This window comes from Zonotrichia leucophrys, chromosome 29 (assembly GCF_028769735.1).
Source record: "Zonotrichia leucophrys gambelii isolate GWCS_2022_RI chromosome 29, RI_Zleu_2.0, whole genome shotgun sequence".
Classification (NCBI taxonomy): Eukaryota; Metazoa; Chordata; class Aves; order Passeriformes; family Passerellidae; genus Zonotrichia; species Zonotrichia leucophrys.
This window is the reverse complement of record NC_088198.1, coordinates 327085-395448: the sequence shown is the minus strand read 5'-3', so window position 1 is coordinate 395448 and position 68364 is coordinate 327085. Positions and strand designations below refer to the sequence as shown.

General features: G+C 51.1%; 3 protein-coding genes and 1 long non-coding RNA gene across 5 annotated transcripts; 2 read left to right on the top strand and 2 right to left on the bottom strand.

Annotated features, from left to right (window-relative positions):
* The first annotated feature begins 16002 nt into the window (after positions 1 to 16002).
* LOC135459164 (keratin, type II cytoskeletal cochleal-like) lies at positions 16003 to 26202 on the top strand. Its single transcript, XM_064734872.1, has 9 exons — positions 16003 to 16734; positions 17449 to 17657; positions 20384 to 20444; positions 21083 to 21178; positions 21815 to 21979; positions 22424 to 22549; positions 23921 to 24141; positions 24662 to 24696; positions 25577 to 26202. Exons 1-9 carry the CDS (start codon positions 16351 to 16353, stop codon positions 25759 to 25761), a joined length of 1482 nt encoding a protein of 493 aa, XP_064590942.1. The 5' UTR covers positions 16003 to 16350; the 3' UTR covers positions 25762 to 26202.
* Positions 26203 to 39830: 13628 nt separating this feature from the next.
* Positions 39831 to 48445, top strand: LOC135459166 (uncharacterized). Its single transcript, XR_010442982.1, has 4 exons — positions 39831 to 39914; positions 42220 to 44615; positions 46174 to 46316; positions 47109 to 48445. It is a non-coding gene; the product is annotated as an uncharacterized LOC135459166 (long non-coding RNA).
* Positions 48446 to 51956: 3511 nt separating this feature from the next.
* On the bottom strand, positions 51957 to 55738 carry LOC135459163 (keratin, type II cytoskeletal 75-like). 2 transcript variants are annotated; one of them, XM_064734871.1, is made up of 10 exons: positions 55459 to 55738; positions 55193 to 55389; positions 54608 to 54822; positions 54284 to 54344; positions 54079 to 54174; positions 53673 to 53837; positions 53294 to 53419; positions 52687 to 52907; positions 52408 to 52442; positions 51957 to 52296 (listed from the first exon to the last, which is right to left on the bottom strand). In XM_064734871.1, the coding sequence occupies exons 1-10, from the start codon at positions 55736 to 55738 to the stop codon at positions 52088 to 52090; spliced, it is 1605 nt and encodes a 534-aa protein (XP_064590941.1). In that variant the 3' UTR covers positions 51957 to 52087. The 2 variants fall into 2 exon arrangements, with proteins under 2 accessions (XP_064590941.1, XP_064590940.1); XM_064734870.1 differs by having other exon boundaries at positions 55193 to 55738.
* A 4789-nt stretch (positions 55739 to 60527) lies between these two features.
* Positions 60528 to 64746, bottom strand: LOC135459114 (keratin, type II cytoskeletal 75-like). The gene is made up of 9 exons (XM_064734766.1): positions 64252 to 64746; positions 63110 to 63324; positions 62541 to 62601; positions 62252 to 62347; positions 61876 to 62040; positions 61570 to 61695; positions 61108 to 61328; positions 60831 to 60862; positions 60528 to 60724 (listed from the first exon to the last, which is right to left on the bottom strand). The coding sequence occupies exons 1-9, from the start codon at positions 64744 to 64746 to the stop codon at positions 60528 to 60530; spliced, it is 1608 nt and encodes a 535-aa protein (XP_064590836.1).
* Between the last annotated feature and the right edge of the window lie 3618 nt (positions 64747 to 68364).

Below are 68364 nucleotides of genomic sequence, written 5' to 3'. Positions count from 1 at the left end.
GGAGCTCCCAGGGTTATTGGCTCAATGTGTTCAGGCAGAGTGGAATAATTTCTTAATCAAGGCTCCTCAAGTAATTGATGTTTATTAATGAAGAGTAAACTGGGAATCAGCCCCAAGGGATGTGAGTGAGGAGGGAAAGCAGGACTGAAGGAGCTCTGGAGGGAATGAGAGGGTGAGAGGGAGCCAGGTAAGGGAGCTGCCCCTGGAATGGGAATTGCCCCTGGAGTGGGACTGGGTCGGGCTGGTCACACAGGGCTGGGAGTGGTCAGTGCTGTGGCCACAACAGGACAGGGAATGGTCAGTGCTGTGGCCACAGGTGGGACAGGGAATGGTCAGAGCTGTGGGACAGGGAATGGTCAGTGCTGTGGTCACACATGGGACAGGAAATGCTCAGTGCTGTGGCCAGAACAAGACAGGGCAGAGCAGCTCCTGGTTCTGCTGCTGGAGCCTCCCCAGGGTCAGCTCAGGTTTAAAGAAACAGAAGGAGGAGAGGATTTATTTTGTGAAATGTGTGGTTTGGTTTGTTTTATTCAGTTTGGCTGGGCAGGGCAGGTGTTTCCTGCTCTGCCAGGGGCTGGGCTTGGAGGTTCAGTTTGGCACTGGGCACTGCCCAGTTTGGGCTGGGGGCTTTGAGAGCCCCTTCCTCCAGCTCTGCTCTGTTCCCTCTGTGCAGGTCCCTCTGGGGAAGGGCAGGGGCCAGGCTGGGGACACGTCCAGGCTGTGCCAGGGTGGGACAGAGGGGCTGAGGGAGCTCCATAGCCCTCGAAGGACAGGGCCCAGCCCCAGGTGGGCACAGAGGGGGAACACTGCAGGGACAGGGGTGGGCACGGAGGGGACACTGCAGGGACAGGGGTGGGCACGGAGGGGACACTGCAGGGACAGGGGTGGGCACGGAGGGGACACTGCAGCCCTGCCTCCCCTTCTCCCCCGTCCTGTGCTGGGATCGGGCTCTGGGGGCTGGGAAGGGGAGAATTCGATGCCAGACTGGGGGTATTTGTGTACCCTGGTTTGGGGGGTGCCTGGGGGAGCTCTGCCACCTTCCCAGGCTCCTTTCTATCCCTGCTCCTTCTCTCACTTCGTTATTCCTTCTCTTACCTTCATTCCTCCCTTCTCCTCTCTCTTCCCGTGTCCCATTCCCACTCCCACCTCCCGTTTTCCTTGCTTTCTGTGCCTGCCTAGAGCCGTCCACATCTCTTCCCTGCCTTCTCCTGGAATCCCAAGCCCGGCTCTTTCTGATTTCTGGGTGAAACCGAGCCCCAAGCAGGCGTCAGAGCGCAGGAATGTCCCCGGGGGCCGGGCCGGGCCGGCCGGGACCTGCCCAGGGCAGCAGCAGCAGCGTTTGGTTCCTCTCAGCCGAGCTCCGGCTCACGGGGCTTCCAGGAAATGTCAGGGATTGAAAGAAAAATCACTGAACAGGGCTAAAGGTGGGGTGTGACATCCCCCGTTCCTGCTGGATGCTCCTGGCTGGTTTGGGTGGTCCTGGCTGTGCTGTGGGGTGGGGAGTGGATCCAGCTCTGGGTGCTGGAAGTGCCCCAGCAGTGTCTCCTGATGGGATCAAACAGCGGAGTCCTGGGATGGGAAGGGACATTAAAGCCCATCCAGTGCCACCCCTGCCCTGGGAGCAGCTCTGCAGGTGGGGCCTCGCCTGAGCAGCAGGGGCAGACCCCCCTCCTCTGCTGCTGGGGGTGCCCAGGGGGCTCTGCTTCATCTCCAAACCCTGAAATGACCCCAAAGTCCAGGAATGGTCTTCCCAGAGCAGCTGTGGCTGCCCCTGGATCCCTGGCAGTGCACAAGGCCAGGCTGGACAGGGCTTGGGGCAGCCTGGGACAGTGGGACGTGTCCCTGCCCATGGCAGGGGTGGCACTGGATGAGCTTTAATGTCCCTTCCCACCCAAACCATTCCATGAATCTCCAGCTCTTTCTGGTGCCCATCCCCTTCACTCTGGGCTGTGCTGGGAGCCTGGAGGTTCCCAGTTCACCCTGCAACAACCAGTCCTGTTACTTTGGCAAATGGCTTCTCCTTTCCCAAGATCCCGCTAATAAAACAGCAGGAATGCGAGGCACAGGGAGCATTTCCAGCTCGGTGTTTCCCAATCCCCACCGGAGTCAATGACTTCATTCCCTTCAACAGCAGCCAGATCCAGCCCCCGTCTCGACGGGCTCTTGTGTCACCTTAATGAGGCTTTTGTTTGCTCTGGGTGTCACTCCCAGGTGCTGCAGCACAAAGAAGGAGCTGCTGCTGTGGCTTCTGGCTCCTCTGGAGCTGTGGGAGGTTTAGGAGCCAGCTCCCTGTTTTGCAACAGGTTCTGTGCATTAAATACACTGTGATCAGGTGTTTGTGTGGGATTAAAAAGGGCCTGTGACATCCCAGTGACAGCTAGAGGAGGATGTTTGCAGCTGGGATTGCAGGAACATCCTTTTGCCCCAGTTTGGGGATTTGTGGTCAGAGAAATCCCAGCCTGTAGTGGCTCATCTCCCAAAATCTGTGTAGCAGCAGGAACTTTAGGGGTGGGATATCTCTGGGTATGTTTTTATTTTTCCCTTGTGAGGATTTGGGCTCACCCACAAGCTGGGATGGTGGGAGTGGGAGAGGGGATGGTGCCACTGCTGGAGACAGGAGCTGTGTGGGGACAAACTGAGGGACAATTTCTGGTGAGCTCATGGTGGCAGCACCTCAGCTGCAGAACCAGGGCCTTGTGCCTGCAGTTTCCAGGGCCACATGACAAATAACCAGGAAAAAAGTCTATTTGTTCCAACTTTTTCCTGGCCACTTAGGGAAATTGGATCCATCTCCCACTTTTCCCCTTTCTGGTTGTGTAAACCAGGTGTTTGGCCATGGCCAAACCTCACCACAGCATCCCTGCCTTGTCCTGCTTTCTAAATCATGGACTCATGGAATTGTTGTGGTTGGAAAGATCAGTCTTGAACCCAGAGCCCACAAACTGTGTCCCCAAGTGCCACATCACCTCTCTCTTTGAATAGTGCCCAGGATGGGGCCTCCTCCACTGCCCTGGGCAGCTGTGCCAGGCATGGAGGGCTTTTCCATGGAGACATTTCCCCAGATCTCCAGTGCTGTGGTGCAGAGCAGAGAGAGGCTGTGCTGGGGTGATGTTGTATCCCCATTCCTGTGTTCTGTTCATGCTGGATATCATGTTCTGTGCCTTCAACACTGGCTCTGAAGAGGGAATGGTTTGTTTTGGTTTTGCTATCAGCCGCTCCCCCGCAGCTGGCAGGACACAGAAACAGGGCAGTGCATGGTGCTGCTCTTGCTCCTGCTTTGCTCTTACTTTTGCTCATTAGTTAGTTTAGCTAGGTAGTCCAAATTTTCCCTGGACTGTTTTTCTTTCCCTTTCTTGGAACCACTCGAGCCTGCTCCAGACTGGGACCTGGGAAACACCGAGAGTTTGCACTTTGTGGCCTAGTGGGGCCTGCTCTGGGCCACAGCCTTTCCCAGTGCCTGAGGGATTGATAAGAGTGAGCATCCACAGGAGAGACTTTCTGAATTTGTCATCTTTTTCAGAGCGGTGACAGAGTGGTGTCACCTGGTATTGTTCATTTTGTGTGCTGGGGGGTGTTTTGCCTGTTAAATATACAGGTTCTTTCCACTTCTCTCCAAGGAATCCTTCCCAAACTGGTTGAGGGGAGTGGCCATGTGGATTTGCTTGCTGGAGGGGCCCCTTTTCTCCCAAATTTGCCCAGAACCAGGATGTCACAGACGTCTTTTATGAAAAATCGTTTCTTTAGGATTTTTCTTCTTGAGAAGCTGAGAGGCTTCAAGAAAAAAAATGTAAACATTTACTATCTGCTGCTGTAGAATGCAGCAGGTGGATCTTTGATTGGCCCATGTTGGTTGTTTCTAATTAATGGCCAATCACAGCCCAGCTGGCTCAGACAGTCCGAGACAGCTGCCTTTGTTATAATTCTTTCCTATTCTATTCTTAGCTAGCCTTCTGATGAAATCCTTTCTTCTATTCTTTTAGTATAGTTTTAATATCATATATATAATAAAATAATAAATCAAGCCTTCTGAAACATGGAGTCAGATCCTCGTCTCTTCCCTCAGCCTGACACCCCTGGTGAACACGGTCACACCAGGACAGAGGCTGAGCCCCAGCTCTGGGATCCCTGCAGAGGGGCACTCGTGTGGCTGGGCATTCCTGGAGCTGCCACCCATCCCAGAGGGGATGATCTGTGCCCTCGGTGGGCACCAGAGGCAGAGGCAGGAGCCTCCTCTGCTCCTGCTCCCAGAGCTGGGCTGACGTGGCCCCGGGCCTGCGGCTGTCCCCACGTGTGTGACGTGTGCCAGGGCCACCCTGTAATCCCTGTAAAGTCAGAGACCAGCGCTGAGTCACCCCGAGTTTTCACTCCTGGGCTCAGATTCTGAGGAGCTGAGTCACAGCCAGAGCACTCAGGGAGCTCGTCCTGCCTTGGAGGGGCTGTTTTGCCCCGGGTTTTGGGTGGCAGGAGCTCTTCCCTGCACTGAGGAGCTCTGGAGCCCACGGAGTGCAGGAAGGAAACATGCTCAGTGTGATAAATGCATCCTTTTTATGATTGGCTTTTTGTAAATATTAAAATGATTATTATATGTGTTGCGTAATGCTGGATTAACTCTCTTAAGTACTGTGTTAAATATAGTTTTAGGTTATAAAAATTGTTAAAATAGAAACTATGCTATGTAGGATACTTTTTTAAAGAAAGGGCTTGCAGCAAGATAGCAGCCACAGGACACCTAAATCTTTCAAAGAAAAATAATTTATTGCTCTCTTATCAGAAGAAATGAACTTCTTCCCGCCTCAGAGGTGCTGTCAGGATTCAGAGGAAGAAGCTGGCACTCCTCAGACAGAATCCTCTGTTTGAATGGAATTTATGCATCATGTATGAAGTGTATGAATATGCAACAGGCTGTTGCTTTTAAGGGTTAATCCTTTATTAACGTGGGTCCTTTTTCAGGCTCGTGCTGCCCAGAAAAAGGTACCTGGACATCCATAACTCTTTGAATTTGTTGTCTCATATTGTCTTAATTCAAATTGTCCAAATTGTTATTACTCTAATTGTATTACTATTTTATAATCATTTTATTACTATTAAACTTTCAACATTTTAAAAATAAGTTATTGGCGTTTTTCACACTGAGCATGGAATTATGGAGAGGTTCAGGTGGGAAGAACACTAAAGTGTTATAGTAACCTCCATGTATTATAATAACCTCCTCAAGCCAAATTTAATAAACTCTAAAAAGCCTATAACACACCCAAAATAGCTCAACTACCTTTAAAGACATAAAAATCAACAAAATAGCTTCTGTTACAGTGTTAGAAACAAAAAAGTTTAATAAAAAACAAAATAACAAACAAAAAAACCAAGCTAAGTGCTAAACATTCTTACTCCTAATACAAACAATTACTTTTTTTGTTTTCTTCTTTTTCTACTAAATTACCCAAACAAAACATTTTAACTTCTGTCCAATTAACTATATTTAAATTTAAAGTTCTTTAAATACTATAAAATATCTTTTCACTTAATCAAAAAAAAGAAAACCAACTTCTAAACTTCTTTCCTTTTAAAGAGACAAAAAATAATTTTGTCACTCCATCAACAAGAAACACATTCCTACACCAATGTCCACCCAGTGCCACCTGTGCCATGGCAGGGACACCTCCCACTGTCCCAGGCTGCTCCAAGCCCTGTCCAGCCTGGCCTGGGCACTGCCAGGGATCCAGGGGCGTCATGGAGAGCTGTTTTTTTTCCTGGCACTTTTTTCTGTCTCATTTTCCCTGTTCTTTTTCCCTCTCTCCTTTTCCCTGTTCTTTATCCTGGCACCGTTTTTCCCTGTCTCCTTTCCCGGTTCTTTTTCCTGGTGTCCTTTTCCCTTGTCTCCTTTTTCCTGGTGCCGTTTTTCCCTGTCGCCTGTTCTCTGTCTCCTTTCCCAGTTCTTTTTCCTAGCACCGTTTTTCCCTGTCTCCTTTTCCCTGTTCTTTTCTGCCTCTTTTCCCTGTCTCCTCTTTTCCTGGTGTTTCCCTGTCTCCTTTTCCGGGCCCTGTTTTTCCTGTTCTTTCTTTTTGCCTGTTCTCTTCTACACTCTTTTCCGTCTCCTTTCCCGTTTTTTTTTCCCTGTCTCCTTTTCTCTGTCTCCTTTCCCAGTTGTTTTTCCTAGCACCATTTTTCTCTGTCTCCTTTTCCCTATTCTTTTTCCCTGTTCTTTTTCCTGGCACCGTTTTTCCCTGTCTCCTTTTCCCTGTTCTCTTTCCTAGCACTGTTTTTCCCTGTCTCCTTTTCCCTGTTCTTTTGCCCTGTTCTCTTTCCTAGCACTCTTTTTCCCCGTCTCCTTTCCAGGTTCTTTTTCCTGGCACCGTTTTCCTCTGTCTCCTTTTCCTGCCGATCCTCTCTCCTCCCGTGGAGGTGGGAAGTGCCGCAGGTGGAGCTGGAGGCTGGGGCTGGCTTTGGGGTGCAGGTGGCTGTGGGTGTGAGAGGCTGGGGCTGGAGGAGGGTTCCAGGTGTGGCTCCATGGAATGCCGGACCTGCTCATCCCTCCCCTCCCAGGGCGGCATCGATGTCCTCGGCAGTGTGGGCGGCTCCAGGACAATTATCGTTACAATTATAATTGTAATTATTGTTGTCAGCGGTGAGTGCATTGATTAGGAGGGGCCTGAGACAGACAGACAGACAGACAGACAGACAGACAGACGGGCCCCACCCTCTGCTCCATCAGCACCAGGGCTGGGCTGCAGCAGCTCCAAGGCTGCAATCCTGCCCTTTGCTCCCGCTGTCCTTCCTGCTCCCAGGGCTCCACCCCGGAGAAGACCAGAGCAGAGGAGGGAATGGCACCTTCCTTCTGGAAGCTTCTGATTGTCATCTCTTCTCAGGTTGCTGTTGTTAATTGCTGCCCTGAGATGTGCAGGATGTCTCTGTTTCAGAACTGAAGAGCGAGTCTGGACTCTTCACTTTTCGGTCTTGAGGTTGTTTATTAATGCTTGTCTATAAAATTTTCTTTCTGCCCAGCCGAGATCTGCTCAGCAGGGCAGCCACAGGCACTCTGTGTTGTCCTTTTATACTACAAACTATGTATAACATATTTACACTTAATTCCCAATACCTGTCACCCATGTTAGACAGTGCACTTCTACTCTAAACCAATCCCAAAGTGCCAACATCACTGCAGAAAATGGGGAACAAGAAGGAGGAGGAGAAGGACAGGACAAGCCCACATTCTTCCATCTTGCCTCCTGAACCCCCATTCTAAAAACCCCAAACTTCTACATTTTCACCCTGTGATTAATTCACTATCATTCTACTCATACTCTTGTGGCTTGTAACTCCTCACACAAAGGTGGTGATTGTTTCCAGCCCTTGAGGTGGTGTTACTTTTTTATGCTAAAAGATATGTGTACAATATTTACACTTAATTCCCAGTACTCATCACCTATGTTAGACAGTGCATTTCTGTTCTAAACCAATCCCAAAGTGCCAACATCACTGCAGAAAATGGAGACCAAGAAGAAGAAAAGCTAGACACGCCCAAGTTCCTCCATCTTGTCCCCACAACCCCCATACCAAAAATCCTAAAATCTACATTTTCACCCTGTGCTCATTTTATTATTATATTATTTTAACTTCTGTGACTTTCACGTCCTCATACAAACCTGCCAGTTTGCTCCAGGGGTCAAAATCAAACACGCAGGTGTTCTGGGCTGCGTGCCAGGGTCTCCAAGCCCCCCAAAACTCTGGACACCCAGAGGGATGTGCTGAGTTCCGATAATCTCTGGGCTCAATCTGGCCCTGGAGCAGCTCCTGCTGCTGAGATTAAAATGCTGAGACAAAATCCCTGACTGGGGTGACAGGTGGGAAGGCCAAAATCCCAGATTTGGGAGCTCGGTTCTCCCTGGTTGGGAGAGCCCCCTGCGAGCTGGGTTGGCCCCTCGGAGGCAGGGATAACTCAGGGGTTACAGCAGCTGTAAAACCCTTGTAAAATGTTCTTTGTTTGCTCTGTCCCATCCCTCCAGTGCAGCCAGTGACTCACGGGGTGGAGGCGTCGCTCCTTCCCCCAGCCCCTCTGCCCTCCTGCTCCTTCTCCTGGCCCAAGGTGGGCTCTGGGTTCTCAGCTTGGGGCGGCTTTGGGAAGGTCCTTCAGCCTCCCGTTGTGACCAGTCAAATCTCCTAAATTCCTGAGGTGCTTAAGAAATACATAGAAATACAAGAAATACATGGAAAACATCTGAGGTGAACAAACCCTTGGTCATCCCTCATCCTTATGGATATGGGGGTGCCATCTCTGGAATTCTGGCTGATCCTGTCCACCCTCTGGAGCAGGAGGACAGTTTGCCCTGAAAATGATGGAGTTTTTCCAAGATTCCAAGGAATTCTCAGAGACACATATTGGACACATGTCCCTTGGTGTTTGGGGAGTGAGGGAGATGACACCAGTTCTACTCCTGCCTTTCCCATGTCCTTCCTGCGGCACAGTTTACCTCTGAGTTCCTTTTCCACAGGCAATAAATCTGTTTCATTTTGCCAAAGACCCTGGAATTTCCTCCTGGTGGCAGAGGGGGAGGAGCAGCTCCATCCATGGCACTGGAGTCTGTGGGAGATGTTGAGACCCCAGGTCCTGGATTTTGTGGGAGATGTTGAGACCCCAGGTCCTTTCCCCATCCCCTTTGCCAAGGGCTGCACAAAGGGAATTGGGGTGGCTGCTGATGGGAACTGAGTGATCTGGGGGCAGTGAGACCCTTCCAGGATCCTTCCTGGATGCAGAAATGGGATCTGCTGGTGGAAAGTGGCATTGTGTCATTGACTCTGCCCAAGGAGAGGAAAGAGAGGTTTGATAAGAGCATTTTCTGTTTCTTGGACCATTCCCTCTGATCTGGGCATGACTCAGGCCCCAGACACCTGCAATAACCCTGAGCTCTGTCATGCTGGCTTTATTCCAGCTCCCATGAGCTGCGTTCCCTCAGAGTGACCTCACAGTTCCATCTGCTCAGGAAAGGCCCCCTGAGCTTGGAGATAACGGGAGCAGGGACATGGGAGGAGCTGCTGGGGCCATGTGGGATCCCAGGAGGGGCAAATCCAGCCGGGGATCCCCAGTGGGGACACGGGACCATCAGGGGTGCTCCAGGAGCATCCTCACCTTGGGAAGCTTACCTGGGGAAATGCGGATGGAGAAAGGAGAATTTCCTAATGATTCTGTGGTTCGGGGCAGATCAGCCTGGATTGTGTCACTTCACAAAGACCCTGAGGGGCTGGGGTGAATTCAGAGGGGGGAACAGGGTTGGGCTGAATTCAGAGAGGGGAACAGGGCTGGAGAAGGGGCTGGGCAGCAGGGAAGGGTCTGGAGAAACCCGAAGGGACCTGGGGGACTCAGCCTGGAGGAGGCTCAAGGGGGACCCTGTGGCTCTGCACAGCTCCTGCCAGGAGGGGACAGCCGGGGCAGTGTCAGGCTCTGCTCCCGGGGACAGGGACAGGAGCAGAGGGAACGGCCACAGAGGCTGGGCCAGGGCAGCTCAGGGTGGGCATCAGGAGGGATTTTCCCATGGGAAGGGTGGTTGGCCATTGTCAGGGGCTGCCCAGGGAGGTTTGGGGTGCCCATCCCTGGAGGTGCCCAAGGAAGGACTGGATGTGGCACTCAGGGCTCTGGGCTGGGGACAAGGTGGGGATTGGGCACAGCTGGGACTCGATGGTCTGGGAGGGCTTTTCCCACCCCAGGGATTCTGTGCTTGGAGCTCAGGGGGTCTGGAATCTGCTCTGTCCCTGGGAGGATTCACAGTTTCCACCAGATCAGCCCCTGCAACCTGAGCAGACCAAAATCAGATGGAATTTTGTGGGGAGAGAACAGGAGTTTTCCCTCCTTTCCTGAGATGTGTGTTTGCCAGAAAAAACAAGCCCAGCATTCCCAGCGCTGGCAGTTTCACCCAGCACTGAGAACTGAAGTTTTAATTTGTTTGTTTGTTTTTCCTTAAGGCTTTGGCTGTGGGAGGGACTCTCAACTTTCATGTCAAAATTATCCAGGTGATGATGATTATCCATAATTATTACTATATTTATCCGTATTCCTTCAGGTTTTCTTGTAATCACAAGGTCTTGTAATTTGGGGGAAAGGGGAAAAAACAGCTTTTGGCTCTTGTCCAGTGAGCTGGAGAGGGGGGAAGTGCATAGCTGGGATATTGGTGTTGCTGGCTGGGGGTCTGTGTACAAATCACAAACAGGACGGGATTGCTGAGGAAAGCATCTCCATCTGGTTTTTATTTTTATTTCTTTCATCAGTCTCATTACACGGTGATGGCAATGGAAAGATGCCAGCAGCTCACATCCCCAGCAATGAACTCAGTGTTACAACTTACTTTAAAAGTTTTTTGCCCAATCACACAAAGCAAAAGCACACTGACAGTGGTTCTATCCAATCACCATAAGCACACGTACCTTTGGTTAAAACAATGCTTGCTTATTTCAAATACAATACCTGCTTGTGAGCCTTAAACACAATGCACAGAGCTCCATTATTAAGCTGAAAACTTCCTAATATCTCACTAGATAAACTTTTCTGTAGCTTGGGGAGTTATTCTAGCCAAGGGTTAATACACAGACCATTGTACTATTTCTCCTTACTTTTCTAATTCTTATATAATTTTTCTGTGGACAAATCTCATGGCTACCGCTTAGCTCTAATCACAGTTCTGCTGTCTCTGAGCCTGCCTGTTGGGAGAGTAGCTAAGAACTGGAAAAGTACGAGGCTGTGGCTAATTTTAAGTCTTGCACTTGCAAGATAGTGTGTTTTTGAGCTTAGCTGTAGTATGATAACAAATAGTGAAAGAGACATGAGAAAAGAGAGATGTAACTTTTAAAGAATAGGGAAGAGCTGATGTTGTGGTGTGGTTAATAGACAGTATAAATTACAGAATATTCAAAAGCTTATTACTTACTGTATAAGTGTCTGATGCTTTCTTTAATAAACAGAGCTTGCTGATTTCATATTGAGAGTTTTAAGGTTTTTTTGCACTTGACAAATGGCTCATCTGAGACAAATAGCTCATTCTGCAACACCTGCCTTTTGCAGCTTTCCCAAACCCCTCTGATTTTAAGGATTCCCACACCTGGGACACCTTCCCCATGTGTCAGGCCAGGCTCCCTGTCCCTGGGAAGGATCCCTGGGAGGGATCCCGGTCTGGGCTGGGTTCCCTGGTGTGTCCAGGAGCTCCTGGCAGTGGGCAGGGCCATGTGGGTGGAAAAGCTCCTCTGTCACAGACATCTTTTGTGAAAAATCCTTTCTTGGGATTTTTCTCCTTTCTGAGAAGCTGTGGCCTCAGCAACAAAGTGTAAACATTGGTTATCTGCTGCTGTGGAATGCAACAGGTGCATCTGTGATTGGTCTCATGTGGATGTTTGGATTTACTGACCACTCATGGCAGAGCTGCTCTTGCTCTCTGCTGAGACACAGACCTTTGTTATTCATTCTATTCTATTCTATTCTATTCTATTCTATTCTATTCTATTCTATTCTATTCTATTCTATTCTATTCTATTCTATTCTAAACTTAGCTAGCCTTCTGAGAACTTTTCCTTCTGTTTCTTTTTAGTATAGTCATAATGCAATATATATTATAAAATAATAAATCAAGCCTTTCTGAACATGGAGTCAACATTCTCGCCTCTCTCTTGATCCTGCAGCCCTTGTGACCACTGTCACACTCCTCTGCAAAGAGGGCAGGAGGAATGTGGGGCTCCATCCATGGGGGAATGGCAGCCCCATGGCTGCACTGAGCACCTGGAAGGGGCTGGAGGGAGGAACTCCTTGGGGGGGTCCAAGTTGTTCATAGAACCATGGAAAAACCGGAGATAGAAGAGACCCATGAGGATCATAGATTCCAACTCCTGGCTCTGCACAGGGCACCCCAAAATCACCCCAGTCCCAAAATCCCAATCCTGAGCACGTTGTCCAAAGGCTCCTGGAGCTCTGGCAGCCTCGGGGCCGTGGCCATTCCTGGGGAGCCTGGGCAGTGCTCAGCCCCTCTGGGTGAGGAACCTTCCCCAATACCCAACCTGGCCCTCCTTGGCACAGCTCCAGCTGCTCCCTGGGTCCTGTCCCTGGTCCCAGTTCCTGGTGGTGCTGGTGACTGGTTTTGTGCTATATCCAAACATTTAGGATTTTGGCTGATAGCCCTTTTGGGTTGCAGCAAACAGGACAAGTGTGGGCAGCTCTGAGCTCCAAGAGCTGTTTCCCAGGGATGCATTTCATGGCCAGCAGCTTCCAGGAGTGGCCAAGAGCCGAGCCAAGAACTTCCCAGCCTCAGCAGGGTGGGCAGAGCCAGAGGAGAGGCGAAATGCAGCTCCTGGAAGGAATTAGGAGCTTGTGGGAAGCCTTGGGAACACAGAGCTGGATCTGTCCCCCTGGCAAGCTGAGACGTTGCCCTGGGCACCCTGAGGGGCCTTGGGGCTCATGAAGAATGATGATTTAGGAAAATTTCCTCTCTATGAGGGTGGAGAGGCCTTGGAATGGATTTCCCAGAGCAGCTGTGGCTGCCCCATCCCTGGCAGTGCCCAAGGCCAGGCTGGACAGGGCTTGGAGCAGCCTGGGACAGTGGAAGGTGTCCCTGCCCATGGTTCACTGGATGAGCTTTAAGGACTCTTCCCACCCTGAACCATTCTATGATTCCACGATCCCATGATTCTGTTCCTACTGGTCCCTGTGATAATTCACATTTGGGTTTTGCTGTGTTGCAGCGGGAGGAATTCCTGGATGAGTTCCTGGATGAGGAATGGCTGGATGAGTTCCTGGATGAGTTCCTGGATGAGTTGGTTCTGGAAGCCTTGGAGCTGTTTGGGTGAGCCCAGACCTGGCCGCCTCTGGCAGAGCCCTGATTCCTGTCCCGGTGCAGGGCTGGAGAAGTGGGGAGGAAAATGCACTCTCCGTGTGTAAATCCATGTGAAGTTGCAGCCTGAACAATCCACTGGCCTCTGCCAAAGGCTCTGGAGCAGGGAGAGGCCATGGCAGGGAATTCGGGTCCTTGGAAAAGCCACTTCATGGAATGTGAGGGTTTGGCCCATTCCATCTGTGTGGGATAAAGGTGGATGGAGGCTGTGAGTGGGATGGTGGAAGGTGTTCCTGTCCAGGCCAGGGGATTGCACTGGATAAACCTTGGGGACCCTTCCAACCCAAACCATTCCCTGATTCCCATCAATGGGAATCCCATTGGGCTCACAGGAATCTCTGCAGTGCTTGGGCAGGGGCAGAAAGCGAAAGCAGGCAGTGTTTAAGGGACATCCAATGGGACACAGGGCCCAAATGCTGCCGGGAGGGAGGCACCAACCTTTGGAACAGACCATCCCTGTGGATCAGCAGCTCTTGCTGGAAAGGGCACTCCCTGTCACCGGGCTCTGCGCTGCAGCTGCGTCATTCCATTGATTTTATGGCCCAGTGACACAGGAAATGGGCCTGGAATCCATAAAATCCTGATAAACCCGATGAACCTCATCCTGATAATCCTCCAGTTGTGGCACATCCTGAGCTGGATCCCCAGGATCATCGAGGCCAAATCCTGCCTGGTGACATCCAACACCTGCCTTTGGGATGCAGGAAAACAAGTTCCCTCTGACCAGTCTCTGCTCACAGGAATTATGATCAGCTGGAAACTTTGGTTAATGAGGCTGCTCTGATCCTGGAAGGAGATCTGGGTTCACAGTGTGGGGAGATCTTCAGGATCTTGGGAAAAGTGGTGCTGTGTTCCCATTGATTTTGGATGGGTTTAGCAGGAATAGGAGCTTGGCAGTGCCATTGGACGTCAGGAGAATTTCTTGGGACATCATGAGGAATTTTTCCAGGGAGAGGCTGGTCAGGCACTCCTGTGGTGCAGTCCCCATCCCTCAAGGTACCCAAAGAACGTGGCACTCAGGGCTCTGGTGGGGATTGGCCACAGCTTGGACTCCATGATCTGGGAGGGCATTTCCAGCCTCAGTGATCCTGGGATTCTGACAGCCCCATCCTGGAGGTTTCCATCCCCCAGAGCCTCCGGCTCCCTGAGCCTGGAGATTGATCCCAATATCCCAAATCCATCCCCCAGCCACGAGCCCACGCAGGCACTGGGAGGTGTTGGAGCAATAGATGTGGGATCCAGGGCCAGAGCCCTTTGGATCAGGAACCACCAGCAGGGCCCGTGCAAACAGAACCTATGGATGCTCCTGCTCCCAAAATCTTTCAATCCAAACACAGAAATCCAGGCAGGCAGCAGGAGGGATCCCCTGGGATAACACAGGAGGTGAACCCACAAGAACACACTCTCAACACATTATTTCACTCACCTGCAAAGGTTTTCCTCTTCCATTACAATATTTGAGTTTGGTTTTTTTATATTTTGGGAGGGTTTTTTGGGGGTTTTTGGCACTTTCCAGCTGGAATTGCAGCCTGGCTTGTTTTCCCAAGGGTTCATGGAGGGGTTGGTTGTTTGTGGGGGTTTTGCTGCTCTAGGAGTGTCAGAGCCAGCCCTAGGTGTGCAGGGCCAGGGTGAATGTGACTCCCAGCATGACAGGCAGGGAAAACATTTCCCCAAAAAGGCAAAAGTGAGCTCGGTGTCACCAAACCGCAGTCCCTGGGGTCACTCACCAGGGCTGCAGGAATTTACCGGTCGGAGCAGTTGTGGGACAGCCCCGGGTTGCCATGGAACAACAACACAACAAACCCTGGGACACCTCTGGTGGCCACGTGGCTTCAACCTGGCTCAGACGGGGAATATCGACCTGGCGGGGGTGGGGAGGGAGCAAACCTGGGCACAGCAAGCAGGGATGAGGCTCCTGCTCCCACCTGGGTTGCTCGTGGTGCAGGGAATGAGGGTGGGAGCTGGGCTGAAGATGGGCTCACCCTCACCCAAACCCTGGGTGAAGTCCAGCTCCCCAGTGCCAAGCTGCGATTCCTGGAGGCTGCTGGGAGCAGCTTTGCCTTTGTGGCCAAAGGTTGGGATTCACCTGCCTGGGTTGCTCCTCCTGTGCCTCTTGTGTTGTGTGGAAGTGCCTGTGTGGTGATCCAGGCAGGAATCCAGCCTGCTAACAGCCAGAGCCGGGTGGGAATTGCTGCCTGACTGTCAGTCCCACACTCAGCTTCCAGCCCTGCCCTCTCAGGACATGCCAGCACTGTTCCAGCCTGGCTGTGTGAGGCTGGCACTGCCCTGCTCCCAGCTGTGCATGGATGGATGCACGGAGGGATCCCTGTCCTGTCCTCCAGCCCCAGGGGAGCTGCAGGGCATGTCTGTTACACTCCACTTAGTTCACACACAATGGATTTTTTTTTTAATCCCAGGATCAATTAGGCTGGAAAAGACCTCTGAGATCATGGAGTCCAACCTGTGATGGTGGGAGCCCAGCCAGGTGCAGGGCTGGCAGGAATCCTGCAGGAATTCTGCCCCATCTCTCTCTTCCTGGATCGAATTCCCCCTTTTCTCTCTTTAAAAAGAGACTTTCCCTGCAGCAGCCAGGCTTCTCCTCTGCCCCCAGAGCAGGACGGGTGGATTTTGAGCAGGCTGAGTTTGCAACCAGCCTTATCTCCCTGTCCTGGGGACAGAAAAGCTGAAGGGTGACACTTTCAGGCCAGACTTTGAAATCTCCTGGGGAATTTACGACCTGATAGTGAAGGGTTGAGGCCCTCTGGGACTATTTGAAAATGGTGAAAAGCCTGAAACTCTTTTTTTTTTTTTCTCTGCTTTTTCTTCGTAGAACTCCAAAAATTCAAGCAGGGACCCAGAATGTTCAGCCAGGATTTTAATTCTGTCTCCTTTTGAGTGTGGACTAAATGTTGGGTGGGATGCAACCCTCCTAGCCCACCTTGGTTTTAAGTATTTATTTGAGGGATTAGCAGGAGAGGGAAGAGCAAATATGTCCCCCTGGGCAGCAGGCTCTGGGTACTGCTGGCAGTGCCCTGGTTTATATTAAACAGCCAGGACCTGGCGCAGGGGCCGCTTTATCAGCTTTGCGCCGTGCCCAGGGGAGAACCCGCCTGCAGCGCTTCCAAATCCTCCCCAGTGTGTGTTCCCTGTGTCTCTCCCGGGGCACAGGATCGGGGGATCCTCCCAGCAGGATCGGGGAGCAGGGCTGGGCTCGGCGCACACTCAGGTGCCGCAGGAGCGCAGCGGGGACAGCGCCAGGTGTGTCCTGTCCCTTCCCCGGGCCCTTCCCTGCTGCCGGAGGGTGGGAATGCAGCCAGGCACACCCAGCTCCGAGCCGTAAAACGATCCCCGCGGTGCCCTTGGGCCAAGCCCAGCTTTTCTAACGGATAAAAGGGGAAGGCAGCGGCAGCGCTCTCACTCCGCTGGCCTCCAGCGCAGCCTCTCGAGCTTCGCAGCAGCAAAGAGGCGCCCCCGGACCGTCGCTAGCAGCAGCATGTCCCGCTCGGTGACCTTCAGCTCCCGCTCGGCCGCCGGGCCCGCGCTCAGCCAGGTGCGGGTCAGCACCGTGTCCTCCGGCCGCAGCTCGGGGCTCGGCCGCGCCGGCGGCTTCGGCAGCGCCAGCCTCTACAGCCTGGGCTCGGCCGGCAAGAGGGTCAGCCTGGCCGGGGGCAGCTCCTTCAGCGTCCGCTCGGGCTACGGCTATGGGGGAGCCGGCTTGGGCAGCTTCAGCCCCGGCGGCATCCAGGAGGTCACCGTCAACCAGAGCCTCCTGACGCCCCTCAACCTGGAGATCGACCCCACTATCCAGAGGGTCCGCAAGGAGGAGAAGGAGCAGATCAAGACCCTCAACAACAAATTCGCCTCCTTCATTGACAAGGTGAGGGCTTGGGCTGGCTCGGAGCTATGGGGGTGCTGAACAGTTGAAGGGACCCAGAATTGGTTTGCTCACAAATGGGGTGAAGATCAGTCCTGGAGAATGTGGTGGGATTTGCCCACTGCAATCAAATAATTCTTAGTATTCGATGTAAAGTCCTGCTGGCATTGCCAACAGAACAGGTTGCCTTGCTCGGGCTGCTTTTGCAGCCCTGATTTACCTGGGATTGCCCAAGTGGGGGTGCAGGCTGTGCACCCCCACCCCAGCCCCAAATCTAGGGAGGGAGAGGCTCCTGGAGGGAGCTGTCCCAGGAGAGCAGATGGAACCAGAGCCTGCCCTGGGTGTTCATGCTGCCCTGCACATCTTGGCTCTCTTGCACTAACTAACCTTGTGTAAATCCCGCTCTGGAATTCCCGAAATGTGAGGAATCCAGCCCTGGAGTTGGAGCAGTTGGAGGGTTTGATGTCAGGGGCAGGTTTCTGTCAAGTGTCAGCCCAGCAGAATCTGCTTTTCTTTAATTCCTCAAAGTCACAAACCAGGTCACAGAGCAGCCAAGCTCCTCAGCGTGGTCTCCATGACCCTCCTCTGGTGCTTCCATGAAGACCCAAATTCCTGGGTGCCACCCAAATTCCCACCTGCAGCCCAGCCCTTCCATGCCCTGCAGTGCCAGCTCCCCTCTCTCCCACCATCCCGAGTGACCCCTGTGCTCCCTCCCAGGTGCGGTTCCTGGAGCAGCAGAACAAGATGCTGGAGACCAAGTGGAGCCTGCTGCAGGAGCAGAAGACGACGCGCAGCAACATCGCTCCCATGTTCGAGACCTACATCAGCAACCTGCGGCGGCAGCTGGACGGGCTCCTGGCCGACAAGGGGCGCCTCGAGGGAGAGCTCAAGAACATGCAGGACCTCGTGGAGGACTTCAAGACCAAGTAAAGTATCAGTATCCCCCTGATAACAGGGTGGTGGAGCTGCTGGCTGGGCCAGTGGGATGCACCTCTCCTAACCCACCTCAGTTTTAAGGATTTATTTGAGGGATTAGCAGGAGAGGGAAGGACATGGATGTCCCCAGCTCCCCTGACAGGGAGAAGATGTTTTCTGGCCTGGAATGAGGTGTTTAGCTGGGCACAGATGTCCTCGGCTCTCCTGCCAGGGAGGAGACGTTTTCTGGCCAGTTATGAGGTGTTCAGTCCAGGTGTTTAGCTGGGCATGGATGTCCCCAGCTCTCCTGCTAAGGAGGAGATGTTTTCTGGCCTGCAATGAGGTGTTTAGTCCAGGAAAGCTGCCTGGATTCTTCCTGCTCCTTTCTGGCACCTTGTTCCTACATGGGCTGGTGCCTCCATCCTCTTGGCTTTGCTTTGGGGCCTCCTCAGGCTTGGATGTGGCATTCTGGGGCCTCCTCAGGGCTGAAGGTGGCATTCTGGGGCCTCCCTGGGTTGGAGGTGGTGCTTTGGGGCCTCCTCAGGGTTGGAAGTGGCTCTTTGGGGTGGCTGGAGCCCCAAGAGTTCCACAGGAGCTCCCAGCTGATTCCCTGGGCAGGGAATGGAGCAGCTGCCCTGCAGTTCTTCAGTGACTTTTCAGTGTCACCTGGGAGGAGCCCCAGAAGAAAGGTGGCCTTTGTCCCAGCCCGGCCCAGCCCAGCCCAGCCGGGAAATGCCTCTGAAAAGGGAAGAATAGGACGGAGCTGGCAAACTGGATCAAGCAGGAACTGCAAACAAACAGAGCTGATAATCCCCAGGGTGTGTTTAGGGAGGGTCAATACCCAGAGATTCCCAAAGAGCTGCCTGGGAATGATGCTGCCCCCAGCCCTGCCTGGTTATTCCATCCACAGCTGGCCTTGGAATCTTTGCAAGGAGCTGCTTTGCAGCCAGAGGGATTAAACCCCAAAATTTAGCTACATTTCCCATGGATTCAGTCCTAATCTCATGGATTTATTCCTTTAGGGTACAGATCCATGGAAAGCCAAACCCTCTGTGTGCTAACAGAAGGGAAGCAGGAATTAGGAGCTGAGGGAGTGAGGATGCAGTAACTGGAATGCAGCACCTGCTGCTTCCTGTTCGTATGGAGAAAATCTCAGTTATAGGTGGAAAACCTAAACCATGATGTGCTCTCAGGGTGCCTGTGGCCTTTTTTCCATAGGTTTGGTTTCCACACGAATTCCCAGGTGATATTTAGGGGAGGAAAGGCTCCAGGGATGACACCAGCCCCTAACTCAGGAATTGCAGTGGGAGAGGGTGTGGAGCCAGCTGGGGCCATGCTGCCCACAGGGCTCAGTTCCAAGGAGTGTCCTGGCCTTTCAGAGGGATGTTGGGACAGTATTGGACAATTTAGGGAGAAATTCCTCCCTGTGGGGCTGGGCAGGCCCTGGGATGGATTTCCCAGAGCAGCTGTGGCTGCCCCTGGATCCCTGGAAGTGCCCAGGGCCAGGCTGGACAGGGCTGGAGCAGCCTGGGATAGCAGAAGGTGTGCCTGTCGTGGCAGGGGTAGGAATGGGATGGGCTTTATGGTCTCCACAAACCCAAATCATTCCAAGATTCCATGCTTTACCAGCTCATTGACCAGCTTGGGGAGCTGCCCCAAGGAGAGGAGGAGTTTGGTGATCCATTCTGGAGGAATTCACTGTTTTTATACCTCTCTCCGCTGATCCCTGGTGTGCAGAGGTGGTGCCTCTGCGTCACTTCCCAGGATTTATTCCTCTGGAATTGCACTGGCAGCTCAGTGACCTCCAGAGGGGCAACGTCCTTTGATCCTGGTGTGGATGGGCTCCATTCCAGGTCGGAGCAGGAGGGGGAGGCTTGGCAGGTGAAGCAGCTCCTGCTTTGGAAGGCAAATTCCAGTTCTGGCCATGCAGGGCCCATGTAAATAAAGAGCCTTAACCTGGCAACAGTTCCCAAACAGCCAAAGTGCTTCCTGCTCTGTTCCTTGGATGGCTTTCAGGATTCCCAGATGCCCAGAGCAGGTTGGGGCTGGATGTTTGGGCAGGTTGGGAGTGCACAGACAGGTCCAGGTGGGCTCCAAGATCCGGGTTTGCAAATCAGTGGTGGTCCTGTACAATCTGTGGAGAGGGATTTTTATCTGCTGGAGACCTTTAGGAGAACCCCTGGAGATTTCCAGGCGAGCCCCTCATCTGAGGGTGAACACCTAAAGAATGGCAGTCACCAAGACTGGAATTTGGTGAGGCTTTGGAGGAGAATGAGGGTAATTAATTACCTTTGGCTCTTCCCAGAACAGTGCCACGTGTTCAACACCTGCAAAGTGTTGCCGGCAGTCTGGAGTAGGGAAGTGCAGAGCGGAAGCAGCTCCAGCAAGTGCTGGGATCAGCCCAGAGGAGTTGGAGGGATCTGTTTGTGTCTCTCCCTGAGGGGTTGGTGACAGAGTGGGGGCACAGCCTGGGCCCTCCCCAGAGGAGGAGCAGGAATCTTCTGGAGCACAGGGAATTTTAAGGATTCTGGGGGAGCAGGGAGGGGACGGTTTCAGGTGGTGGTGATGGAGCAGCTCATCCAGAGCAGACACCACTGGTGCAACAGCCCTGGGGGAGTGCTGGGCTGGCTCCCAAGAAATGGAGGGATAGAGAAGAGAGCTGGGACAACCTTTCACTGGGATGTTTCTCCTTTTATCCAGGCTCTAATTTCACAGAAATCCCTTTTGTTTTTGGCAGGTATGAAGATGAGATCAACAAGCGCACGGCGGCCGAGAATGAGTTTGTGGTGCTCAAGAAGGTGAATATCCTCGTGGGTCACAGAACCCTCACACGGGTTGGGTGGGAAGGGACCTTACAGTCCATCCCATTCCCACCCCTGCCATGGGCAGGGACACCTTCCATGGGCCCAGGGTGCTCCAAGCCCCGTCCAGCTCTGGACACTTCCAGGCACAGGGCAGGCACGGCTCTTCCCTGGGACTGATCAGCAGTGTGGGCAGCCCTTCCCCATGTTTGCCCCTACTCACAGTTTACTCTTTGCCCCACTCACAGTGTACTCCAGCTCTGATGAAGCTCTGAGGGGCAGAATTCCAGCCAAAAACAGCTCAGGGGAGGCCTTGAGGTCTCCAAACATGCAGGGGAGAGCTGCTGGGTCCCAGGGGCATTGGAGATGATGCCAGATCTTCCTTTGGGATCTTTCCCGAGGTCTCTGTGTCCAACCTGACACTGAACTTGCAAACAGGGATCCAAGGGATCCCCAGGACTCTCAGGATCTGCACTCCAGCAGCGTTCAGTGCCCTGGGAGATGATTTGTGGCCCCGCGGTGCCACTGGGACACCTGGAGCTGGTTTGGGGAACTCCTTTGGAAGCCACCAGAGGCTGGGTGGGCTCAGACATCAAAGCTCCACAATCTCCATGGTTTATTCCTTGTTTTTCCAGGATGTGGATGCTGCCTACATGAACAAAGTGGAGCTGGAGGCCAAGGTGGATGCTCTGACAGATGAGATCAACTTCCTGAGGGCTTTCCACGAGGCGGTGAGGATCCTTCTGTCCTTCAGAGGGGGAGAAAAGGGAATGCTGGCTGGGAAATGAACGTGGGGAAGGTGATGGATTTGTTGAGTCTTTCCTTTCATAAGCAAAACTGTGCCTGCAAGTGAAGTGATTTCTCTGAATTCTGTGGATTGTCACAAGGATTTCTCCCTATGTGGGATGGATGGATGGATTGCAGACATTGTATTTGGGATGCTGTTTGTATAAAAACAAGGAAAACAAGTGGCTGGGGGAGGTGGTGCTGTGTGACAGGAATGAAGGAAAGCTGCTTGTTCCAGGCTCCTTCCTCCTCCCCATTGTTTGCAAGAGCAGGGATTACCTGAGCTGGACACAAATCCTTGAGAGAGGTGCTGGAATTTGGCCCCTGCAGGTTCTGCAGCTAGCTAGAATGGGATAACAGTGAAACAAGCAGCCCTGCTGCCAAAGTAGGGATAAACAGCTTCAGCTCTGCTGTTGGTTGTTGCTCTGTTTTGCAAGGTTCCTTCCCTCCTCATTAATAATTATTTTGATGCAATTCTTACTCCCCTCCCTCTCCCTTCTCTCCTTGGATTCTCTCTTCAATTGGCTTCCAAAAGAGGGACCCTGAAACCTCACTGATGAACGGGCTTGGTTTTCCTGCAGGAGCTGAACGAGCTGCAGGCCCAGATCTCCGACACCTCGGTGATTCTGTCCATGGACAACAGCCGGAACCTGGACCTGGACAGCATCATCGCCGAGGTGAAGGCGCAGTACGAGGAGATCGCCAACCGCAGCCGCGCTGAGGCCGAGTCCTGGTACCAGAGCAAGGTGAGCTCCGCCCAGAGACTCCTTGGAGCCCTTCCAGTCCCCAAAGGGGCTCCAGGAGAGCTGGAGAGGGCCTGAAGTGATGGGACACAGGGAATGGCTTCCCTGTCCACAAAGGGCAGGGATGGGTGGGATATTGGGAAGGAAATCCTCCCTGGGAGGGTGGGGGGGCCCTGGAATGGATTTCCCAGGGAAGCTGTGGCTGCCCCATCCCTGAAAGGGTCCAAGGCCAGGTGGGATGGGGCTTGGAGTGCTCTGGCACAGTGGAAGGTGTCCCAGCCCATGGCACTGAATGGGCTTTTATGTCCCTTCCAAGCCATGATTCCATGATTCCATGATCTCCAGCTCTGTCAGCACCTGTATCCCCTGTGCCATGAGGGGGGGCCTCTATCCTGCTCACTCCCTGCCATCCTCACCCCATCACTCTGTCCCACTGCTCTGTCCCAGTATGAGGCGCTGCAGGTGACAGCTGGCAAACACGGGGATGACCTGAGGAACACCAAGAATGAGATCACAGAGATCAACAGGGTCATCCAGAGGATCCAGGGCGAGATCGAGAATGCCAAGGCCCAGGTGAGGAGCTGCCCCTCTCCCATCCTTCTCTGGCCTCGGAGCTGGGATGTGGCTCTGAGCCCTCTGGGGACTGGGGACAGCACTGAGGGAGCGGCTGGAGCTGGGTCTGGGGAGGGTCACTTTGGACATTGGGAAAAGCTTCTTCCTGCAGAGGATGTCTGGCACTGAACAGGGGCTCCCCAGGGAATGGTCACAGCCCCAAGGCTGCCAGAGCTCCAGGAACCTTTGGACCACACTCTCAAGTGTTGAATTTCAGGGTTAGTGGGACTTTTAGGGTTGTCATGTGCTGAGCCATGATGGTCCTTGTGGGTCCCTTCCAGCTCTGGACAGGAAGGAATGTTTGCTCTCCCCTAACATTCTGTGATGGTAGGAATGTTTTAGGGGTCTGGGTGTCACACAACCCCTTGCACTTGGTGATTTTGGAGATCTTTTCCAACCTTCACAACTCCACAGTCTGTAAGAACCATTCTGGGGGGCCTGCACTGCTCATCCTGAAGGATTTTAGTTCTGCAGGGGGAGGGAGAGCACTGGGAGCAGGGTGATCCTGCCAGGAAGGTTGGATTTGGGAGAGGACGAGTGGAAATCACCCCTGGGACACAGAGGGGCCCCCACACAACCCTCGTGGCCTCCTGTTCCTGGGATCATTGTCCACTCCCTTTTCCAGCAGGGAACACCATGTTTGGGCACACACACACAGATTTGGGGAGCTCTGTTTGCTTTCACTGAGGTCTTATCGCTTTATCAGGGCCGTGGCTTAGGCCTGGCCTGGAGCTCCCAAGGCTCCAGATAAACCTGGTGATTCATCCCGGATTATTTGGTTTCAGGGCAGGGAGGCTCTGGCACCAGCCAAGAGCTGTTCTGGTGGGGCTCCCTTGGACAAAGGATGGGAGCACAAAGCCTCTAGGGAGCCCTTCATGCCAAACATGGGGGTTTGGGAGGTGTGGGGGCACAGCTGAGGGTTCCTGGGGCCCCACAGGACTGGTCTTGGGGTGGGTGTTTGGAGCACCAGGTGTGCTCTGGTCCTGCCCACATCTCAAATGCAGAGCTCTGAAAAAACTGGGGAAATTAGCAGAGAAAACCTGAGCTTTCCTGAACCCCAAGGGATCTGTGGGATGTGGGGGAGTGGGAAGCTGAGGATCACCTGAAAAAAGTGTAGCCAGAGAGAAACTTGGTCTTCTTCTGGGAGACCTCGGAAGGAGATGAGTTTCCATCTCCATCCAGAGCCCAAGAAAACAGGTAGGGATGAAGTCCCAGGGATCCAATTGAGCTCCAGATCCACAAAGGGGTCTGGGCAGCAGAGCTCGAGGTTGGGGCCCAGGATCCTCCCCCAGGGATCGGGAGCCCCCTGATGTGGCCGCTCTGTCCCTGCAGCGAGCGAAGCTGGAGGCGGCCGTGGCCGAGGCTGAGGAGCGCGGGGAGATGGCCCTCAAGGACGCCAGGGCCAAGCTGGCCGACCTGGAGGATGCCCTGCAGAAAGCCAAGGCTGACATGGCCCGGCAGCTCCGGGAGTACCAGGAGCTCATGAACGTCAAGCTGGCCCTGGACATTGAGATTGCGACCTACAGGAAGCTGCTGGAGGGCGAGGAGAGCAGGTGAGCACACCTGGGGGGATTGGTGAGCAAAGATTCCCTGGGTTCCCTCTGGGAAGGGTCCTGGGAGCCCTTTGCTCCCTTTGCCTGGGAACACTGTGAGAGCCCAGTTCTGATTTCCACAAGGAAATGCAGACAGGGAAACCTTTGAAAAACTGAGTTCTGGTCCTGGAAATGCTTTGGCTGAAGAGCCAAACTGGCAGATTCTCGGGGAGAAAAAACCTGGGGAAAATAAGCAAAGAATGAAAAAACTTGGTTTCCATCATGTTTGATGCTGTGGCAGAACATTTCCAAGAGGAAATCCCTATGGGATTAGGACAGAACCTCTGTGCTCTGTCCTCCCCCCTATGGTGATAACAGAGCTGGGAAAGGCAGGGCTGGAAAAAAGCCCTGGAGGGCCCAGGGATCCTCCCTGGATCAGGTACAGCTGGAGCAGCAACTCCCTGCCTCTGTCCTCCTCCTCCTCGAGCCCAGGACCAAGGAAAGCTGAGTTTAATTCCTCCCCTTGCCTTTGTCTTTTCAGGTTGGCTGGCGATGGAGTTGGCAATGTCAATATCTGTGAGTGGATTTTGTTGTTTGTCGCGGTTCCACCTCACTCTAAACCCTTGGAAAAGGGGGCCCAGAGTGTCCCAGTTCACCCAGTTCAGCCCCTCCTTAGAGGGAGCACCCTGAGGCTGGGGGTGGTGCTGGGGCTCCATCTCGAGCTCAGCTCCAACTCACCTGGATAGAAATTGGATTTAGGGCCATGTGATCTTCCTTTCCTTCCATTTTTGTATGGATAGAAAAGCTGTAATGGGAAATGCATTCCCTGGGTTGGGAATTGCTGCACTGGTGATGGCAGAGGGCGTTTTTCCAGCTTGGGAAGTGTTGGATCCTCACCTGGCCCGGACCTTGGGCAGGAGCTGCTCTCTCAGGGATGCTCCAAACCAGTGGCTCTGATTTTCAGCCACTTAATTCCTGCTGGGAATTGGGGAACCACATCCCCACAGCTTTGGGGCACCGGGAGATGAGCTGAGTGTGTTTGTGAAATGGGATTCTCCATGAATTTTCTAGGGGTTCCCCATGAGTTCTCCAAGCTCAGGGAATCCTGAGCCAGGTTGGGTGATGGAGTGACAGGACAAGAAGGAAGGACTTCAGACTGAAAAAGGGGATGTTTAGATGGGATATTGGGAAGGGAATAGATGGGATAGATTTAGATGGGAATATTGGGATATTCCCCACCTGTGAGGGTGGGCAGGGCCTGGAATGGATTTCCAAGAAGATGCCCCATCCCTGGCAGTGTCCAAGGCCAGGCCGGACAGGGCTTGGAGCAGCCTGGGACAGTGGGAGGTGTCCCTGCCATGGCAGGAGGGGCACTGGATGGGGTTTAATGCTCTTCCCACCCAATGGATTCCATGGCTGGGGGTTCCAGGTGCTCACGCTGCTCCTCTCCCCGCAGCCGTGGTCAGCTCCAGCGGTGGCGGTGGATATTCCAGCTCCAGCGGGCTCCTGGCAGCAGGGATCGGAGGCCTCAGCCTGGGATCAGGAATGGGCAGCGGAGCCCTCGGCTTCTCCTCCGGGGGCTCCTCCAAGTCCTACACCATCACCACCACCTCGTCCACCCGGAGAAGTGTCAGGAAGTAACTCTGAGAACGGAGCTCGGCATTCCCAGCACCTGAGGGAAACCGTGGAAAGAAAAGCCTTGGAGCCTTTTGCAGGACGAATTGGCTGCAAAACGCCTGCAGTGCTGAGGCCCTGCCCATGCCCTGCCGGGGCTTGATCCTGCACTCTTGGGGTTCAGCCATTCCTCTGGGAGCAGGATCAAGCCTGAGGGGTGAAATTTACCCCGGGATGCAGGTGGGGTATCCCTGCTGTTACCCTTGTGCTTAGTACCCCCTGCTCCGAGCTGGATTTCACCCTTGGAAAGGCAAATCCCACATTTCTGCTGTGCTTCTGCAAAAGACCAGAAGATTCTAAATCCCTTCTAATAGGATTTGGAAGACTCCAATCCCTCAGGCTCCTTGGCCCCTGCTGAGGGCTCACCCAGGGTTGGGTTTTTTTAAATATACCAGGAAAAAAACAGGCTTCGGTCTCCCCTTATTTTCTTTGGAAATGGGCTCAGGGTTGGGGTTCAACATTCTCCTGTGACTGAAGCTGTTTCTGACCAAAGGCAGCACTGACAAATTGATTTCAGGCTCCTTGTAGCAAAATAACTCCTCAAGAACCTCCTAAACCCTTTCCCTCTCTTTAAATGAAGCCCAAAGCTTGAGGGATCTAAAGCTACTTCAAATTCCATGGGAATTGGGAGAAAAAATCCCTATTTTTGGGTGTCTCTGTTTACCACTCCCTATTTAAGGGTATTCAGTGATATCTGGAGTCTCCTGCAGTGAGGGTTCAGTTGATGCCCCATTCCCAAAACTCCTTGTTACTGCCAAAATGGGTCTTCAACACACCAGGGAAATTGTTGTTACTGCAGTAGGAAGAGTTTTTAGGGACCTAACTCCAAGGACCTGCTCCCAGTTTTTGTGCTGATGTTCAGCCCTGCCCTGGCATTGGGGTTTGGGTTGGATTTTTATGCTTTTTATGTCTTTCATGAATCGTTTATTAAAGTTTCCCTTTTAGCTGCATGTCCAGCCTCAGCCAAGTTCTTTGTGCTGCCCTGGGTGCTCAGGAGCTCTGGGAAATATGCAGGAATCACCTTCCTGCCAGGTCTGGAGCCTGCCCTGGCTCTGGGGGCAGGCTTTGGGGTTTGCTGCCTGCACAGCTCAGTCCTGGCTGGATTTTGCTAGCCTAGAATCTGGGCAGAGGGATGGGGGAACTTTGTTCAGAGTCATGGTTTGAGCTCAGGACTGACATAGAATCTGGTTTTAATGGGAGGGACGAGTGGGGTTTTAACCCTTCTTCCTCCTGGATTACAAGTTGCTCCAGTATCAGGAAAGGTGGCTTTGGAATTCTCTGGAGCAGCAAATCTGCCCTCCCTGCAGCAATTCCCAACATGGCTGTGCTCACGGGGCCCACTGTGTTCCCAGCTTCTCACTTGGTCCGTGGTGCTCACAATTTCTCACCTGGCCCTGGTGATCCTGATTTCTCCCTCCAGTCTCTGGACCATCTGCACCAGCCCTGCTGTCCCGGGTTGCTGCCTGCAGTGACTCTCATCTCCTCCAAATAAAACCACAGCCATGGGATGGTTTGGGTTGGAAGCCCATCCAATCCCACCCCTGCCATGGCAGGGACACCTCCCACTGTCCCAGGTGCTCCAAGCTCCATCCAGCCTGGCCTTGGGCACTGCCAGGGTTCCAGAGGCAGCCACGGGTGCTCTGGGAAATCCATCCCAGCCCCTCCCCACCCTCACAGGAAGGAATTTCATCCCAATATCCCATCCTATCCCTCTATTTAAGGCTGTTCCATATCCCATAGACAGCTCAAAAGGTGTTGTTGCACATCCCCAAACACATCTTGAGTTACACCAGAGCAGATCAGGGAGTGGGGGGTGTTTCTGTGCGGCTGAAGTTGGCCTGAAGAGAGCTGGGCCCCACCCCATCCTTTCCAGGTGCCCTCACTTTGTTTTGCTGCCAGGCCTGGGCTCGTGCCCAGCTCCTGCAGACAATGTCCCTGTGCCAGGCCCTGATGCCCACAATGGCTCCATCCAGGTGTGGATTTGGGCTGCTGACCCTCACAGAAGTGTCTGGGGCTGCAGCCAATGGAGCTCTGGTGGGGACAAGGGCTGTGCCTGCTGTGCTGCCAGTCCAGCCCCTGACTGGTGCCACCCTCGATGTCCAGCTGGGTCCCCTTTGTGGTGACCATTTCACAATGAAACACCATGAGCCTGGGCCACACCCTGCTCCCCCGGCATAACCAGCTTCTGAATCCAGCTGGGAAATGGGAATTACTGCTGGAACCCTGAGGAAAACCTCTCACCTCTCTGTAGAACGTTCTCAGGAATTGGGAAACTCCGCCGGGTGTGCCAAGAGCAGGGCACTGATCCCACTGCCAGGGCATCAGCACCTTGCCATGGGATACCTGAGAAAAAACCCACAGGGATCATCCAGTCCAACCCCTGGTGAGGGGTTTGGGAAAACTGCAAAAGGGAGGCTCAGAGACAGCAGAACTGTGATTGGAGCTGAGCAATAGCCATGAGATAGGTCAGCAGAAAAGTTATGTAAAAAGTAGAAAAGTAAGGACAAATAGAACAATGGTCTGTGTATTAATGCTTGGCTAGAATCACTCCCCAACCTACAGAAAATAATATGTAGCACGATATTAGGAAGTTTGAAGCTTAATAATGAAGATCTGTGCATTGTGTTTTAAGGCTTGCAAGCAGGTATTGTATTTGAAATAAGCAAGCATTGTTTTAACCACAGGTACATGTGCTTACAGTGATTGGATAGAACTACTGTCAATGTGCTTTTGCTTTGTGTGATTGGTCAAAAAACTTTTAAAGGAAGTTGTAACATTGAGTTCTTTGTCTGGTGCTGGGGATGTGAGCTGCTGGCAGCTTCCCATCGCCATCACTGTGTAATGAGACTGATGTTGGAAAATAAAACAGCTTGAGATGCGTTCCTCAGCAATCCTGTCCTGTTTGTGATTTGTACAGAGACCCCAGCCAGTGATACCCTGGCACTGCACAGGCTCCTCAAAATCCCACCCCGTGCCCAAAAGCATTGTCCAAACATTCCTGCAGCTCTGGCAGCCTTGGGGCTGTGACCATTCCCTGGGGAGCCTGTTCAGAGCCCCCCCACCCTCTGGGGAAGAGCTTTTCCTGATATCCAGCTTGATACCCACCCTCTTCTTTCAGCCCTTCCACCTTGGCTTCCAGCTCGACTTTGGCCAAGAGAACTCTCTCCGTTTTCTGGAGATGCTTTGGGACTGGAAAGAGGAATTTGAGGAGGGGGAGCAGACTCGGGGCTGCCCTCAGGGTCAGTGCCATGACTGCGCTCTGGCTCCTGGGATCTGGGGTCTGACTGGAGTTTGAACAAACCCAGCTTTTGCTTGTACTTGTTTCCTGTGCTGCCTTGGGGAAAGAAGCCACCACAACCACCCAAAAACCCAAACCAGGTGGGGAAAGTTCAGCTGGTGAGTCCCTTGCTCACCTTGCTTAGGACAAGTAGGTCCTCCTGGGCATGTGTCTGCAGGCCCTACTCATCCCTGGACCTGTGTGAGAAAATGGGAGGTTTTGCTGGAGTTCAGCACAATTCCCTCATTCTCTGAGTTCCTTCAGGCCACAAGTGAAACAAATGAAACTCTGATTTCTTTCCCTCTCCCTAGACAGTGTTTTGGGATACTTTACTCTTGTTTTGTAGCCTGTGGGAAAACAAATGTGTTTTCAGAGAGGTTTCTGCTGCAGAACTGCTTTTGTGTGACCTTAAATAGCTGCTGAACACTTGGAAATCTGAATTTCTGAGTCAGGGAGGAGGGAAAGAAAATGTGGAAGAGGATATTCTGCTTCGTCCATGTGCCTGTAAATGCAGATGTTACTTTCTGTACTGAGATCTTTCCATCTTCTTCACCTCTCTACTGGAGGTGAATTTATTCTTCACCTACAAGTTTTCTGGGAACCATTTGCTACCCCAAAAAGTCCAGTGTTTCTGTCTGTTCACTAATTTCAAGCAACATTTTGAGCTCTGAAGTTGCATTTCTGTTTTTTACTCACATTTTCCTGTTGGCTTCCCAATCCTGCTTTGCTGCTCTCAGGCCTGTTTGTAACTGGGCTCTGCTGCTGCTGAAGGCTCCCAGTTTCTCCCTCAAATTCCAGATAAATGCCCTGAGCATGGCCTTGATGCTGCTCTGTCATTCTGCAGGAAGCTCCACTGGGTCTCCAGCACCTTCTCCTGCTGCTCCAGGATCCAAACCTGAATGTCAGAAAGGAAAATGGGAAATGGGATGAGAATGGTGACGATGGTGGTGAAGGGTCTGGAGGGCCCCCATGAGGAGCAGCTGAGGTCATTTGGTTGGTCTGGCTGGGGAAAATGAAACTGAGGTGAGTCCTCAGGGGCTGCAGCTTCATCCCGAGGGACAGCTCCAATCTCTGCTCTGGGGACCAGGGACAGGGCCCAGGGAATGGCTGGAGCTGTGCCAGGGGAGGGTCAAGCTGGATATCAGGAAAAGCTCTTCCCCAGAGGGTGGTGAGGCTCTGAACAGGCTCCCCAGGGAATGGTCACAGCCCCCAAGGCTGCCAGAGCTGCAGGAATGTTTGGACAACGCCCTTGGGCACGGGGTGGGATTTTGAGGAGCCTGTGCAGTGCCAGGGGTTGAACTGGATGATCTCTGTAGAGTTTTTCCCAGGTATCCCATGGCAAAGTGCTGATGGCCTGGCAGTGAGATGTGTTCTTGCTCTTGGCACACCCGGCAGAGTTTCCCAATCCAGCAGCTTTTGTTTGGGGGCACCCGTGTGGAAATGCACAAAAAAGCAAAGACATTCTCAAAACCAGCTCTGCAACAAATGTGGGCTGTGCAGAGAGGCCTAAGAGGGGACTGGAGGGCAGCTGGAGCTGGTTTCAGCTTGTTCCCTGCCCCAGTCAGGCCCAGAGGTCAGAGCAGCAGTACCTGGGCACCAAGGCCTCGTAAATCCCAAGACTGTCCCCTGAAAGCTTGTGCAAGTTCCCTTGATGTCTCTGATGAGTTGTCCTGACAGGATTCTGTGCCCTTTCCGTGCCCTTTCCATGCCCTGTCCATGCCCAACACCTCCCTTGGGCTCCAGACCCTGGGAACTGGAGCTGGGGGAGGTTCTCGGCTCACCTGGTCAGTGAGTGAAGCAAATTCCTTGTTGAGGGTCTTGAGCTGCTCCTTCTCGTGGTACTTCACCATCTGCACGCTGGGATGGAGCTCTGGGCAGAGCAGCAGCTCTGGGGTGCTGATGGGGGTGATGATGGTGATGGTTCAGGGTGGGATGGTGATGGGAGTGGTGGTGCAGGGTATGATGGTTCAGGGGGTGATGGTCCAGGGTGTGATGGTGATAGGGTGATGGTGATGGGGGTGGTGGTGATGGAAGTGATGGTTCAGGGTGTGATGGTGATGAAGGTGATGGTGGTGATGGTGATGGTTCAGGGTGTGATGGTTCGGGTGTGATGGTTCGGGTGTGATGGTAATGGTGGTGATGGTGATGGTTCAGGGTGTGATGGTTCAGGGTGTGATGGTGATGGGAGTGATGATGATGGTTCAGGGGGTGATGGTGGTGGGGGTGATGGTGTTGGGTGTGATGGTAATGGTGGTGATGATTCAGGGGGTGATGGTGGTGGAGGTGGTGGTCATGAGGGTGGTGGTTCAGCCTTGTGATGGCTGGTCACGGGTCTGACTGCTTGACCCAGACACTGCAACCTTCCCACAGAGAGGTCCCACAGGAGACAACTTTCTAGGGGTGTCAGGCAGCCTCAGCAAGGGGCAGCCAGCTCACCTTTGAGCAGGGATTTCAGCTCTGCCTTGTGAGGTGTCCCCAGGCCAACACAGGGACAAAGAGACAGGAGCACTGTGTGGTTATTCACAGAGTTGCTTTATTCCACCACCCTGTAAATGAGGCCAGGGATGGCAGCTCCCTCCTGAACAGGGCAGAAGCAGAGGTCTAATGGGGAAAAGCAGGGGTGGTACAAATGGGGAAAAACCAGTGGGTTACAAAGAATCTACGTGGGGCTCCAAAGCATGCTGAGAACTCACCATGACCAAGAGGATTTCTCAGTTCAGGAGGGCTGAGATGATCTTATCACAGCTCATTCAAGAGACATCTCCCCAAAGGAGAGGTCTGGCATGCCCTTCTGTCTCCACAGTTCAGGGTGTGATGGTTCAGAGGCTGATGGTTCAGGGGATGGTGGTGATGATGATGATGGGGGTGATGGTTCAGGGGGTGATGGTGATGGGGGTGATAGTGCAGGGGGTGATGGTTTAGGGTGTGATGGCTCAGAGGCTGATGGTTCGGGGGATGATGGTGATGGGGGTGAGGATGATGGTGATGATGGGGGTGATAGTGCATGGGGTGATGGTTCAGGGTGTGATGGTGATGATGATGATGGGGGTGATGGTTCAGGGGGTGATGGTGATGATGGGGGTGATAGTGCAGGGGGTGATGGCTCACAGGCTGATGGTTCAGGGGATGATGTGCATGGGGTGATGATGATGGGGGTGATGGTGATGGTGATGATGGGGGTGATAGTGCAGGGGGTGATGGTTCAGGGTGTGATGGTGATGATGGTGATGGGGGTGATGATGATGGTGATGATGGGGGTGATAGTGCATGGGGTGATGGTTCAGGGTGTGATGGTGCAGGGGGTCATGGTGATGGGGGCGATGGTGCAGGGCTAGGAGGCTCTGCCCAGCCTGGAACCAAAGTTGGCACCGCTGTAACCAAACTCTGCTTTGGCTGCACCAAAACTGTGCCACGTCTTGCAGGACAACTTCCACCAGCCCTTCTGGGCCCCGACCATGAACCATCACAGTTTCTGCTGCTGGAGCAGCCCAGAGCACCCCAGGAACACAGGGCAGTGCTGAAACCACACCAGTTCCTGGGAAGAACTATGGAGGAAGAGAGAATTCCCTTCAGCACGGCCGCAGCCAAGGCAGTGGGAGCAGCAGAACACAGTAAGTGCTGAAACAGAAGTTGGTGCTGGAAGCAGATTCCTGGGTGCAGTTCCCTCTGCAGAGCACCTTTTCCTTTTATTTGTGTGGAACACAGGGTGAGGCTGCACGAAACTTCCACAAAATGCTTGTGATGTGAAGAATGGGGACTAATTAACATTTCTTGTGCTTGGCAGCCAGAGCGGCACCTGGTCTGTCCTATTCAGGTTTGAGGAATGATTTAAAGTCACAGGGGCCATAGTCAGGCTTTGTGTAAGGACAAAAAGAGTTAGGGAATTTGGGTCTGGTGAATTATTTTCGGATGAAAATTCCCCCTTTGTACTGATTGGGTGAACTGAAATTGAGACTTCAAATGTGTAAAATGCTTTTTATCCAAGGAGGTCTTAAATTTTTGGTAGTGTCTCTGCTTTCAAGCTAGAAATTTGAAGGAAAGAGTGACCCAACCTGCTGGTAAATAAAACTCTTAGCAATAAATAGGAATTTACTGGGAATTAATAAGGTCTGGTTGGCAGGTTGAGGGTAAATGACCATTTTGTTGTTGGTTCTACCTAGAAAAAGGTAGAATGCTACATTTTAATGCCAAGAAACATCTGCAGGGCCACATCTATTTCTCAAGGGGATTTTCCTACAGGTTGCTGATCTGGGTGTTTTCCAACAGATTCATTAATTTGAGGAAATTGCTTATTAGTTTAAACTGAAGCCAATGCCTGGAACGTGGTGGCTTTTTCTCGACACTCATTGGCCAAATCCTTGGAAAAGCAGCATCTCCTCGATCCTCACTTGAAGGTTGGTCCCACATGGTTTGGGGCAGGGCTTTCCCCTCTTACATTGTGCCCTCGTGGTGTTGGGATTGTGTTCTTCCTGCTGTTCCTGCATGTGCTGGATCCCTGGAAGGACCAGATCATTGGAATCATGTCCCTGCATGGAAGGGTGGTGTATGGTAGGGAAAAGATGGACATTTCAGATGAAGGGTTTGGTTTTGTTCCAGGTGTTTCTTTCCTCTTCCCTGTCCCATGGTTGGTTGGGATTAGAGCCACAATCCCCAGCTTTGTTGGAGGTATTTGGGAGCTCTTGGATGCCCTGGCGCTCTTGGACATCCTGAGGAGCAGGAGAAGAGCCTGAGTTAACCTCATTGTTGTCCTCAATCCTTGTGTTGCTCCAGACCTTGGTTGTGTTTTGGGGCTCTCTGGCTGCAGCTCCTTTCTCCATGTTTTCTGTGGAAATTGGGAATTCCTTCTGCTTTGGATGAGCCAACCAACACAGCCAGGCCTGGGAGTGCTGTGGGGCAGGAATTCAGGATTCCTGGGGCACCCAAGGTTGAGAATTCCTGGGGTATATGAACAGATCAGTTCCCAGGGCACACGAACAGATCAATTCCTGGGGCACATGAACAAATGAATTCCTGGGGCACACGAATTTCAGGATTCTCAGGGCACACAAACAGATCAATTCCCAGGGCACATAAGGTTCAGGATTCCCAGGGCACATGAAGTTTGGGATTCCCAGGGCACACGAGCAGACAGTGATCGGTCCCTCAGGGCTAAGATCCAGCGGTGCCAGTGAATTCTCCTCACAGTAAGCGACAGCCTGGCCGCTCTCCTCCGATGCCAAAGAGCAGGAGAGCAGCTGCCCCCAACCCCATGGTTTTTATCTGCCCCCCATTCTCTTGGTAGCTCTGTCCCCCCCAGAAACACTCCCAAAACCCAGAGGAGTTGCCCCTCCCCACCGTCTCAAGGGTGCCTCTTGGCACCTAAATGGGAAAAAATTCCACAAGTAACAAGGAAAGAAAAGGAAAGAAAAAAACTCCAGCCCTCAAGAAGGGGTCCGATATCAGAGGAGGATGCTGTGGTGGGTGAAGCTGCAGCTTCTCCAGTGCAGCAGGGACATGTGTTGGAAATGTCAAATAGACTCCAAAGAAACCCCATCCAAACCTGAAATGTTTTGACTGAGTTAAGCCAGACAGAACTGTGGAATCGTGGAATGGTTTGGGTTAGGAAGGACCTTAAGGCTCACCCTGTTTCACCCTTGCCATGGGTACCTTCCACTATCCCAGGTTACTCCAAACCCCATCCACCCTGTCATTGGACACTTCCAGCCATGGGGAATGTTCCAGTTTACCTTGGCTGGGGTAGCAAAGGTGCCCAATGCAGCCATGGCTGAGACTGTAGCTGGATGAGACCTGAGGCTGCACAAACCTCATCTTCATTCATGGGAGGTCTCCCACTTGGGGAAAGCCCTGGGGGTTTAGGATCTTTCGATTGGATGAAATGCTGGGAAGTGCTTTGGAGAATGCTTTGGAAGGTGTCACCCAGTGGGAGGCGGGGTCTCGGTGGGATTTGCTGCAGTTCCAGAGGTGATGGTCTCTGCTGTGTCCCCACAGATGTTACAACTGGAGGCAGCTCAGCCACTGGCTGTACCAGACCCCTCACTGCTCAGGTTACTGCGAGCCTGAGAGCTGCAGCTCGCTCAAATCCCATCAGAACTGCCTTTATTGTTCCCATGCTCTGTAAGAGGTTTGGAAAGCCACAACTTGGGATTGCAATGGACACCTCCGTGTCCTGAGTCATCCTTCCCTGGGCTTTGGTGGTTCCCTGCTCCAGGGATCACCTCCACAAATGCAGTCTTTGTGTCCAAAGAGCTGCTGTCATTCCAGTGGTTCCTCTCAGTTCCTCGTGTCAAGGAGAGCAGGAACATGAGGAACACAGACAGAGTGAGGAGATGAGTTACTGATCAAACCCTTGGTGGGATTTTGGGGCTGCAGTCCCAGATCTGGAGCTTTAAGGCCAAACCTTTGTTTCTGGGGACATGAGTGACTCAGCAGCAGCAAGAAGTGAGCAGAGGATGTGTCACAGACAGGGAAACCCAGCAGGGGCTGTGAATATTGACCTTTAAAAAGTCTTTTTAATACAAATTTGGAAATCTGAAGAATGAAGCCCTTGGCATCTCTCTTCCCCATGAGGTTGGAACAGATTCCTTGGGATATTGCCCAAATAGAGCAGGAGTAATGCCTTTGAAATGCGGAGCAATTGACTGACATACACGTGGAACACCAAAAATCTCTGGGATTTAGTGATGGGTTGTGGGAGCCCAAATTCACAGAGCCCCTGAAGGGACATGGCAGGGAGGAAGAGCAAAGGAAAAGCTGTTACCACTTTACAGAAGCTCTTCAGTGCCTTTGGAAGAGGCACTCCACCTTGGCTTCAGCTCGGCTTTGCTCACAGAGGCACAGTCTGTGTGTCCTGGAGCACTTAAAGGGTTTGGGGAATGAAAAAGAAAGATGTTTAAAGCCAGCAGATAATGAGGTTGCAAATTCCCAGGGCTGCTCTCTTCAAGCCTTTCACTCCTCTCAGGAAGATGACGAATGTCACTGGACACAGAGAGGAGAAGGAAGGTTTGGGCCAATTGGGGTTTCCAAATATCCTAAATGAACACACTCAGCTAAAGGTGATCCACTTGAGGTGGAATTCTACTCTTTTAAATTAAAATCTCCCCAAAAGTTGACCTTTAGGTCCCTCTAGAGAGGGACCTCCAGAGAGGGAGAAGCCTCACCTTCCTACTGCCAACACTGGCTGCTGTTCTCCCTAAAAGCCTGGAATAAATGTTGTATTTGGTTGCAGGAGCTGTGAGCTCAACAAACTCCTCCTCTGCACAGGTGTGGGGGGAGTTTGCTCCTCATCCCTGCAGGGGGAGGAAAAAACATCACTTTGCTCCTCATTATTCAACTTGAACACATGGTGGGATCCTTGGGATTGCCCTGGGCAGGGCCAGGAGTTGGACTTGATGATGGAGCTCAGGATATTCACTGATTAAGCAGGAACATTAATCTAATCCCCCTCTTCCACCTCCAAATGCCCAGCTGTCGTGGTTTGACCAGGAAAGAGTGGGAATTCTGGGATGCTGTGGTCAAACCAATGGATGTTCTGAGTTTCATACTGACACCTGGTGTAGCCAGTGGGGTTTGGACACACCTCCGAGAATACACAGGGGTTAAAAGCAGGGCACTGCCCTTGGCACTCCCTCTTTTTGGACATCGCGGCGAGGAGGTCAGATCTCTCCCCCGCCCAGCCCGCTGCTGCTGGGCGGGGGGAGGGGCGGCCATGCGGTAGGCCCGGGGCCTGGACAGAGATGGGGTTGAGGGGGCTTCGGGGGGCTTCGAGGATGGAAGGGTGGAAGATCCCAGAGAGTCAGCCCTCGGGCAGCCAGCTCCCTCCCCCTCCCTCCCCAGGAGAGAGAGAGAGAGAGAGCCGGCGACACCGAATGTGATAGCAGCCGCCCAGGAGGAGAAGGGGGGAGGGAGAGTGCCCGGCCGGAGCGGCAGCGTGTGGGCAGCGTGCGTGGGAGTCGCTCCGGGACCGACAGAGACTGAAAACTTTTAACCCTTTCTTGCATGATTGGGGCCTTGCAAAAATGCTAATCCTCCTCGAAGCTGAATAAGAAGGGAGATGAGAGATGAGATGAGACAAGGACCTGGCCCGGAGAATGTGGAGATGATTGGATGGGGAGAGATGATTTGGAGTGGCCTTTTGGCTGGACTTTTCTCGTGGCTATGGACTCAGTTGTTCCTGTGACACAGACTGCATTTAGGGGGAGGCAGTGCCTCAAAACCAGGAAGGTTCTTCGTGAGGACCCCCCGGCCCCAGGGGGTTGGAAAAATATGGGGGGGACAGATGTCCCAAAGCAGAGACTGTGCCTTTTTGGAGTGAGACAAGGCATCCTTGAAAGACAACCCTAAAAGCAGCTCTGGCCATGTCTCAGTGGTGAGAGCACTGAGCATGGAAGGAAGATGTCACAAGCGGCAAAAGGACTTTTTTTTCCGGGCGGTGCCGAAGTGACAAGGAAGCACACGAGATTTCAGTGTGTTTCCAGGAGAAGTCTATGGAACGAGAAGGACTCCTTTCCTCTTCATGAACTGCAGTTTGAGTATACTAAAGTGTGGGGCCAAGGCTGGGTTGGTGTTTTGGGAGAATGTATCGGATTGGGAAAGTCAGGGAGTGGGGAGGAGGAAAGTGGTTTTTTTGTAAGGTTTTCAATTTCTTTTTTTTTCTTTTCCTTATAGTCTTTCCCTATTTTCCTGTAGTTTAAGTAATAAAGTGTTCTTTATGTTTAAGTTAGAGCCTGTTTTGCTTATTCCTGGTCACATCTCACAGCAGACACCAGGGTGAAGGCATTTTCATGGGGGCACTGGCTCTGTGCCAGGCTCAAACCATGACACCAGCCCAGCAGCTGCTGATGGAAGTCACCCACGAGCACCTGGAGCAGATCCTGATCCCTGTGCAGCCTTTGCCATCCCAAAGATCCATGGAGTGACACCTCTCATCACTTGCAGGAGTGTCTTCCATGGGGAATTGCTGCCAGGAAAACCAGACCTGGGCATTCCTTTCTGCTGGAATTGTTGGGCAAATGCCTGTGAGTCTGGACTGTACATCTATTTATTTTTCAGTGAAAGATGTGGGTTCAGAGTGACAAAAATGCAGGAAAGGTGGGTAAATCTTTCCTGGAGACATGAAATAGGTGATTTTCAGTCCTATTGTTACTGGAATATCAACAGGGCTCTGTGCCATGGGTGGGAACACTTAATTTCTTTGGCTGCAATGGGATAAGGCTTAGCCTTGAAAAATCCCTCTTTCAGAGGTGCTTTTATGTGATTTTCTTGGCATTCCCATGGCCTGGGAACATGTTCTGCCCCATGGAGGAGAAGTTCCTGCACGTAACCCCGAAAGCCACTCAGTGTTTCAGGATGAAGCTGTGTTGAGCACTTTATTTGGGATCCAGCCTAAAAGGAGCTCAGAGGACTCAGCATTTTCCTGGTCGGGCCCTGGGTGGGTTGGCATCGCCTGGGAAGTGGAAGAGCAAGGTTGGCTCATTGTCTGCAGATGTTCAATTGCGGAGCTGGGCTGATCCAGCCTGCGATGACTGACTCTCACAATTAAATGGCAAATGTCATGTATGAATGTTAAGAGAAGTTTTGTAGATTTATAGTTATGTTTTACCCCCCTTGCATTGTTATCAGGGGATAGCCTGGGTTTGGGACATTTGGGAGGGTTGGCTTTTTACCATGGCAACACATGACCTCCAATCAAGATTTAAGGAAGTGAATTACACCAGTGGACAGCAAAGAAGGAGTCAAAGGACAGAACTTTGGGAGGGGCTAAAGGGTTAAAAGGTGAAGCCTCCATCGTGGGGGTGAGCACATGGTGGGATCCTCTGCTGCTCCCGGCGCCGTAATGTTTTCTCTATTCAGTCTTCCGTTGTATTTTTGATAAGGTTTAATAAACCTTGTTTTGGAAGTGAGTAGCACCTCTCACATCCGTGCTGCAGCTCCTCCCCAACTCTCTTCTACACCTCGGCTCAGGACAAACAAACAGCAAAACATTTGGAACAGAAAATTAATTTGTTTGACTTCCAGCAGCTGTCCCAGATGCAGACCCAGATCTCTGACCCCTCGGTGGTGCCATCCATGGGCAACAGCCAGAACCTGGCCCTGGACAGCATCATCAGCGAGGTCAAGGCACAGGATGAGCCATGCTGAGGCTGATCCTGGTACCAGAGCAGGGTGAGGAGGTGCAAACAAACAGGGAGATTTTTGTTCAGCATTTCCCAAAGGCTGAGTTATACTGGAGAGAACAAGCAGCGAGGACAGGGCAGAAAGGTGTAAAATGAAGTGGATTTGGAGAGGAGTTCAGGTAGTTCCTTGGAGATGTTTGGCAGTTGGACTTGATGACTTAAAGGTCTTTTCCAGCCTTCCATGATTCTTCACGACTCTCTGGGAAAATGCTGCTTTGATAATGAAAGATGGAGGAGCAGAAGGACACAGAAGGAGGAAGCTCAAGGGGCTGAGTGTGGCAAGTGCTGGTGAAGAGAGGATCAGAGCAGGGTCAGTCTCTGCCTGTGCCCCGTGTCACCTCCCTGCCCACCCAGCACGAGGAGCTGCAGCTCTCGGCCAGCTGGCACGGGGGCGGCCTCCAGAACACCAGGCTGGGCATCTCAGAGATGAACCATACAGTAGGAGTCCTAGTAAAATATATGCATTGTGTAAGTGGCCTTGCCCCAGTCCTAGTTGTTCTAAATGGGCTGCAGCTGTGATGTCCTTTATTGGGTGTCAGCTGTGGCTAATGAAGATAACTGGGATAAAAGGGGGTGGGCTGGCCAGTCAGGCAGAGCCTTGGAGGGGCCTTGATGAAGAAGCAGGAGCATCACTGCTGTGAAGAGCTGTGCGTGAGAAAATCTCTCAGAAGGTATGGGGCTCTAGAAATATGATAACAGCTATATAATAACAACAAGTGGTGACCCTGATGTGATAGAAGATAGGACAGCTGAGAGCTGGGACTCTAGAAATATAACAACAACAGAGCCACCTGCTCTGGCAGCTCCCCTCAGACATGGACAGCGTGAAGGTCCAGGCACAGGACCTCCCCAAATGTGGGGCGCTCCTGTCTCTTAGGCTGACCCGGCCCAAAACTTGGCTTGGGAGCTTCTCCAATCCCATCCTTGGTAACTCCTGGCCTGGTGGCTCTGCCAGCTGCTGCAGAAAGGGGATGGAGATAAAGCCTGACTGCTTTCCCTCATCTGGAATGAGCCTTTCCAAAAGTTTAGCTCTGATCCTTGGGATCCATCTTCCATGGTTTTCAAAACCTCTTGGAGCATTCCTGCTCTTCTGGCATCTCCAGGGACTGCCCAAATTGCTCTCAGTCCATGGAGGGGGGGAGATGCTCCAGGGGAACAACTTTTCACCCCAAATTGTCGTTCTGCTCTTTGGCTGGTTGGGACGGTGGTGTTCATGGCCAGATGAAACCAGCCCCACCTTCTGGTCTCTGTTGGCTGTTATTCCTGGAAAACCTCCCAAGCTGCTGCTTTGGGATCTCTCCCAATGCTCCAGGGCTCCCCCTCTTCTCAAACTGAGACAGGAGGAGTAGGAGATGGGAAGGCTCTGAGCAGCAGCCAGTGACAAGGCCAAATCTTCTAAAATTGCTCTAAAATGACTCTTGCAGGGGGATTTCATAGTGGCACGGAAATCCTGCACTGCTCATTGTTTGATTGCAGTTTGTTGAAGAAACTTCATAAAATTCATATTAAAAGTTCAGCAGGAGCAGAAAATGGGAGGAACGAGCTGGTTACATTTTGGCACAGGAAAAAAAAAAAAACAAACCCAAACAAAACAACAAGAACAAAAAAAAAAAAAAAAAAAAAAACAAACAAACACACAAAAAAAACCCCCAAAAAAACTCCAAAAGCTATACATGAAGGTATTTAGCCTGAGATGTTTTTCCAAATTATGTAAAATTTAAAATTTATGGTTTGTATTCAACAATTGTTGTTCCTTTTTTTTTTTTTTTTTTTTTTTTTTTCTCCCCCTTCTAACCCCCTTTTTCCCCTGTTTCTAACCTGTCTCCAGCTTCTGAGAAGGGGAATGATTTTCTGCTGGGACACCTGTGCATTATGTGGGCTTTGGGTTTAAAATGATCCCTTCTGGGTGGGTGAGGAATTAATTGGACATTAGTGAGAGCCCTTTCACCTATGGAAAATTAAGGTTGAATTTTGGGATGTAGGAGAGCCCTGGAGTGAGCCAGCAATGCCAGAGGAATTGGGGAATGGAGAAACTGCCTGTGGGAAGATGTTTTGTTTTCCATTTCATAAGAATTTGGGGAGTGAGGGAGGAGTAGGTGGGAGGAAGCACCATGGGCTCAACTCCCCTGGATTCCTGGGCAGGTGAAAGAACAGGCTCTGCTTGCAGAGGTAAACATAATTCCTGCCCCTCCTCTGGATTGGCACCGCGGCACTGGGAAGGTGCTCGCTGAGCTCTGACGTTAATGAGACTCGTTAATGAGACAGCTGATTATTCACTGACAAGCTGCACTGCCGGCTGGGGGAGGGATACGCAGGGGAATTGTTTGGATGGGGAGAGGCAGCGCTCCCAAGCTGAGAAACAGCGCTGGGAAGGTTTTCCCTCAATGGCAAAGCGACAAGCAGGGATTCTGGGATGATTCCAAGGCTTTGTCTGGCAGGGGAAGGTGCTGCTTCTTGCCTTCCCGTGTTCCAGGTGAGTGGCTCAGCTCCGGAGCTTTCCTGGGTGGTGCTTTTAGACACAAACCCCACGCTGGAGCTGCTTGCTGCTCCGGAGCCGAGCCCCCCCGTTCGAAGCCTGCTGTTGAAACCCACTCCCAGCCCCAGAATGTTCCCACCTCTGTAGCTGCTCCCAGGTTAGACCACGACTGCCATGGGAAAGCAGGGGCACAGGGTTTGTTTGAGGAGTACAAAGGAATTTCAAGCTTTAGTTTCACACATTCCAGTTATTTCTTGGACAGTCTATCACTGACTGGATTTCACACATCTTATTCTCCAGCTTTTCTTCCTGGCCTGAGGCATCTGAGTCTCCCAAGGGACAATCTCAATGTACAAATCCCTTCAAATTAAAATCTGGTCAAGGAAAATGTGTCTCAGGCTCTTTGGCCTCTCACCTAAAGGGCTGCAAAAATTATATTCATTTTTGTGCAGATAACTACAAGCTGCATCCTTCTTTCCTTGTCTTCTCCTCAATTCCAGGTACAATCAAGTAATGACTTAATATATTGTTTGTGAGATGGATTACTTACAAATATTGATGGCACCAACACCTTCTGCAGACAGCCTGGAAGAAAGAGAGGATGGAAAAGTCATGGTTCCTTTTAAGGATAATTTTAAGCAATATTTTTGCACCAAGAACCTTGGAAAACAGACTCAGTGGGGGCTGGATCTGATGGGGAGTATCGAAGAGGATTTGGAATGACACCTGTTACTGTGTAGGATGGGGGTGAATTTCCTCTGCAAAATTTTGTGAGACCTTTCACCTCTTTGCAGGGCAAAGGTGAGAACATTTCTGGATTTGGATGGGATTTGGTTTGCAGGGGGAGTTCCCACCTGCTCTCCTCACTCTTCCTGTTAGTCCCAATTCTCAATGTCCAGGTCCAGCTTGATGTTCATGAGCTCCTGGTATTCCTGGAGCTGCTGGGCCAGGTCAGCCTTGGCTTTCTGCAGAGTGGCCTCCAGTTTCTCCAGCGTGGCCCTGGCATCCTTGAGAGCGATGTCCCCGTGCTGCTCTGCCTCAGCAATGGCCATCTGCAGCCCAGCTACCTGCGGGCAGCAAGTCCAGCGACCTTGTGATGGGTCTGGATCCTGATTTCCAGGCCCCTTCCAGTCAGGGGTGGAGATGGGAGTGCCCCATGTTTGTGGAGATCCTGTGCCTGCACCTTCACGCTGTCCGTGTCTGAGTGGAGCTGCTGGAGCAGGTGGTTCATCTCTGAGATCCCCGTGCCAGCTGGCCGAGAGCTGCAGCTCCTTGTGCTGGGTGGGCAGGGAGGTGACACGGGGCACAGGCAGAGACTGACCCTGCTCTGATCCTCTCTTCACCAGCACTTGCCACACTCAGCCCCTTGAGCTTCCTCCTTCTGTGTCCTTCTGCTCCTCCATCTTTCATTATCAAAGCAGCATTTTCCCAGAGAGTCATGAAGAATCATGGAAGGCTGGAAAAGACCTTTAAGTCATCAAGTCCAACTGCCAAACATCTCCAAGGAACTATCTGAACTCCTCTCCAAATCCACTTTATTTTACACCTTTCTGCCCTGTCCTCGCTGCTTGTTCTCTCCAGTATAACTCAGCCTTTGGGAAATGCTGAACAAAAATCTCCCTGTTTGTTTGCACCTCCTCACCCTGCTCTGGTACCAGGATCAGCCTCAGCATGGCTCATGTCCTCATCCTGTGCCTTGGCCTCACTGATGATGCTGTCCAGGGCCAGGTTCTGGCTGTTGCCCATGGATGGCACCACCGAGGGTTCAGAGATCTGGGTCTGCATCTGGGACAGCTGCCGGAAGTCAAACAAATTCATTTTCTGTCCCAAATGTTTCACTGTTTATTTGTCCTGAGCTGAGATGTAGAAGAGAGTTGGGGAGGAGCTGCAGCAGGGATGTGAGAGATGCTACTCACTTCCAAAACCTTAGTAAGATTTATTAAACCTTATAAAAAATACAACGGAAGACTGAATAGAGAAAACATTACAGCGCTGGGAGCAGCAGAGGATCCCACCATATGCTCACCCCCACGATGGAGGCTTCACCTTTTAACCCTTTAGCCCCTCCCAAAGTTCTGTCCCTTGACTCCTTTGCTATCCAGTGGTGGATTTCACTTCCTTAAATCTTGATTGGAGGTCATGTGTTGCCATGGTAATGAGCCAACCCTCCCAAATGTCCCAAACCCAGGCTATCCCCTGATAACAATGCAAGGGGGGTAAAACATAACCATAAATCCATAAAACTTTTCTTAACACATATACATTTTATTCACCTTTTAATTGTGAGAGTCAACCATTGCATTACTCATCTACCACACTGACCAGCTCTTTGAGCCTCTGGAGACTGGGAAATTTGGGATACTCTTACTCATTCATAGAGGGCTTGCAGGAAGTTTATCTCATCTTCACAACATCAACCTTGGTCCCCTGATCCACCTTGTTCACATAGGCAGCATCCACATCGTGGAACGGTGACAAAGGAGCTTGGACCAGACCTTTTCTGGGTCACTGGGTGAAGTCTTTGTATCTAACACAAACCTTTGATTAAATTTAATTAATTTAATTAAACTAAATTAAGAATAAATTAAGAACTGAAATTTCATATTAAACCAGAAATGGAGGATTTCTTGATCTCTGCGCCTGTAAGTAGTGCCAAAAGTTAAGTAATTTCTCACCTCCACCTTTTTTTGGGAGGGGAGGAGGGAGGATGTCCATGGATCCAAACAATGCCACACCACTGAATTTCCCTTTTCCTGCCAGACAGATATTTTGTACAATACCTGAAACAGCAGAAGCTTCTTACTGTGTCTCCTGCGGGTGAGACCAGGGGGCTGTGGATGCTGGGATTGGACACAGAAAAGCTGAGGACTGGCAGAGCATCTGGTGAAGGGACAAGGTCAGGATGACCCAGAGCTGATCTGGGGCACACTCCTGAGTTTGGGATGAGGGACCTGAAACAAGGAGCAATTACAGCCCAGCACTGCTTCACTGGCACAGCCAGGTGTTTCTGCTTCCTGGCATGACTCCACCTGTGCTCTGGGCCTGGCAGTACTGGATACAAAGGGTGATTTGAATGTGCTTTGCCTTTCCAAAGCTGTCCCTGCTTTGCTGGCCGTGCCTCCTCACCTTGACCAGACAAAGTTGTTCTCTGCTGTCCTGTGCTTGTTGATCTTCTGGTACCTCTGAGGAGGGAGAGCTCAGAATCTCTTCAGAGCCTCCACCCTGTGCAAACTCCCTCTTCACACGAGGAGAGACCAAAGGGTCTCATTCTGCGGGTGTTCACAGATTTTTGGAGGGAGCAGTGCTGGAACAGAGTCCTTGATGGAGCTTTATTGTTTCTACTTCTACATCACTGATTATGATGGAAAAGGCAGCACCCCTGGGCTGGAGGGCGGGAGGAGCTGTCTAGAAAAGCTGAAGGCCCTCATCAAAGGCACCTTTTATGCCATGAATGGGAGCCTTGTGCTCCCAAAATGTTCTGGGTGGAGCTGGGTGTGAGCTCATCGCAGCACCTGGTTAGTCAGGAGAGGCGGGATCTGCGGGATGGCCGGGGCTGGGAGAGTCCAGGCCACGCTCTTGGGAAAGGTCAAAACCCAGCGGGAGCCTGGACCCATGCCCGGCTCCCATGGAATGCTTAAATGGGGGAGATGAAAGAGAGAAAGAGAAGTTCAAAGGAAGGAGGCCGTGCAGGTACTAAACCATTGGCCTCTTCTGGCCCTTTCATGGGGGAAGATTTATTCCCATCAGGAATATCCATCCCTGAAAATAATTTCCATTAAGCAGAGCCCCAGCTTTGCATCCATTTGTGGGTCTCAGAGCTCTTGGCCACGTAGAAGAGAAAATTTAATGTCTGTTTTCCAGTTGCTGGATTAATGTTTGGCACAGAGGAATCAGAGGTTTGGGTTGGAAGGGACCTTAAAGATCATGTCATTCCGATTCCCATATTAGGAAGAAGATTTGGGATCCAAAAAGTTTAAAATAGTTAAAGGTGGGAAGAACAAATTCCTAGGAATTGGGGCAGGAGCCCAAAGTCCTTTTGTAGGTGTAGATGCAAGAGGATGGTCCCTGCCCAGCAACATGTGTGATGTCATTGAGCTTCACCCCAGAATCCACTGATCCCAAAGGAATATTTGCCACTTTGTCAGACACAAGCAGAGCTCTAAATTCTGAACTGCATCTCTGATGTGACCATTGACTGGCCAAGGATTTCATGTGTGTGCTGATTTCCTTACCCAGGGCAGTCTAGGATGTTTCAATGCTGCTTTGGGGCTGGAAGGAACCTTTCCTGTTGGGAAAGGTGGCACAGAGTGGCAGGGAAAGGAGATCAGAGGGTTCAGGCAGGATGCATGTGCCCTTGCTGGGAGCTGGGATGAGCACCTCACACCCACATCTCATATTTCTGGTTCCACACTGACAATTTAAGCTCCTCATTTATTCACATCAATGCCCAACAGATCCCTCATGACCATGGAAGCAGACACAAATACTGGATGGATGTTTTCCTGAAGTGCAAAGAGTGGAGGAGAGAGGGAACTCCTGCTCCCAAGAGCCTAAAGAATTGCTGAGCCAAGGATCCTTGCTTTCCATGAGATGGGAGGTAACTCCTCACTTCCCAAATGCTCAAACTATCCAATACATTGAACAAATTCTGATTTAGTTTTAGACTAAAGAGGAGAGATTTAAATGGGACATTGGGAAGAAATTTCTTCTTCTGAGGGTGGGGAGGCCCTGGAATGGGTTTCCAGGGAAGCTGTGGCTGCCTCTGGATCCCTGGAAGTGTCCAAGGCCAGTTGGATGGGGCTTAGAGCAGCCTGGGAGAGTGGAAGGTGTCCCTGCCCACAGCAGGGTTGGGATGGGATGAGTTTTGAGGTCCCTTCAACCCAAACCATTCTGGGATCCTGTGACTCCAAGGATGCTGCTGGCTGGGGTGGCTCCACACTGAGCTTCTCAGCTGACAAGCACTGAGATGCAGCTCCAAGCAATTCAAGCAAAACACAGAGCTCCAGGGAGAGCTTGGAGCCCCTTCCAGTGCCCAAAGGGGCTCCAGGAGAGCTGGAGAAGGACTTGGGACAAGGGATAGGGGGACAGGACACAGGGAATGGCTTCCCACTGCTAGAGGGAGGGATGAACGGGACATTGGGAAGGAATTCCTCCCTGTGAGGGTGAGGAGGCTCTGGAATGGATTTCTCTGGAAGCTGTTGCTGCCCCATCCTTGTTACTGTCCAAGGCCGGGTTGGATGGGGCTTGGAGCAGCCTGGGATAGTTGAGGTGTCCCTGCCCATGGCAGGGGGTGGGATGAGATGATCTTTGATATCCCTTCCCATCCAAACCTTTCTGTGATTCTGAGGGCACGTTTTTTGGGCTGTCTTGGGCCTTTTCACTGACACAGGAAGAAGAGAGTGAAGTAAAACTGGACAGATCTTGCTGTGGGTGTTGCCTACCTGACCTTGAAGTGCTCCTCCACATCCTGCATGGCCTTGTGCATGGAGCTGAGCTGCAGCCTCTCCTTTCCCAGAGCCTCCAGCTGCTGCCTCAAACTGCTGATGTACAACTCAAACATGGACTCCAGATTATTCTACACAATTTTCTGGCCTTTTAAGAGGCTCCACTTGGTCTCCAGAACTTTGGTCTGTTGCTCCAGGAACCGCACCTGAAAGCCATCAGAACAATATAAATCAGGATCCTTAACTCAAACTTGCCTTGCTTTTCATGAAATGGAAATTTAATATGGTGGGGGTTATAATGTTTTCTGTAATTTGAAGCATGATTAGATGGGCTTGTTACCAAAAGATCATTGGTGAGAAGATCTGGGAGCCGGGAGAAATACTCAGCTACATAGAAACCTGGAGAAATAATTTCCTCCATGCTCGGATTGTCAAAAAGATGTATATGGACAGTCTGCATATGGAACAAAGTCCTGCACAAAATCCTTAACTCTGCTTTAATGATTTAGAATTAAATTTCTAATGTTGAGAACTTCCTGACTCCATCGCCAGGTAATGCCAGAGCTGGAGGAGGACAACGTGCCTCACCTTGTTGATGAAGGAGGCAGATTAGCTGTTGAAGGATTTAATTTGGTCCTTGTCCTCCTGCTGCACATTGGGGTCAATCTTGGTTCAGGGGCACCAAGAGGCAGTGGTTGACCACTGCAGCCACATTTCTCTTCACAGAGAAAAGCAAGGCACAATTCTTCCCAAGAATACTTCTGGGTTTCACATTCTCTGAACCGCAGAGAAAGGAAAAATAATTCTTATCATTTGCTGTGCCTGTATTTGTGCAAAAGTAGAATGCAGTATGGAAGTTGTTTACCCAAAGTGATGGTGTTTTGTTTCCTTGGCCGCTCAGGGCCAAGTGTGTGTGTGTGTCAGGACTGTTGGATGACAGTCATGAAATTCAGTGCAGTGTGTGCAGTTGGGTGCAGAGTTAAGTGCTTGGCAGATTCAGTTTTAGATGTATAGAATAATATAGTATAATAAAGTAATTAATTAGCCTTCTGATAAGATGAAGTCCTCCTCATCATTCCTCCTTTGTCGGGGTTCCCAACGCAGCTATAGACCATGACCTTCTGGATCCCTCCAGGACCACATCCAAGCCCATATTTTCTAAGCTGTTTTTCAAAGAGGAGATTACTGGTGGGGCAAAAAACAAAATCCATTTCCATCCACAAGTTGCCTTTGGGCTTGGTTTTAGCTTGGTTAAAATGGTTCCTGTTTAGTTTGAAGCTGATGAGACTGAAGTTGCCGGAAGAGGGAATCCAGTGATTGGGAAAATGCCAGTTTGATGTGCTTTGCTAAAGAAAAATCTTGACTCTGCCCCCAGATTTCCAACCATTGGGGGGTAGTGACAACCTGTGCTGATCCAGGCAAGAAGTTCATGTCTTGGTCTGCACTCCTGAGCTTTCCAGGCAGAACTTCACCTGCACTGAGGTGCTGCTGGTAAAGGTAGGGATCTGGGAGATGGCAGTGCCTTTCTGGGAGCCCAGAATTCTGAAATAAGAATTCTGAAAGTCCAGGGTCCCCTGAGAGAAAACAGCCTGAGGTGTGAAAGTCCTGTTTATCAGATGAGTCACAGAATGTCCTGGGCTGGAAGGCACCCATAGGGACCATCAAATCCAACCCCTGGCCCTGCACAGACACTCCAAAATCCCACCCTATGCCAAGGGCATTGTCTAACTGCTTCTGGAGCTCTAGCAGCCTTGGAGCTGTGAACATTTGTAGTGGTTTTGGTTCACCAATCTGAGATTTCCTGGCCAATGCACCAATTAATGTGGTGGGTCTAGCATTGGCCAGTGGACCCACTAGAATATACTCACTCATTTCCTGCTGTGAGATAGATTAGGAGGAAGGCAAAGCAAGCTCATAACTTTAAAAGGGTATAAAGAAAGCTTTATTAACAGTAATTAAAAGAAAGAATAATAAGAATCAGAATAAAATCTTTAGAACACTTCTCTCCTCTACAACTTTTTCTTTCCTACTAATAATGCACAGAAACAATTTAGTCAGTTTATCATTTCTAGAACAGTATTTATCACTTCTAGAACAGCCTTTCTTCAGTTCACTTAGGGAAAGAAGTTCCTCTTGTTAATGGTGTGGAGACTTCTCCACAAGGAAACAGTTCTCTCATGGCTTTTAATTTCCACAAACAGCAGCCCTCTGGGAATCTGCAATGGTGAAGTCCCTCCAATCTTTTACAGCTTTCCCACTCTGTGTTTATGGCTCATGTCAACTTATGGGGTGCTATTTTAAGGATGAGCTGTTCAAGAGCAAAGATTATCTATCTCTGAGATCATCTTCATCACTGAGAACAGAGGTCTTCTTCTTTCCATGGGGCAGAGGGTCTTCATCACTCTTCCCTCTCTCTGTTCAGACTTCTCATGGAGTCACAGCTACTTCAACATCTGCTTACTTTAGCATGGAGGCTTTTGTTCATATCTACAATTTGAACACTTTATCTCATCATACTTTTTCAGTGAGTTACAGGGAAAAAGAGTCTGATGGATCAATTACATCTTTCTCCATAGGTTTACAAAAGGATTTCAGCCCCAAGATCAAGGCATCTCCTCATCCCTCCCATCTGGGACTTGACTCTTTCTTCACTGACCTTAGTGTCTTCATGTTGTTCTTCTGCGTGTTCTCACTCTGTTCTTTTCTCTCGCCCAAGGGAGGATTGATGTCTGTAGGTCTCATCTGTGTACTGAAAGAGTTAATATCTCACCCACACCTGCAGATGGCTGTGTGATTTCTGCTGGATAGTGGTAGAGCTGTTTGCGGTAGAGGATTTCTTTGGTGGCCATGCTGGGGAGAGGGCCAGGATCTCAGCAGCCAGGTCAGAACTCTGCAGCAGCACGGCCGGGGGCCAAGGGCTTCTCCTCCCCGTGCCCAGGGGTTGCAGATAAACCCCAGTGATGGCAGAATCCTGGTCGAGCTGGCCTGGGGCTGCTCCTGGGGCTCAGCGACCCCAGCTCAGCCTGGGCTGGCAGCAAGGCAGGGCTTAGTAGCGGCCAGATGTCAGCAACCGCAGCCATGGCCTGGCCTCAGCCCCGCGGCCTCCCCTCCCCTGCCCGGTGCTTGCAGGTGAACCTCAATGGCAGCAGAGTCTTGGCCAAGCCGGTCCGGCCCAGGCCTGCTCCTGGGGCTCAGGAACCCCAGCTCAGCCTGGGCTGGTGGCAGGGCAGGGATTAGTAGTGGCAAGATGTCAGCAGCCGCAGCCATGGCCTGGCCTCAGCCCCACGGCCTCCCCTCCCCTGCCCGGGAGTTGCAGGTGAACCCCAACAGTGGTGGAATCTTGGCTGAGCCGGCCCAGCCTGAGGCTGCTCCTGGGGCCTGGCAGACCCAGCTCAGCCTGGGCTGGTGGCAGGGCAGGGATTAGTAGTGGCAAGATGTTCACAACCACAGCCATGGCCCAGCCTTGGTCCTGTAGCCTCCCATCCCTGCCCAGCCCCATGGGCTCCCCAGAAAGGGGTCCAGCCCCACGGCAGAGCCCGCTCAGCCTGGCCCAGTCGGGACAAGGATCAGGGCTGGCCATGTTACCTGTTCTCAGGCTGGAAGAGAAAAGAGACTTCTCAGGATTTTTCATTTTCAACTTGTGTGTCTACAGAGGCGTGGTCAGCTTTCTAGTGGTTTAACAAAGTGTCAATATTCAAAACGACTCACTGGTTTTGTCAGGCACAGAGGAAGCTCTCAACAGCTCTTCTCAAAAAACCCCACTTCCGTAGTAGTTCCAATGGTAAAACCAGCACACCATTCTCTGGGGAGCCTGTTCAGTGCCCCACCACCCTCTGGGGACGAACCTTTCCTGATGTCCAGCTTGACCCTCCCCTGGCACAGCTCCAGCCATTCCCTGGGTCCTGTCTCTAGTCCCCAGAGCAGAGACCAGAGCTGTCCCTGGGCATGAAGCTGCAGCCCCCAAGGAGTCTCACCTCAGTCTCCTCTTTTCCAAGGCAGACAAGCCAACCCTCAGCTGCTCCTTGCCCCTGCAGACCCTTCCCCATTCATGTAGCCCTGGATGGAGCTTTGATGCTGGACAGTGCTTAAATAACAAACCATACTCCAGCTCTGCTGCTGCCAGTGGGATGTGGACTGGAGAGCCTGGAGAAAGATGGGCAGGTACTGAAGAGGACAAGCCACTTCCTGTCCAGTGCCCTGAGAGTCTTTCACTGTCTCACAATCTCCTCTGGGGATATTATTCCTCCAAAAAAAGGTTGTTTTGGGGGTTTAATGGGTGTTTTCCATTTCTAATTATGGTAATGGCAGTGGAGGTGTTTTATCAGTCCCTGCAGATGTGTGTGCAGATCAGATGAGGTGCAGCACTCATCTTCTTGGGAAAACCAGATTTATATCCCTCCATGAGTCATCCTATTCAATTACAGAGGTTTGGGCACAACTACTGTGGCATAAAAGGCTGAGATGTCATAAGTAGGAATTAAGGCAGAAGAACTTTGTTTTGTGCCAAGTAGGAAGGGCACATATCTTCCCATCCTCATGGAAATAGAACATCCAAGTGTTTTATTCCTGTTGGATATGAGGTCCATGGACTTGGGGAGGAAGGAGGTGTCTCAACTTCCATGTGCCTTTTTTACCTTCAAAGCAGCAAAGTTACTGTGCTGCACCAGCCACCCTTTGCCACAAGGTAAGAGAAAAGAATTGGAATTGAAAAGAGGATGCAACATAGTTAATTCCACATGCCTTTTATTAGACAAACACTGGGAAATGAGGAATGTTGAGGGTCACAGGACAAACAGGAGCACTGCATCTTTTATATAACTAATGACACATGGGTTTGATTTCTAAATCTTTTGAAGGAGCCGGATAAGGATTGGACCCAAGAGAAGCCTCAGCACTGGTGGCACTAGGGCCTGGAGTCAGTTCCTCAGTAACATCCCCTCATGGAAGAGCCGGTGGAGATGGACTTGAAGCTGGAGCTGCTGCCTCCAACCATGCAAGAGCCACCTGTGCCGTATCCACTTCCAGAGATGGAGCCCATTCCCATTCCAGCACAGACCACACCTCCGGGCCCACCACTGGAGCTCAGGTAGTTCATGCCTCCATATCCTGTTCCTGAAGTGCTTCTGGTCACAGCTGCCAGGGAAAAACAACATCATGAGAGGAATTCACAGGCAGTGGATGAGTGGGATAGGCTCTGAGCAGGGGTGGGAGGTAGATATAGAAATGTCTCTAAAAGTTACTTACAGATGTTCACTGAGGCAGCACCTTCCCCAGAGAGCCTGTCAGGGAGCAAAAGAGAGCCAGTGAGACATCAAAGGGAACCTCACAAAGGCAGGAAAATTTCCTTTGAATATTTTTGAAAGGTGCAAAGTTTGTATGAAAGGCTGCTGTATCCAAACAGCTCCTCTTCACAGGCACTCACTGGTCTTTAAACAGCTTTCAGGTCTGAATGTGGATCTAAACCTGACCAGGGTGTTTAACTCCATTGCACCTCTGAAAACTGGGATATAAAATCTCACTCACCTGCACTCCTCGCCCTCCAGCAGCTTCTTATAAGTCACGATCTCAATGTCCAGGGCCAGCTTGACATTCATGAGCTCCTGGTATTCCCGGAGCTGCCGGGCCAGGTCAGCCTTGGCTTTCTGCAGAGCTGTCTCCAAGTCCTCCAGTTTGTCCCTGGCATCCTTGAGGGCCATCTCTCCACGATGTTCTGCATCATTGATGGACGTCTGCAATCCATTGACCTGCAGGAGAAAATGCAGATTTTCATTCCTTATCAAGAGCATAATCCAGCTCTTTGTATCTTGAGGTCCCAATCCCACGTCTGATGTTTGGGTTAACATCAATAGGGTGTGATCTTAACCGTCACTGATCCATGAATTGAATTCAATTCATTGAACTGATCCATGTTCTGAGTCAGGTCCCAGTCTGGATTTACCTCTACAACTCTCAGAATCTCCTTGTGGTGATTGATACTACACTGAGTAACTCTTGGTGATGTCACTGCTCTCATATAAATCCAGTCACGTTCATTCCTGATCCTGCAGAACTCCCTTGGTTGATTTTATTTTTATTCCCTGGGCAACTCAGAGGTGGGGTCACAGCAAGGGTTATGTTTGCTGCCCTTTACCTGTTTTTTCACGCTGTCAATCTCGGATCGGACCCGCTGGATGTGGCGGTTGAGCTCTGAGATCTCCTGCTTGGTGTTCCGGAGGTCGTCCCCATGCCTGCCAGCTGTCGCCTGCAGCTCCTCGTACTGTCACAAAGAGGGACAACCAGTCAAAGGAAAATAAGCTGGATTTAGAGCCCAACAGTGCAGGTTTGGGGCTGTTTGCGTGTTCAAAAATGTGTGCGTGTTTTCAATCCCAAATTAACACTTCTGAATTTCATAGGGTTATTAAATATGAAGACATTCTGTGTTTCAAAATCACAGTGGGAACCACCTCCCTTGGGGAATTTGGGGATGGGAGGATGGTTTTCCCTTTGCAGAAGCCTCCCGAGACACTTACCCTGGACTGGTACCAGGACTCGGCCTCGGCGCGGCTCCGGTTGGCGATGTCCTCGTACTGCGCCTTCACCTCGGCAATGATGCCCTCCATGTCAAGGCTGCGGTTGTTGTCCATGGTGAGAACCACAGAGGTGTCAGAGATCTGGCTCTGTATCTGGGACAGCTCCTGCAAAAACAGCAAATACTCCTGAGAGTCACAACACAAATGTTGCTTGGAGGATGGAAAGCCCCAGGGTTAGAGGGGAGATCTGGGTGAACAAAAGGATTTTTCCAAGACAGCTGCATGCAAAAATGTGAAATGGAAAAACCATTGAATTATTTAGTGCAACAGAGGGGGAAATAATCAGCCCTGAGGCTCTGGAATGGGAAAGGAAGGCAAGGAGAAAGGTATAAGCTCCGGTGCTCACAGTTTCGTAGAGGGCTCTGAGGAAGTCGATCTCCTCTGTGAGCGAATCCAGCGTGGCCTGCAGCTCTGACTTGCCCAGGTAGGCAGTATCCACTTTCTAGGAGAGGAAGCACATCATCAGAATGAGGTGAGCTTCAGACAAGCAGAGGAAAAGCTGGAGAAGGGGTTTCTTGCAGGGCTGGGAGGCCATGTGGGCAGGCACTCACCTTCTTCAGGGTCACAAACTCGTTCTCGACATCCGCGTGCTTGTTGAGCTCATCTTCATATCTGTGGAAGGAAGGTGGAGGGGTGGTCTAGGCTTGTTTTAAAATTATTTAATGTTTTCAGGACCAGTCTCTATTTTTTTTTTATGTACTGCTCTGCACCTTGGTCTTTTTGCTCTGTAATTTTCTGCCTGTTACTTTTCAGCCATATCTTGTATTAAACTCAGACTTTTCTCAGAGGATTGAATCAGCAAAAAGGCTTTTTTCCCTCATTTTCTGCATCTGTTGCAGCCCACCCAGGCCCAGGCAGACCACGAACAGACTCACTTGTTCCTGAAGTCCTCAGCAATGGTCTGCATCTTGCTCAGCTCCCCTCTCAGGTTCTCCTTGTCTGTCGTTAGGCTGCTCAGGTGCCTCCTGAGGTTGTTCACGTAGGTCTCAAAGAGGGGCTCAATGTTCTTTTTCACTGTTTTGTTCCCCTGTTCTTGCAGAAGGGCCCACTTGGTCTCCAGGACCTTGTTTTGTTGTTCAAGGAATCGGACCTGGAGAGAGAAGAATGTTTTAGAATGGTTTTCCTTGGAGATGTGAGGCACATCCTGCAAGGATTTACTTGCTGGAAGGTGGGAGGTCTCAGCCCTTCAGCTGACAAGTTAAACACTCCTGCTCTCTCTCCCAACTCTGCTTCCTTACATCCAGTACCACCACTTTGTCCCTGTTTTCTGGTCTCACTGCTGCATTCCTGAAACATGTAAATGGTCTCAAAGCTGGAAAGCCTCAGGATTTGTTCTCAGGCTGCTGGGATTTTAGAATGCTGGCAGTACAGGAGCAGCAAAATTGTGGCTAAAGATATAATTCACCCTTGCTTCCCCACCAAAGAATCACCACAGCATAACCAGGAATCTCAGGTCTCACCTTGTCAATGAAGGAGGCAAATTTATTGTTGAGGGTTTGAATCTGATCCTTCTCATTCTTGCGGATATTCTGAATGTGGGGGTCAATCTGCAGGTTGAGTGGCTTCAGAAGGCTCTGGTTGATTGACACTTCATGGATGCCCCCAACTGGGACAGCAGGGAATCCAGGGCCACCACCAAACCCAAAAGGACCAGCAGCTGCCCCACCAAACCCAAAAGGACCAGCAGCTGCCCCACCATACCCAAAAGGACCAGCAGCTGCCCCACCAAACCCACAGGAGATCCCAGTGCCAGCACCAAAACCTGCGGGTCCGTAGGGGACACCACCTCTTCCAGCTATGGAGATCCTCTGGCATTCACCAAGGTTGTAGAGGCTCCTGCTTCCAAAGCCTCCAGTGAGCCTTCCATAGGCAGTGGTGGCCCCACAGCCCCCAGCTTGGAGTGCAGGGCGCAGGCAGAGGCTGGAGCTGCTGGCATTTGGGACGAAGGCAGAAGCGGCGCTGAAGTTCCTTCTGGCCTGGCTCCTCACAGTGCACTGGCGGGACATGGCTGCCAGGAGTGATCCAAGGAATAAAGGAGTGAGAGGAAGTGGCTGGAAGTGAAGCTGTGCTCCCCCAGCCTAGGACTGGCCCTTTATACCCTCCTGAGGTGGGGATGGCTCCAGTGTGGTGCTTATCCCACTGATTAACCAGGCCCGGCACACCCACAGTGAGTTCACCATGAGCATCTATGGAGCTTTCAAAAAAGGGCAGAGGTTGCATTTTTTTTTTGTGTTCAAATATCTGAGAAAATCTCAATAGTGGCTTCTCAGCTCCTGCTTGCAGCCACCCCTTTCCCACTCCCTCCTTCCACAGCTGCAGGAGATGGTTCCTTGTTGGGCAAATGCTTGCTCATCTCCAGTCCATGGATGAATCAACTCAGGTTGTGTAAGGTTAATTTGTTTGATTTTGGAACACTGGTTCCTGGTGGAGGGTCTGAGCTCTGAGAAGTGTCTGATCATGGGTTGTGGTTCTGAGCAAACTCCAGTTCCCAACCTGATGGGAGCAGTTCTCTTGTTCTCATGCCTAAACAAGAATTCTTTAAAGCACAACTGGTACAGGAGAGGGAAAGAGGTGATGAAGGGAGATCCAGGAGGGTGATGGGGGAGTCTCGGAGAACCCACCCCCAAAAAACAGCTGGGGATTGGGAAGGATGTGGAGGAAATTTTATGCACGGTGTTCTCAGACCTTTTCTTTCTGTGAAAACTGTCCACGTTCCACAGAATCATCAGGGTTGGAAGAGACCTTCAGGAGGACCCAGTCCAGCTGCCAGCCCAGCACTGCCATGATCACTCTAAGCCATGTGCCCAAATGTGCCAAATCACCCTGATCTGGACTGACAATAGATGGTGACATATCAGAACCTGCTCCAGAAGGGAGTTTCCATCATCTGTGATGCCACAAACCCTGACTCAGCAATTTCTCAGGGCTTCACCTGTGCAGATTTTTGATCTGTTTCCTGACTCATAGGACGACCTTGTCTCTACACGGAGCCACCAGGCGGCCCTCCCCATGCCTGTTGTTTTCCCCTCTTACTCACCAGGAAATTCAGTGTTTAGGACATTGCTCACAGAGGCCTCTCTTCACTCCTACCCCCTGTGGCTTCCAGGAAAAGCCAAACAGGACATTTCCCTGGTGAAGGACACAGCATCTCAGCTCTGGCACACAGAGGATTGTCCTGGAGCAGCCAAGATGCTCCCAAGAATCTGCAGCCTTGTCTGGAGGACGTTGCTCCTTCCCTGGTGCCCAGGGGTGGGCATGCTTCTCCCAGCCCCTGCAGCCCCTGGGGTTTGTCAGGGGCTCAGCTGAGCCCCCACTCCTTGGAGGAGGTGGCAGTGCTCCCGCAGAGCATTTCTGGGAATCCATTGTGGATGTGACAATGAGAGAACTAAATAAGTTTCCCAGAATCAGCCAGAAAGACTTCAGAAAGTTGAAAATAAACACATGATAACATATTATTATAAATAATGTACAGGTTGTTTACCTACTCTCTGTTTTCTTGTTTTTCTCAAAATTATTTATAAGAAGGGCATCTTGTTAATTAACCAGCCAAGTGAAATATATTAATTAAATAACCAATCAAGTCCACCTAAATCAAAACTTATTTAAAAAAGCAGTCCAAAATAAACCACACATTATACCAATCAGCCTCCTGGTGAGCCTGTGTCATTTCTTACTCAACAGTGACAATCCATAGTTTTGCCCAGCCATGTCCAGGCACAGGGATGTGCCACAGGTGTTTGCAGGTGCATCTTTCAGGAGCTTGTCTCGGCACATGTGGCAGCTGAACAAAAGAGTCAATGTGACCAGAAGGTCTCAGGAAGGAAATGGGAAGCTTTCCATCATCTCTTTTTGCCTTTCAGCCAAGCTTTTTTTATTTTTATTTCTATTTTCTCTCTCTGTTCTTGTAACATTTGCATTACACACCCTGGAATGACAATAGCTGTCTTGGGAGTGTTTCAGCTCTTGTGTGTTACAACAAGCAGCCCTTTTTAAGAGAGGGGAGCTCCTGTGACTGAGCCTCAGGCTGTCCTAAAGAACTCTGTAAAATCCTTATGGGCACCAACCTGCAATCAACTCCCTCCACACACTGCAAATCCAGGCCCCTGAGTGCCAGCACCATCCATGTCATTATGACTAAGGCTTTAATCTGGGCTGGGCTGGAATTACTGGGGATCATCTTCTCCTAGTGGAATACCAGCCCCAGGTCATGGCTGCAGTCTGATGGGATGCAGGAGGTGACAGCCTGGAGACCAGGGCCCTGCTCTTCAGCAAGGACAGCTGGAGGTTGGTTGAGTATCCAAACAAATATTCTGGCCCTGGCATTTCCTGGGCTGGAGGACAGGCTTTGTACTCTCTGTGCTGTGACCCAGGTGTGGATGCAGTGGGCAGCACCTTCTGATGTCCCTGTTGGATGTGAGACCAAGTGTTGGTGTCACAGGTGATGGAAACTCCCTCCTGGGCCAGATTCTGATATTTCCTGGTCAGGGTGATTTGGCACATTTGGGTTTAGGGTGGTCATGGTAGTGCTGGGCTGGCAGCTGAACTGGGTCCTCCTGAAGGACATTCAACCTCTTCCAACCCTGATGATGCTGTGGAACATGGACAGTTTTCACAGAAATACAAGGTCTGGGAAATTCCCTCCACATCCTTCCCAATCCCCAGCTGTTTTGTGGTGGTGGGTTCTCCAAGACTCCTGCTAATGCCCCATGTAGTGACCCCTCACAACAGGAGGCAGAGATGGGAATGGAGCTGGGGCTGGAGCACCAGGGAAGGGTCCGGAGAGCTCCTGAAGGAGCTGAGGGGGCTCAGCCTGGAGAAAGGGAGGCTCAGGGGGGACCTTCTGGCTCTGCACAACTCCCTGAGGAGGGGGCAGCCAGGGCAGAGTCAGGCTCTGCTCCAGGGGAACCACAGGACAAGAGGAAGCAGCCTCAGACTGTGCCAGGGGAGGTTGAGGTTGGACATCAGGGGAATTTCTTCATGGGCCTTGGCAGGGGCTGCCCAGGGAGGTTTGGAGTCCCCATCCTGGAGGTGTCCAAGGAAGGACTGGATGTGGCACTTGGTGCTCTGGGCTGGGTTACAAGGTGGGGGTTGCACAGGTTGGATTCCATGATCTGGGAGGGCTTTTCCAACCTCAGGGATTCTGGGATTATACACTCCCATATCCTCGTAGTTAGAGAGGGTGTGTTTGGGCAACAGAAGGAAAGCCATTGGCTGACCTGGCCCAGGCTGCTGTTCTGATGGAGGGAGGATATTGCTCCTTCCCTGGAGGCTGCTGAGGGAGGTGTGGAGCAGGAGTGGGGACCCACAACCAAGCCTGCAGGATTTCAGGAAGGAGATTTCCTCAGGGATACACGCACAGAGCACAGGGCATCCTAGAAAATGATGGGAAACTACTGGTCGTGAAGGAAACCCTGAATCAGTCTGTCATTCCAGCACTGCCAGTTCCCTTCTGTTTCCCCAAATCCATGAGCATTTTCTTAAGAGGGCCCCTCTACTCATTACTTGAACCTATTAAAATCCAGGGAGTGAGGGCTGGCATGTCTTTTCCAGTCACAGCTGTTAATTCAAGTGACCTTCCAGTAGTGAGATCTGTCACTGCAGATGTTTCTCTGCTTTTACTTCTCCATTAATTTCTCCCAATTAGTCAGAACCACATCTGAAAGCCCTACAACCTCCTCTGTTTTTTCTTCCACCTTCTCAAAACAAGACCAACATATCCTATGAACCTGAAGAAACATTGGATCTTGAAGACTTTCACTTTTCAACAGTGAAATAAATCCCTTTCTTGGGTTTTTTAATAGCTACTAGATTAGTGATATTTAATTCAGTCTAGGGCCACATCTGGTTCATAATTCTTACTGACCAGAGTGTGGACCTGATCCTGCCCCTCTGTGTGGTTAGAGGGGAAGGAACATCAGCACCAGGACCCTGAGCCAGGGAGGGCTCTCAGCCTGCTCAGGCAGATGTTGGCACTGCTGGCTCCAAGGCGTGGGTGACACCAGGGGTTTGGGATTGATGATTCACCTGAACAGGCCAGGGGGTTTCTCTGGCTCCCCTGGGAGTTAATTCCCTCTTGTTTGAGGTTTGTGCAAGTACATCACACACCTGGCACTGGGATCTCACCCCCAGGATCCAGGCTCTTGGGTGCTCGACGGGCTGGGAGCTGGAAGTAAATGAAGCTCAGACCTTTTCCCCTATGCCTGACTCCTGCCTTGGCGTGTCCTGGTGTTTGGCTTCCAGGTGTTTTCCTTGCACAGCGGGGAGGGAATGTTGAAATCAGCACCAAATCTCCCTCTGAGGTTCTGCTGGGCTGGGGTGTTCTGGCTGCTGACAGTGAAATTCAGTAAATCTGAGTGAGGAGCAAAAATCTGAGCCTTTAACTGGTCAGGGCCTGAGGGAAAGTTCTTGGTACCTGTGTTTGCATGTGCTCTTGCACCTCTTTAATTAAAAGGACTACAAAATAGAATAAATTACATGTGCATTTTTATTAGACAAACTCCAGAAAGTGAAGAGAGACAAACAGTCATGGGACACATTTTATATACAAAATCCGGCCAAAAAATTGCTGAGCTGGAGCAAGCGAGCTGCAAATTTAACCCAGTGAGACTCAGGTTCAGGGCTGAGCCCAACAGGATGTGTGCAAGACAACACAGCTGAGAGAGAGTTCCTAAAGTAAGGCTCCTGTGGGACAGGACTTGGGGTGCAGGTGGCCCTGGTTGTGCCCACCCCGCCACGCTCCAGTAAAGGACCAGTTTTGGTGTTTTATGGTGCGTGGCGGTGACTGGAGGGAGAATTTTAGCTCCTGTAACTTCTTCTGGTGGAGGAGCTGGAGACAAACTTCATGCTGGAGCTGCTGCCAGCTCCGAGGGTGGTGCTGCTCACCCCGGGAACGCCCCCGCAGTTGAAGCTGTTCCCCAAATTGCAGATCCCCCCTCCCATGCTGAGGTTGCTGCCTCCTCCGTATCCCGATCCCACTGTTGTTCTGGTGACGGCTGTAAAGAGGAGAAGGAAATGTTTCAATATCTCCAGGCATTGGCTTCTTGGTGTAGAGACACAGGAATGTTTAAATAAGGCAATTCTTATATTATAGAGACTTACAGATATTCACTGGGACCCCATCTCCAGCCAGCCTGTTCAGGGATGGAACATAAGGAAGAGGATTAGAAGTCTGTTGATACTGGGGTGGGGGGGGGAGGACAATAAAATACCTTTCCCAGAGGCATTTGGGGTGAAAAATAAAATCGCAGCATAATTCACAGATTTTTGTTATTTCCATTATCTGGGAAAATCCCCCCACTCTCTGCCCCCTGTTTAGCATTCCAGAAATGCTGAGCTTCTCCTGTGTCAGCCTCAGGGCTGGATGTTTCCCACCCACCTGCACTCCTCGCCCTCCAGCAGCTTCCTGTAGGTCGCAATCTCGATGTCCAGGGCCAGCTTGACGTTCATGAGCTCCTGGTACTCCCGGAGCTGCCGGGCCAGGTCAGCCTTGGCCTGTTGCAGAGCATCCTCCAGCTCGGCCAGCTTGGCCCTGGCATCCTTGAGGGTCAGCTCCCCGCGCTCCTCAGCATCGGCGATGGCAGCTTTCAGGTTTGCACACTATGGAACACAAAGTTCTGCTCAAAGTCCCCACCCCAGACCTAGGTTTTTCTTTACCTCCCCTGAAATCACAAGGTTTTATCCCAGCACCATCAGCTCCACCAGTTTTAGTGACAGTTTTCTTTTTGAGTGAAAAAGAGTCGAACTGAGCAGAACTGCTCAGGTTGCTCCAACCTTTTCCTTCCTCTCCCTTGCAAGTCCAGAAGTAAATTGGTGAAAAGTGGGGTTTGCTGCCCTTTACCTGCTTTTTCACACTGTCGATCTCGGATCGGAGCCTCTGGACGTGGCGGTTGAGCTCTGAGATCTCCTGCTTGGTGTTCCGGAGGTCGTCCCCATGCCTGCCAGCCGTGGCCTGCAGCTCCTCGTACTGTCACAGAGAGGAACAATCAGTCAAAGGAAAATCCCCCATTTTTGGAGTTACCAGGAGCCTGGAGAGTCCCTCCTCCAGCCCAGATCAACAGCTGGGAAGGTTTTCTTGGAAGAGTCGGTCTTTATCTGTTCCAGACAAGATAAGAAGATAAGAGCATGGAAACCCCAGATCCTTCACCTTGGTCTGGTACCAGGACTCGGCCTCGGCACGGCTCCGGTTGGCGATGTCCTCGTACTGAGCCTTGACCTCAGAGATGATGCTGTCCAGGTCCAGGTTCCGGTTGTTGTCCATGGTGAGAACCACAGAGGTGTCAGAGATCTGGGTCTGCATCTGGGACAGCTCCTGCAAAGAGCACAGGGAATGAGGTAATCCCCTTGGGAGATGCCTTTTCACTCTTCCAGGTGAGCTGCAGACCTGGGAGAGGCTGTTACAGATCGTTATCTGAACAGCTCAGGTGTTGGTGCAACTCAACAGAGGGAAAGGATTTAGCATCTCCCGGCGGGAGAGAAGTCTTCACTGAGGGCTGGGATGTTTTGGAGCTGGTTGTACTCACTGCTTCATAAAGTGCTCTCAGGAAATTAATTTCTTCACTCAGCGCATCTGCCCTGGCTTGGAGTTCCACCTTGTTCATGTAGGAAGCATCTACATCCTGGGGGATGAGAGATTCTTGGGTGGTTCACACCCCTATCAGTAGATCAGGAACATGCATTGTGATAACAGTCCAGGGAAGAAACCATAATAAAACTGAAGAGGTTGGAATTGTAATGGGTGGATTTGTGACTGAGTGGGTGATCAGAGCTCTGCAGTAAGCCATCCCACAGTGCCCTGGAATTTGCTCTCACCTTCTTGAGCGTCACAAATTCGTTCTCTGCAATGGTCCTTCTGTTGATCTCATCTTCGTACCTAAAGGAGGATGGCACAGGGAGTTTTTGTTTGGGCAGGTAACTGAAAGATTTGAGTTTGCTGAAATGAATTTCCTTCAGAGCATTTTGCATACAATGCTCTTTTCCCTCAATGAGACACCAGGAGCTGAACCAGTTAAAACAAGTACATCAAAACAATTCTAACAAATCCATTATTTTTTATTTATTTCTGGCCATTAGTCATCCTCCTTCTGCTGTTTTAAGCAAATGAAATGTGCTGCTCTGAAACTTTCAGACCTACTGTGTAATTTTTCCCTCTCAGTAGGTAATTTAGTTAATAAGTCTTTGATCAGGCTCCAAATTATTCCCCAAATGTTGGCATACTCAAATCTGTTACTCCGTTACTGACAAAATTTCTCTTTGAGAAAATGTCATTGCCCGGAATTCCAGGATCCCAACCTCTCCTGGATCCCCCAGTTGGTTTTAGGATGTTGAGAGGAGAAAGGCTGCACCTGCCCAGGTGAGGAGAGCATTAGCTCAAGACTTACTTCTTCTTGAAGTCCTCGACCAGGTACTGGGTGTTGACGAGTTCTCCCTCCAGCCTCCCCTTGTCGCTCAGCAAGGAGTTCAGCTGCACCCGCAGGTTGTTGATGTAGGTCTCGAAAAGCGGCTCCAGGTTGTTCCTCACTGTTTTCATTCCCTGCTCCTGCAGCAAACTCCATTTTGTTTCCAGCACTTTGTTTTGTTGCTCAAGGAATCGGACCTGGAAGGAAAAATATCCTGAAGGGTCTTTGAAAGAACAGAGACTGGGGAGAATTTCCCTGCAAATGAGAGGGTCTCAGAACTGGCTGAGAGGGTAAAATGCTCCTTCCAGCTGGTTTGCAGAGCCAAATTCTCAACTCTTGGGAGATTTGGCTACAGGGACCCTGTTCAGTGCTAGAAACTCTGAAACAACCCTTGATTTTCTGGCTTCTCATTCATTGTTTAAATTGAGACCAGGTACAGGGATTTTGTGAGCAAAATCAAATAAGGAGCAAAGCAGGGCTTGCTCTTTAATTAAAATAACATTGTTAAGGCGCTGCTTCTCCTTCCCTTCTGCAGATCTCCTCTACCCCACTAAATGTCCAAAATATTGCAGTGTTTTCCTTGCAACCACAGAGGAGCAGCTTGACCAGAGTAGGAGCTGAGCAGATGTTCTTGTGCATTAGTGAAATGTGGTGGACATACAGATTTGGATGAGATTTTGATATTTTGAACTAAAAATCCAAACATTTAGGTGACAGATTTAAATGCCTTTGAGAGAATTCAAGCATTGAGAAGCTGCTTCTCCCTTGTGCCAATTACTTGGTCATTTTAGGTGGGTTTCTGGAATTCATTTGATCATCTACAAAGCTGTTCCCAAGGCTCCTGAAATGCTCAGGCTAAAGTCTCCAGAAGGGTGGGATTCTCCTCTGGAGATTTCTTTCCCCACTGCCTGTGAGGTGTGGGAGCAGCAAATGAGGAGGAACTCAAACACTAGATGATTAATTCATAGCAACCGCTATGGAACAGGTGCCATTCCCTGGAGCTTCCAGGGCATCTTCCAGTCTTATTTCTCACTTGTATTCCTCCTTGATCAGCTTTTCTCCTCATCAAGCAGAAAAGTGTCCCTGTCAAAAAAATCAGATATTTAGGAAAGCTCAGATCTCACCTTGTCAATGAAGGAGGCGAATTTGTTGTTGAGGGTTTTGATTTGTTCCTTCTCCTCTTTTCGGATCCTTTGGATGTTAGGGTCAATCTCCAAGTTGAGCGGTTTCAGAAGGCTCTGATTGATGGAGACTTCGTGGATGCCCCCAGCAGGGAATCCAGGGCCACCCCCAAAGGCCCCGTATCCGTAGCCAAGGTTGGCTGGAACACCAAAGCCGCCCCCGTACACGCTCCCGGCGCCACCACCAAACCCTGCCGAGCCATAGAAGCTGCCACCCCTTCCAGCCACGGAGATCTTCTTGCAGCCACCAACATTGTAGAGGCTTTTGCTTCCAAAGCCCCCCCCGACTCTGGCAAAGCCACTGCCAGCATTGCAGCTGCCCAGGCGGGTGACGGAGCAGGAGCTGAAGCTGGTCCGGCACGTGTTGGGGACCATGGCTGAAGCAGCGCTGAAGCCGCTTCTCCCCCTCTGAATCCTCACGGTGGACTGGCGAGACATTGCTGGGGCTTTTTGGATTGGGGTGGATGCTGCAGCTAGAATAAAGGAGCAAAGGTGCTGGCCTGGAGCAAGGAGTAGGAGGGAAAGGAGAGAGGTGAACCTGTGCTCTGCAAGGGCTGGGGAGAGCCCTTTTATGCATGTATGAGCCTGGGATGGGTTGGATGAGGTGGATCATCTTTCTGATGAATTAGGCTTGGCATGTCCAACAGCATTCTGGAGAGTGAACTCACTCTGCACACACGCCCTGCTGAAATAATACAGCCCAGGTTCTCAGCAACAGGGAATTGTTTGGGAATAACTGTCGCCGGTCTTTGTAGACAGCCAGACTCGTCCCCATTTCAAAGCTGGAAAGTGGCGATGAGTCACACTGGGCACTGGCAGCAAAACACCGCTCAAGTGCCTGTCACTCAACACCTCTGTCATTGGAAAACTTCATCCCTCGGGATTGCTTTCGCCCCTTTTGTTCACAAGCAGGGCTTGGGAAAGTTTCAATCCTTGTGCTTTAGGAGTGGAACCAGTGCCAGTTCCACAGCCAGCCCTGCAGTCAGATGTTTTATACTGGAGTTTTTGGGATATCTTTGTGATAAGATTCTTGTGAAATTTGCCCAGAGAGGTTGTGGACTCCCCATCCCTGGAAGTGTCCAAGGCTGGGTCAGATGGTATTTGGAACAACCTGGGGTATGGAAGGTGTCCCTGTCCATAGGACTATATGATGACCAGATGATCTTTAAGGTCATCCCATCCAAACCATCCTGTGATTCCATGGACCACGTGCAGCCACCACAGAAATCAGCAGAGTTTTGCTCCCATCCCTAAAAAGCTCAGGAATTTTCCCTCTGGAAATCCTGCTTCTCCAGGCTTATTCCACTTGTCTTATAAAAGATAATTACGTGAATAAAATTTTGACAAGATCTTTTTGTTCCTGTGTGGATTTTGACAGCTGCCACTGAGCTCTGTCACAAACATGTGCTGCCACCTCAGGTTTGTGGGTTTGGACTTTATTTTAGCAGGATGAAAACAAACAAGCAAACAACTCAGAAATATATACATAGGAGGAAAGATTGTGGGAATGGGAACTGCCTTGACTCCGCTGGCTCTGTGGAAATGGAGCGCTCCAGGGCTGTTCCCAATGCACACTTAATAAACACAATGTCATTTCCCAAGGATTTAATCAGCTCTTTCAGCACATCTGGAAGTGCGATCCTGCCTGCTGAAATCCACTAGAAAGCGCAAGATTCCCTCTGCCCAGGACCACTCTAGGACATCCTGGGTCTTTCCCACCACAGGTACCAGCACAGCCCTTTGCATTTAACAGGTGGTTTGAGTAAAAATAAAAGGTAAAAATGTAAAAAATAATTAATTTTGAGGGACAAAAAGTGCTTGTGGTGTTTTGTGTCGTTCAGGAAAATAGGATTTGTATATAATTTATTTAAACAAAAGGCTGAAATGGTAAATGGTTACCCCTGAGCAGCTTCCCCTTGTGCTGGCTGCAGGCCAGAGCAGCAGCTGCTGCAGCACAGGAAGAATGGAATAATGAGAAATCAATGGAATAATGAGGAACCACCATGGTGGGGGCAGTTGTGCTTCCATCTCCCCCTGCTTGGTCACATATCCAGGTGCAGGAAACTCCCAGAATTTTTTTGTGTCCCCATTGTTTCCCAACTGTCTGAGAGGTGATGTTTGCAATGGAAGTTTTAAATTCAATGTTATTCTTAGGCAGGGTTTGTCAGGTTGGTTTTGTGTTTATTGTCAGACTGAGATTTTATTGCAAGGAAGGGCTGAATCCTGCAGGTTTTGCACAGTGAGGCCGCATCACTATGTGTGACTCTGCAGCCCTGGGAGCTAGAGGCAAGCAGATTGGAAGCAAAGTCTGTGTCCAAAGGGCATTTTTGAAAGGATTATTGATCAGTCTGGGGGCTTTGCCCGCCAACAGACAGATATCAGGACTTGAGGTCACGCGATTCATTCCCACATGCTGGATTCCAGTCCCAGGCAGAAAGATCTCCAACTGAAAGAGGGGAAAATTAGGTTGGATATCGGGAAGAAATTCCTCCTCATGAGGATGCCAAGGCCCTGGCACAGGGCGCCCAGAGAAGCTGTGGCTGCCCCATTGCTGGAAGTGTCCAAGGCCAGGCTGGAGCAGGCTGGGATAGTGGAAGGTGTCCCTGCCCATGGCAGGGGTGGGATGGGGTTTAAAGTCCCTTCGCACCCAAACCACTCCATGACCATAAGACATTCAAAAGCAGCTGGAAGTTGCCAGCCCATGGTTCCTTTGGGAATACTGTCTCAGCCCTCTCCATCTCCCCTAGCTCTGAGTACCTGAAAGGAGTTTTATTCCAATTTTTCCAGTGGAGATCAGCACCAAAGGGCAGATCCTCCCTCCCCGGGGAGATACACAACGTGGGGAGTCCGGGTGTGCAGGGCAGAGCTCCCCCAGTTCTCCCAGTGGGATGTGTCAGTGCTTTCCTTTTTCCCCTCAGGCTCCCTTTGCATCTGAAACTTGTCTTTTTTTGGCTAAGGAATCCACCGAGTGCGTTGGAGCCCATGGTTAATAACAGCAGTAATAATGCAGCTCCTCCAAGCAACTGAGAAGGAATTAATTTCTTTCCATTCCATGTTCTGCCAGGGTGGAGGTGATGTGGTCGTCACTCATCCGGAAGGAATTTCAGAGGTAATTACAAAAGGCAGAACTGGGAGCACAAGGAGCTGTAGCTACAGGTTTGGGGTATGGGCTGATGGAAAGGGGGGTCCCCACCCTGCTCTGTTGATGAAACACAGAGTTTCCAGGTAGCTCCTGGGGGTGTGTCTCCCATGCTCCTGCAGCTCCAGACATGGAATGGATTTGCTGCTCTGGTACCTCCTGATACAGAGGTTCCAGAGGATGGTGCTGGAGCTCGCGCACTGCTCTGGAGCTTTTCCTCCTGATCCCACCTCAGGAGCTGTGTCTGGGCAGGTCCCTCTGGGCCAGAGTCCCTCTGGTGTGAGAGAGGCTGGGCAGGCTCTGGAGCTTCCTTCCCTGCCCCTCGTTTCCTTCCACCAGGATGAGCAGTCTCTGCAGGCCCAGAGCAAGAGGCGGGAGAACACTTTACAGGCGCTGTAAACCTGGGAGTAAAGTCTTGGCTGAATTTGCATCTGGCACCATGCTGCTATCAAGGTAAAAACTTCTCCTTTGAGATTAGGGAGTTCTGCCTGTGTCAGGGCAATAAATGCAGCTCCAGCCCCTTTAGTGAGAAATCTGAGCCATTTGCCTGTGGTTTAGTGAGGAGGGATGTCTCCAACAGTTTTTCATCACCTCCTCTCCATCCCTTTACTCTGCTGCTCCTGTCCAGAATCCACCTCAGAATCCTTCATCTTCTCAGGCTGAAATTTTTGGATGTTCCTCTCTGTGTTTTGTTTGCAAAAAACCCTGTATTTGTAAAACAAGAGTGTGTCAAAGTACCTTGCATTGGTTCACCTGTGCTACCTAATCTCAGTTTAATTATCAGCAAAGTCAAGGCTGTAATTTAGGTTAATTTCTTAAATTAAAGCCTTTGGGTTAAACTTGGGCTTCCAAGCTAAATTCAAACCCGACTCATTTCGGGCGTAATTTACTATTTCATCCCACGTTAATGAAGACCA

What these genes read in the sequence shown, in the direction of transcription:
- LOC135459164 (XM_064734872.1), top strand. Translation starts at nt 16,351, where the DNA reads ATGTCCCGCTCGGTGACCTTCAGCTCCCGCTCGGCCGCCGGGCCCGCG. An exon ending in GTGGAGGACTTCAAGACCAA is followed by an intron (nt 17,658 to 20,383) that starts GTAAAGTATCAG and finishes TGTTTTTGGCAG; the next exon opens with GTATGAAGATGAGATCAACA. An exon ending in AGTTTGTGGTGCTCAAGAAG is followed by an intron (nt 20,445 to 21,082) that starts GTGAATATCCTC and finishes TTGTTTTTCCAG; the next exon opens with GATGTGGATGCTGCCTACAT.
- LOC135459114 (XM_064734766.1), bottom strand. Translation starts at nt 64,746, where the DNA reads ATGTCTCGCCAGTCCACCGTGAGGATTCAGAGGGGGAGAAGCGGCTTC. An exon ending in GTCGAGGACTTCAAGAAGAA is followed by an intron (nt 62,602 to 63,109) that starts GTAAGTCTTGAG and finishes ATCCTCCTTTAG; the next exon opens with GTACGAAGATGAGATCAACA. An exon ending in TGGGGTCCCAGTGAATATCT is followed by an intron (nt 60,725 to 60,830) that starts GTAAGTCTCTAT and finishes TCCTCTTTACAG; the next exon opens with CCGTCACCAGAACAACAGTG.
- LOC135459163 (XM_064734870.1), bottom strand. Translation starts at nt 55,738, where the DNA reads ATGTCCCGCCAGTGCACTGTGAGGAGCCAGGCCAGAAGGAACTTCAGC. An exon ending in AGTCCTGGTACCAGTCCAGG is followed by an intron (nt 53,420 to 53,672) that starts GTAAGTGTCTCG and finishes TCTTTGTGACAG; the next exon opens with TACGAGGAGCTGCAGGCGAC. An exon ending in CTGGAGGGCGAGGAGTGCAG is followed by an intron (nt 52,443 to 52,686) that starts GTGAGTGAGATT and finishes GCTCCCTGACAG; the next exon opens with GCTCTCTGGGGAAGGTGCTG.